The sequence below is a fragment of the Triticum aestivum genome, chromosome 1A (genome assembly GCF_018294505.1).
Source record: "Triticum aestivum cultivar Chinese Spring chromosome 1A, IWGSC CS RefSeq v2.1, whole genome shotgun sequence".
NCBI lineage: Eukaryota > Viridiplantae > Streptophyta > Magnoliopsida > Poales > Poaceae > Triticum > Triticum aestivum.
The window spans coordinates 38800406-38872494 of record NC_057794.1 but is presented as its reverse complement, the minus strand read 5'-3'; the positions used below and the strand labels follow the sequence as shown (position 1 = coordinate 38872494).

At 45.5% G+C, this 72089-nt stretch overlaps 2 protein-coding genes and 1 non-coding gene across 3 annotated transcripts; 1 reads left to right on the top strand and 2 right to left on the bottom strand.

Moving 5' to 3' along the window:
* Positions 1 to 22532: 22532 nt before the first annotated feature.
* LOC123188435 (ribonuclease II, chloroplastic/mitochondrial) lies at positions 22533 to 30473 on the bottom strand. The gene is made up of 14 exons (XM_044600557.1): positions 30163 to 30473; positions 28462 to 28621; positions 27845 to 27958; positions 27693 to 27770; positions 27486 to 27614; positions 26544 to 26762; positions 26214 to 26396; positions 26078 to 26140; positions 25866 to 25972; positions 25626 to 25775; positions 25347 to 25506; positions 24685 to 25080; positions 23958 to 24182; positions 22533 to 23147 (listed from the first exon to the last, which is right to left on the bottom strand). The coding sequence occupies exons 1-14, from the start codon at positions 30369 to 30371 to the stop codon at positions 23016 to 23018; spliced, it is 2325 nt and encodes a 774-aa protein (XP_044456492.1). The 5' UTR covers positions 30372 to 30473; the 3' UTR covers positions 22533 to 23015.
* A 232-nt stretch (positions 30474 to 30705) lies between these two features.
* TRNAE-CUC (transfer RNA glutamic acid (anticodon CUC)) lies at positions 30706 to 30778 on the top strand. The gene has a single exon. It is a non-coding gene; the product is annotated as a tRNA-Glu (tRNA).
* A 5073-nt stretch (positions 30779 to 35851) lies between these two features.
* LOC123085092 (epsin-1-like) lies at positions 35852 to 37128 on the bottom strand. Its single transcript, XM_044506712.1, has 2 exons — positions 36941 to 37128; positions 35852 to 36856 (listed from the first exon to the last, which is right to left on the bottom strand). The coding sequence occupies exons 1-2, from the start codon at positions 37045 to 37047 to the stop codon at positions 36043 to 36045; spliced, it is 921 nt and encodes a 306-aa protein (XP_044362647.1). The 5' UTR covers positions 37048 to 37128; the 3' UTR covers positions 35852 to 36042.
* Between the last annotated feature and the right edge of the window lie 34961 nt (positions 37129 to 72089).

Below are 72089 nucleotides of genomic sequence, written 5' to 3'. Positions count from 1 at the left end.
CTCTTTCTTTGACTGTTCCATTTTGAACTACTTCAAAATCTTGTCAAGGTATGTACTCATTGAAAAAACTTATCAAGCGTCTTGATCTATCTCTATAGATCTTGATGCTCAATATGTAAGCAGCTTCACCGAGGTCTTTCTTTGAAAAACTTCTTTCAAACACTCCTTTATGCTTTGCAGAATAATTCTACATTATTTCCGATCAACAATATGTCATTCACATATACTTATCAGAAATGCTGTAGTGCTCCCACTCACTTTCTTGTAAATACAGGCTTCACCACAAGTCTGTATAAAACTATATGCTTTGATCAACTCATCAAAGCGTATATTCCAACTCCGAGATGCTTGCACCAGTCCATAGATGGATCGCTGGAGCTTGCATATTTTGTTAACACTTTAGGATTGACAAAACCTTCTGGTTGCATCATATACAACTCTTCTTTAAGAAATCCATTAAGGAATGCAGTTTTGTTTATCCATTTGCCAGATTTCATAAAATGCGGCAATTGCTAACATGATTCGGACAGACTTAAGCATAGATACGAGTGAGAAACTCTCATCGTAGTCAACACCTTGAACTTGTCGAAAACCTTTTTGCGACAATTCTAGCTTTGTAGATAGTAACACTACTATCAGCGTCCGTCTTCCTCTTGAAGATCCATTTATTTTCTATGGCTTGCCGATCATCGGGCAAATCCATCAAAGTCCATACTTTGTTCTCATACATGGATCATATCTCAGATTTCATGGCCTCAAACCATTTCGCGGAATCTGGGCTCATCATCGCTTCCTCATAGTTCGCAAGTTCGTCATGGTCTAGTAACATGACTTCCAGAACAGGATTACCGTACCACTCTGGTGCGGATCTCACTCTGGTTTACCTACGAGATTCGGTAGTAACTTGATCTGAAGTTACATGATCATCATCATTAGCTTCCTCACTAATTGGTGTAGTAGTCACAGGAACAGATTTCTGTGATGAACTACTTTCCAATAAGGGAGAAGGTACAATTACCTTATCAAGTTCTACTTTCCTCCCACTCACTTCTTTCAAGAGAAACTCCTTCTCTAGAAAGGATCCATTCTTAGCAACGAATGTCTTGCCTTCGGATCTGTGATAGAAGGTGTACCCAACAGTCTCCTTTGGGTATCCTATGAAGACATATTTCTCCGATTTGGGTTTGAGCTTATCAGGATGAAACTTTTTCATATAAGCATCACAATCCAAACTTTAAGAAACGACAACTTTGGTTTCTTGCCAAACCACAGTTCAGATTGTGTCGTCTCAATGGACTTAGATGGTGCCCCTTTTTAACGCGGATGCAGCTGTCTCTAATGCATGATCCCAAAACGATATTGATAAATCGGTAAGAAACATCATAGATTGTACTATATCCAATAAAGTACGGTTATGACGTTCAGACACACCATTACACTGTGGTGTTCCAGGTGGCGTGAGTAGTGAAACTATTTCACATTGTTTTTAACTGAAGGTCAAACTCGTAACTCAAATATTTTACTTCTGCTATCATATCGTAGAAACTTTTATTTTTGTTACGATGATTCTCCACTTCACTCTGAAATTCTTTGAACTTTTCAAATGTTTCAGACTTGTGTTTCATCAAGTAGATATACTCATATCTGCTCAAATTATCTGTGAAGGTCAGAAAATAATGATACTTGTCGCGAGCTTTAATATTCATTGGACCACATACATCAGTATGTATGATTTCCAACAAATCTGTTGCTCGCTCCATTGTTCCGGAGAACGGAGTCTTTAGTCATCTTGCCCATGAGGCATGGTTCGCAAGCACCAAGTGATTCATAATCAAGTGATTCCAAAATCCCATCAGCATGGAGTTTCTTCATGCGCTTTACACCAATATGACCTAAACGGCAGTGCCACAAATAAGTTGCACTATCATTATTAACTTTGCATCTTTTGGTTTCAATATTATGAATATGTGTATCACTACGATCGAGATCCAATGAACCATTTTCATTGGGTGTGTAACCATATAAGGTTTTATTCATGTAAACAGAACAACAATTTATTCTCTTACTTAAATGAATAACCGTATTACAATAAACATGATCAAATCATATTCATGCTCAACGCAAACACCAAATAACACTTATTTAGGTTCAACACTAATCCCGAAAGTATAGGGAGTGTGCGATGATGATCATATCAATCTTGGAACCACTTCCAACACACATCGTCACTTCACCCTTAACTAGTCTCTGTTTATTCTGCAACTCCCGTTTCGAGTTACTAATCTTAGCAACTGAACTAGTATCAAATACCGAGGGGTTGCTATAAACACTAGTAAAGTACACATCAATAACATGTATATCAAATATACTTATGTTCACTTTGCCATCCTTCTTATCCGCCAATCACTTGGGGTAGTTCCGCTTCCAGTGACCAGTCCCTTTGCAGTAGAAGCACTTAGTCTCAGGCTTAGGACCAGACTTGGGCTTCTTCACTTGAGCAGCAACTTGCTTGCTGTTTTTCTTGAAGTTCCCCTTTTTTCCTTTGCCCTTTTCTTGAAACTAGTGATCTTGTCAACCATCAACACTTGATGCTCTTTCTTGATTTCTACCTTCATCGATTTCATCATCATGAAAAGCTCGGGAGTCGTTTTCGTTATCCCTTGCATACTATAGTTCATCACGAAGTTCTACTAACTTGGTGATGGTGACTAGAGAATTCTGTCAATCACTATCTTATCTGGAAGATTAACTCCCACTTGATTCAAGCGATTGTAGTACCCAGACAATCTGAGCACATGCTCACTAGTTGAGCGATTCTCCTCCATCTTTTAGCTATAGAACTTGTTGGAGACTTCATATCTCTCAACTCGGGTATTTGCTTGAAATATTAACTTCAACTCCTGGAACATCTCATATGGTCCATGACGTTCAAAACGTCTTTGAAGTCCCGATTCTAAGCCGTTAAGCATGGTGCACTAAACTATCAAGTAGTCATCATATTGAGCTAGCCAAACGTTCATAACGTCTGCATCTGCTCCTGCAATAGGTCTGTCACCTAGCGGTGCATCAAGGACATAATTCTTCTGTGCAGCAATGAGGATAAACCTCAGATCACGGATCCAATCCGCATCATTGCTACTAACATCTTTCAACACAATTTTCTCTAGGAACATATCAAAATAAACACAGGGAAGCAACAACGCGAGCTATTGATCTACAACATGATTTGCAAAATACTACCAGGACTAAGTTCATGATAAATTTAAGTTCAATTAATCATATTACTTAAGAACTCCCACTTAGATAGACATCCCTCTAATCCTCTAAGTGATCACGTGATCCAAATCAACTAAACCATGTCCGATCATCACGTGAGATGGAGTAGTTTCATTGGTGAACATCACTATGTTGATCATATCTACTATATGATTCACGCTTGACCTTTCGGTCTCCGTGTTCCGAGGCCATATCTGTATATGCTTGGCTCGTCAAGTATAACCTGAGTATTCCGCGTGTGCAACTGTTTTGCACCCGTTGTATTTGAACGTAGAGCCTATCACACCCGATCATCACGTGGTGTCTCAGCACGAAGAACTTTCGCAACGGTGCATACTCAGGGAGAACACTTCTTGATAATTAGTGAGAGATCATCTTAAAATGCTACCGTCAAATTAAGCAAAATAAGATGTATAAAAGATAAATATCATATGCAATCAAAATATGTGACATGATATGGCCATCATCATCTTGCGCCTTTGATCTCCATCTCCAAAGTACTGTCATGATCTCTATCGTCACCGGCATGACACCATGATCTCCATCATCTTGATCTATATCAATGTGTCATCACGTGGTCGTCTCGCCAACAATTGCTCTTGCAACTATTGCTATCGCATAGCGATAAAGTAAAGCAATTATTGGGCACTTGCATCTTATGAAATAAAGAGACAACCATAAAGATTTTGCCAGTTGCCGATAACTTCAACAAAACATGATCATCTCATACAACAACTTATATCTCATCACGTCTTGCCATATCACATCACAACATGCCCTGCAAAAACAAGTTAGACGTTCTCTACTTTGTTGTTGCAAGTTTTACGTGGCTGCTACGGGCTTAGCAAGAACCAATCTTACCTACGCATCAAAACCACAATGATAGTTTGTCAAGTTGGTGCTGTTTTAACCTTCGCAAGGATCGGGCGTAGCCACACTCGGTTCAACTAAAGTTGGAGAAACTGTCACCCGCTAGCCACCTATGTGCAAAGCACGTCGGGAGAACCGGTCTCGCGTAAGCGTACGCGTAATGTCGGTCCGGGCCGCTTCGTCCAACAATACCGCCGAACCAAAGTATGACATGCTGGTAAGCAGTATGACTTATATCGCCCACAACTCACTTGTGTTCTACTCGTGCATATAACATCAACACATAAAACCTAGGCTCGGATGCCACTGTTGGGGAACGTAGTAATTTCAAAAAAATTCCTACACACACGCAAGATCATGGTGATGCATAGCAACGAGAGGGGAGAGTGTGATCTACGTACCCTTGTAGACCGACAGCGGAAGCATTATCACAATGCGGTTGATGTAGTCGTACGTCTTCACAGCCCGACCGATCAAGCACCAAAACTACGGCACCTCTGAGTTTTAGCACACGTTCAGCTCGATGACGATCCCCGGACTCCGATCCAGCAAAGTGTCGGGGAAGAGTTTCCTCAGCACGACGGCATGGTGACGATCTTGATGTACTACCGTCGCAGGGCTTCGCCTAAGCACCGCTACAATATTATTGAGGATTATGGTGGAAGGGGGCACCGCACACGGCTAAGAATATGATCACGTGGATCAACTTGTGTGTCTAGGGGTGCCCCCTGCCCCCGTATATAAAGGATCAAGGGGAGGAGGCCGGCCGGCCCCTATGGCGCGCCAAGGAGGAGTCCTCCTCCTAGTAGGAGTAGGACTCCTACTAGGAGGGGGAAAGAAGTGGGGAGGGAGAAGGAAAGGGGGGCGCCGCCCCCCCTCTCCTAGTCCAATTCGGACCAGGGGGGAGGAGGCGCGCAGCCCACCTTTGGTTGCCCCTCTCTCTCTCCACTAAGGCCCATATGGCCCATTACTTCTCCCGGGGGGGGGGGTTCGGTAACCCTCCGGCTCTCTGGTTTTCTTCGAAATCACCCAGAACACTTCCGATGTCCGAATATAGCCGTCCAATATATCAATCTTTATGTCTCGACCATTTCGAGACTCCTCGTCATGTCCGTGATCACATCCGGGACTCCGAACTAACTTCAGTACATCAAAACTCATAAACTCATAATATAACTGTCATCGAAACCTTAAGCGTGCGGACCCTACGGGTTCGAGAACAATGTAGACATGACCGAGACAAGTCTCCGGTCAATAACCAATAGCGGAACCTGGATGCTCATATTGGTTCCTACATATTCTATGAAGATCTTTATCGGTCAGACCGCATAACAACATACGTTGTTCCCTTTGTCATCGGTATGTTACTTGCCCGAGATTCGATCGTCGGTATCTCAATACCTAGTTCAATCTCGTTACCGGCAAGTCTCTTTACTCGTTTCCGTAATACATCATCTCGCAACTAACTCATTAGTTGCAATGCTTGCAAGGCTTATGTGATGTGCATTACCGAGAGGGCCCAGAGATACCTCTCCGACAATCGGAGTGACAAATCCTAATCTCGAAATACGCCAACCCAACATTTACCTTTGGAGACACCTGTAGAGCTCCTTTATAATCACCCAGTTACGTTGTGACGTTTGGTAGCACACAAAGTGTTCCTCCGGCAAACGGGAGTTGCATAATCTCATAGTCATAGGAACATGTATAAGTCATGAAGAAAGCAATAGCAACATACTAAACGATCGGGTGCTAAGCTAATGGAATGGGTCATGTCAATCACATCATTCTCCTAATGATGTGATCCCGTTAATCAAATGACAACACATGTCTATGGTTAGGAAACATAACCATCTTTGATTAACGAGCTAGTCAAGTAGAGGCATACTAGTGACACTTTGTTTGTCTATGTATTCACACATGTATTATGTTTCCGGTTAATACAATTTTAGCATGAATAATAAACATTTATCATGAAATAAGGAAATAAATAATAACTTTATTATTGCCTCTAGGGCATATTTCCTTCACTTATAGGCTGCTAGCCAGCCAAGCATATGCTGAGATGCTACTAAGATGCCAGTCTAAGATGCTGGTCTAAGATGCTATCCTAACTGCCAGTCCTTGATGGTCAAGAACTCTATCCTAACTGCCACAAGGACCATGTGCTGCAACCCCACAAGGACCATGTGCTTCAGCCCCACAAAGACCCTAGTACACAGACTTATCCAACATTCTCCCCCTAAGTCTTGTACGTCGTCTTGTGGGAGTGTTGAATCATCCCGATCCTGGAGCAAAGCTCGAGGAACTTGACCCTCCCAAGAGGCTTGGTGAGCAGGTCTGCGAGCTGATCCTTGGTGTTGATGTAGCTCGCCTCGATGCTCCCTTCTTCCACACAGCTGCGGATGAAGTGATACCTCAGCCGGATGTTCTTGCTCCGTTCATGGAACACGGGGTTCTTTGCCAGGGCCAGGGCGGACTTGCTGTCCACCAGGAGCTGCACCGTTCTGGTGTCTTGAATGAGAAGATCACCAAGCAGTCGAGCGAGCCAAAGCGCCTGAGTGCAGGCGGTGGAGGCCGCTATGTACTCAGCCTCACAGCTGGACAGGGCCACCACCTACTGCTTGATTGACTGCCAGCTCACGAGACACTTGCCGAGGAAGAGGAGGATCCCACTCATGCTCTTACTGGTGTCGATGTCGCCGGCGTGGTCGCTGTCACTGTACCCGACGAAGTGTGCTGCCCCCGGACACCTAGGGTAGTGGAGGCCGTGGTCGAGGGTCCCTGCTATGTAGCGGATGATCCTCTTCACTGCCTGCTGGTGTTCCGACGTCGGTCGCTCCATGAACCGACTGACATAGCCGACGGAGAATGCTAGGTCCGGTCGTGTGTGGGTGAGGTAGCGAAGGCTCCCCACAAGGAGTCGGTACTGCGTAGCATCCACTTCCTCCGTCGTGCTGTCGCGGCTCAGTTTCAGCCTCTCCTCCATCGGAGTGAGATCTGGATGGCAGCCGGTGAGCCCAGCTAGCTCAACGATGCGCTTGGCGTAGGCGGACTGTCGAAGCGCGATCCCGGAGTGATCTTGGTGCACCTCAATCCCTAGATAGAAGGAGAGGAGCCCCAGATCACTCATCTGGAAGGTGGCCTTCATGTCTTCCTTGAATGTCGCTACCTCTGCATCTTTGGTGCCGGTGATCACCAAGTCGTCAACATAGACGCCCACCAGCAGGGCATTTCCTCCACTGCCCCGTCGGTAGACAGCGGCCTCATGCGGGCTTTGCTCGAAGCCCATCTTCTTTAGTGTGGAGTCCAGCTTGGCGTTCCGCGCCCTAGGTGCCTGTCGTTGGCCATAGAGGGCCTTGCGCAGGCGGAGTACCTTGCCCTCCTGGTCGGGAATCGCAAAACCCGGTGGCTGATGCACGTAGACTTCCTCCTTCAAGTCACCGTTGAGGAATGCCGACTTGACATCCATGTGATGGACACACCAACCCTCACTAGTAGAAAAAGGGTCAAACGTGAAGCACATTAGTGCCGGTTTGTATTTGAGCCGGCACTAATGTATACATTAGTGCCGGTTCCAACGGCTAGCCGGGCCGCTTTCATTAGTACTGGTTCGTGGCGAACCTTTAGCACCGGTTCGTGCCACGAACCTATACTAATGAGAGTAGTGGCAGGATGTTGTCAGACTGGGGCCCCTCCAGCCCCTTTAGTACCGGTTCTTGGCACGAACCGGTACTAAAGGTCGTCCTACATAAACCCTTTGTCCACCCGAGCTCGCTCTGTTCTTCCCCTTTCCCCTCTCCTCTCTTTGTTCTTCCCCTCTTCCTCTCGAGCTCATCACACATTTTGCCCAAAATTTGTCAAGATTTGAAGGCCCCCATCCATTCAAATGATCACAAAGGTTAGCAACTTTGTCCTTTCATCTCTCATTGCTAGATTAGCTCTTGCAATGCTTTATATAGTGATTAATTTGTGAGTTTAGTAATTTGGGAGGATATATATGTGCTAGTATTTGATTTATATGCAATTTGAGGTCAAAAATAACACTTAGTTTGCATATGTAGGTGTGGTTTAATTAGTGCCTTCTAAATCTCTGTCGTAACCACCGTCGATCGCCCGCACCGTCCCGTCGCCGGCACCACCTTGTGGTGAGCCTCTTGTTCATGAAATTTTATATAAAAATTGATGTTTGTGTGATTTGGATATATAGTTACTCGTATAATTATCTTACCCGTACGTTGTTTGTTATACATATAGTGCCATGGTTTTGATATCCATCCCCATCGGCCCTCGTCCTTGTTATGATTCGGATGTGGTATATATATTCTCTTTTAAAACTAGTTGCATTTCGTGTTTATGACAAATTATGCCCATCAAGTTGACATAGAAATTTTTTCTAGGAGGTATGTGAACCGGAAATTCCAACCGACCCTATTGTCGAGAGGTTAAATTTAGTTGAAAGAGAAAACGAGTACTTGAAAGAAAAATTGAAAAGAATTGAGGGGGAGAAGATGGAATTGGAGTTGCATGTTGCCGATGTCGTCGATGATCACAAGATCAAGATGGAGAAAATGCGCTTGAAGATTAGAAAGATTAGAAAATATGCCATCGATAGTGAGGCTTGGTATCATTATGCTGTTGGATCCATTACCTTAGTTGCGATCTTGATCGCATTTGTTGTTGCATTTAAATGCTTTAGCTAGAGAGTTATTTGTTTGTTGCATTTAAGTGTTGTATGAACTTTATGTATGAACTTGTATTAATTTGGTCTATTCGGTGTTGTGTAATGAAGATGAGCCGGCAATGGATGTACGATGACCGATGCTCTCCCCAGTTTGTTGAGGGCGTGCATACTTTTCTGCTTGCGGCTGAGGCAAACAAGCGGGCGAATGGTTTTATGCCTTGTCCATCTGCTGGCTGTAAGAATGGTCACAATTACTCTACGTCAAGAACCATTCACGTCCACCTGTTTAAGTCCGGTTTCATGCCCCACTATAATGTTTGGACCAAGCACGGAGAAAGAGGGGTTATGATGGAAGACAATGAAGAAGAAGAGGACGACGACAGCTATCCTGGCCATGGGTTCCCTGAATACGATGATACAACAATGGGGGAAGAAGCTGAGTCGGTAATGCGGGAAGAAGCTGAGCCGGCAATGCGGGAAGAAGCTGAAGAAGAGGCATCAGATGAGCCCGTTGATGATCTAGGTCGGGCCATTGCCGATGCAAAGAGAAACTGCACAAGTGATTTGGAGAAGAAGAAGTTGCAGCGCATGTTAGAGGATCACAAAAAATTGTTGTACCTGAATTGCATAGGTGACAAGAAAAAGCTGGGCACCACACTGGAATTGCTGCAATGGAAGGCAGAGAATGGTGTATCTGACAAGGGATTTGGAAAGTTGTTGGTAATGATAAATGATATGCTTCCAAAGGACAACGAATTGCCCGAGAGTACGTACGAAGCAAAGAAGGTTGTCTGCCCTCTAGGGTTAGAGGTGCAGAAGATACATGCATGCCCTAATGATGGCATCCTCTACCGCGGTGAGTATGAGGATTTGAACGCTTGCCCGGTATGTGGTGCATTGCGCTATAAGATCAGCCGCGATGACCCTGGTGATGTCGAGGGCGAGCGCCCCAGGAAGAAGATTCCTGCCAAGGTGATGTGGTATGCTCCTATAATACCACGGTTGAAACGTTTGTTCCAAAACAAAGAGCATGCCAAGGCGATGCGATGGCACAGAGAAGACCGTAAGAAAGACGGAAGTTGAGAGTACCCGCTGACGGGTCGCAGTGGAGAAAAATCGAAAGAAAGTACGGGAAGGAGTTTGCAGATGACGCAAGGAGCGTATGGTTTGGTCTAAGCGCAGATGGCATTAATCCTTTTGGGGAGCAGAGCAGCAACCATAGCACCTGGCCTATGACTCTATGTTTGTATAACCTTCCTCCTTGGTTGTGCATGAAGCGGAAGTTCATTATGATGCCAGTGCTCATCCAAGGCCCTAAGCAACCCGGCAACGACATTGATGTGTACCTAAGGCCATTAGTTGAAGAACTCTTACAACTATAGAATGGAACAGGTGTACGTGCGTGGGATGAGCACATGGGGGAAGAATTTGACCTAAAGGCGTTGCTGTTCATGACCATCAATGATTGGCCTGCTCTCAGTAATCTTTCAGGACAGACAAACAAGGGATACCGCGCATGCACGCACTGTTTGGACGATACCGACAGTATATATTTGGCTAATTGTAAGAAGAATGTGTACCTGGGACATCGTCGATTTCTTCCGAGCAGGCATCCCGTAAGAAATAAAGGCAAGCATTTCAAAGGTGAGGCGGATCACCGGACGAAGCCTCGCCACCGTACTGGTGCTAATGTACATGATATGGTCAAGGATTTGAAGGTGGTCTTTGGAAAGGGTCCTGGTGGACAACCAGTTCTGAATGACGCTGACGGACGTGCACCCATGTGGAAGAAGAAATCTATATTTTGGGACCTGCCCTATTGGAAAGACCTAGAGGTCCGCTCCGCAATCGACGTGATGCACGTGATGAAGAATCTTTGTGTGACCCTGCTTGGCTTCTTGGGTGTGTATGGGAAGACAAAAGATACACCTGAGGCACGAGAGGACCAGCAATGTATGCACGGAAAAGACGGCATACATCAGGGTCATGCAAGCTACGCTCTTACCAAAGAAGAGAAGGAAATCTTCTTTGAATGCCTGCTCAGTATTAAGGTATCGTCCGGCTTCTCGTCGAATATAAATGGAATAATAAACATGGCAGAGAAAAAGTTCCAGAACCTAAAGTCTCATGACTGCCACGTGATTATGATGCAACTGCTTCCGGTTGCATTGAGGGGGCTTCTACCGAAAAATGTTCGATTAGCCATTGTGAAGCTATGTGCATTTCTCAATGCAATCTCTCGGAAGGTAATCAATCCAGAAATCATACCAAGATTAGAGAATGATTTGGTGCAATGTCTTGTCAGTTTCGAGTTGGTGTTCCCACCATCCTTCTTCAACATCATGAAGCACGTCCTAGTTCACCTATGCGAAGAGATTAACATTTTGGGTCCTGTATTTCTACACAATATGTTCCCCTTTGAGAGGTTCATGGGAGTCTTAAAGAAATATGTTCATAACCGTGCTAGGCCAGAAGGAAGCATCTCCAAGGGCCGTCAAAATGAGGAGGTCATTGAGTTTTGTGTTGACTTTATTCCTGACCTTAAGCCAATTGGTGTTCCTGAATCGCGGCATAAGGGCAGACTGGATGGAAAAGGCACGCTAGGAGGGGAACAAATAATATGTATGGACGGACATTCTCTCACTGAAGCACACTACACAGTTCTACAGAATTCCGCCTTGGTGGCTCCATATATGGATGAACACAAGAATTTGCTACGCTCCAAACACCCGGAGCGGTCTGATGACTGGATTACACGTGAACAAACCAGGAGTTTCGCCAGCTGGTTGCAGACACGTACCATGCATGACACCTCTATTGAAGATGATCTGTACTTGCTGTCCCAGTTACCATCTTCGAATATAATGACTTTCAAAGGGTACGAGATAAATGGTAATACATTTTACACGATCGGCGAAGATAAGAAGAGCACCAACCAAAACAGTGGTGTCCGCTTTGATGCAGAAACCAAGACGGGAAAGGAAACATATTATGGTTATATACAGGACATATGGGAACTTGACTATCGACGTGTTTTGAAGGTCCCTTTGTTTCGGTGCAAATGGATCAATATGACACGAGGCGGGGTAACGGAAGACCCGCAGTACGGAATGACAACAGTGGATCTCAACAATCTTGCGTATGCAGACGAACCATTCGTCCTAGCCAATGATGTGGCACAGGTTTTCTATGTGAAGGACATGTCTACCAAGCCAAGAAAAAGAAAAGATAAGGAAGCGAATGCATCGTACGATGAGCCAAAGCGGCACATAGTTCTTTCTGGGAAGAGAAACATCGTGGGAGTGGATGACAAGACAGACAAGTCAGAAGATTATGAAAAGTTTGATGAAATTGCTCCATTCACAGTGAATATTGACCCGAGCATCCCGTTAAATGATGAAGATTTTCCATGGTTACGGCGCAAAGGGACACACGCGAAGAAAAAGTTTCACACCCAAAGATCTGGGATGTGATCGGCTTCACTATCATCACTTTTTTCTGTGTTTCACACCCAGAAGGGAATCTCTGTAATAGTTAGGGTAGTTAATTATGTGTTTTGGCATTTGAAACGCGAAGAAATTTTATGTGCAAACAAATTCTTTCATGCCTTTACTGATTTTTAAAGTTAAGTTATTCACAAACTAGTGATTCACACTAATTTCAAATAATTTAAAATTTAAACTATTCAAATTTGAAAACTACAGGCACTAACAGAAAGTTTGTAATTTTTTGTACCTAAAGCAAAAATATTCACAAAGAAACTCTAAATACACAAAAAAAAACAACTCAAAAATAAATAAATAAAGCCCGCCTACTAGGCCAGAGCGGCCTGCATACGACTAGAAACCCAACCTGTTGTTGGGCCAGGATGCAGGCCCGCAAAGGCCCAGTAGGCCAACAGGGCAGCACAGAACATGTAGGCCCAGTAGGCCTGCTTTGGAGAGGAGGTCGAGAGAGCTACCGCATGGGGGTTTATAAACCAGTGCGGTCGCCCCTCGGCTAGCGAGGTGGGACTAAACTTGTGCACCGCACCTGCGCCAGCAGACCCCCTTTAGTACCGGTTCGTGGCACCAACCGATACTAAAGGGGGATCTTTAGTACCGGTTGGAGCCACCAACCGGTAGTACCGGTTGGTGGCTCCAACCGGTACTAAAGGTGCCTTTTATATATACAACACTTACGAAAATTTCATTCTCCCTCTGTTTCTTCCTCTGTTTCCCCATTGAAGCACCGCCCGCGCACCCCGATTGATCGACGCCGTCACCGTCGCCGCCCCCGTCCCCGTCGCCGCCCTTGTCTTCGTCGCCGCCCCGGGCCCGTCCCCGTCGTGCCGTCCCCGCGTCGCCGCCCCCGCGTCACGCCCCGGCCCGTTGCCGCCCCCGGCCGTCGCCTCGCCGTCGCCGTCGCCCCGCTGTGAGCTCTCCCCCTCTAACCCCTCTCCCTCGCCCCCGGCGGCCACCATGGGCGCCGCCCCTCCCCGAGCCCATACACACACACACAAGCATGATGAACACACACACACATACATATGTATGAATTAATGCATGTATATATTAGTATATACGTATTTTGTATGTTTAATTAGTTTAGATTTTTTAGATTATTATTTTTTCACTAGTATATATGTATGAATGCATGTTAGATGGATATAATTAGTGTTTAATTAGTATGGAATTTTTTTATATAATGTTGTTTTTCAGTTTTTTAATGGATGTATAAAAGTTGTGTTTTCTGTTTTTAGTGTTAGATGCTTAATTAGTATGAAATAGCATATAGAATTTTGACATATGCAATGATAGCATAATTAGTGTTATATAGAAATGTTAGAAATTTTAGTTATCAAAATCCAATCATTAAAAAATGTTATTTTTTGCGGGCATATAGCTAGTATTTGTTCTCGACGATGCCCGGCCCGCATCCTCGCCGTCGACCCGTCCGTGACGACGTCCGACTGACCCATGTCCGGGACTGGGCTCCGCCGGGCTGGCACTAGGAGGTGCTGCCTGGAGGGGCGCGCCGCTTGATGAGGAACCCGACCCCGGGTCCCGTCGTCGACCCTGATCTCGTTTGGTGGCGTTCGTGTGGGCCAGTTTCGGTGCGGAGGGAGCCCGCCCCGCCGGAGGTGGTACGTCGCTGTGTCAGGGAGGAGGACGAGCACGTCCATCGCTACATGGTTGCGTTAGAGGGCGGCAGGTTCTCCAATACCTGGCAGTTTCTTCAGGGATCTCACTTCAGCTATGATCCTGTGAGGGTTCCTTCTCTTTGGGTGTCCACCGCCCGCGCCGCCTAGCCAGTGATGTAGTATTCAATATTATATATTATTCGAGACGATGTATTCGAGATTATATCTATTATTCGAGACGATGTATTCAAGATTATATCTATTATTCGAGATGATGTATTCGAGATTATATCTATTATTCGAGACGATGTAATTTGAGTACTAAATTGTTTTATATTTCTTTTGGCATAGTTAAATAAAAGCTATGGCGGACAATACCGACAGAGAGGGAGAACAGACCATGTTCGATATAATACGCGGGCCATATGATGATCAGAATGAAGAAGATTATGACGGCTCCGAATTTCTAAACAACACCGGAGAGGGTGATATGATATTCGATCGCGACGACCGAATTGATGAAGTGATCATGAACTACGATTATGATAATGACGAAGAACATGTTGATCCTGAAACAACAAAGACCGGCGAGGTATATATATTTATATAAGCAGGCATCTGGTGATCATCACATATTTTAAATGAGTTGAAGATATATTAACGAATCGATCTTTCTTCTTTCAGCCATCCGGATCGAGCAAATCTTCAGGCAACAGGACGAAACGAGGCCCGAACAAAAAGTTGAAGGAGGGCATAAAGTATAATATCGAGGCAATCAGACCTAATGGCGAACCATTAGCGCCTAAGAAGATTGCGGACAAGTTCGTTCATCAGTGCGGAGTTCTTGTGAAGGACCAACTCCCAATCTCCCTTCAAGAATGGAGAGAGCCAACAAAGCCACGTCCAGATCTTACTTTTGTCAACGACAGACAAAAAAATCTGCTTTGGGATACTCTCATGGAACATTTCACCCTACCAGATCATTTCACAGAAGCAGATGTGCAGAAAGTCAAGGACGCTGCTCTTAGGAAGATGGCGGTTGCATTCAAGAACCACAAGAATCGTGAATGGGACAAGTACGTCAAGGGAGGAAGGAAGACTCCAGTATTCGAGGGAACACTAGAGAATCAAAGTGCTCATTGGGACGATTTTATGAAATTCAAGGATTCAGAATTAGCTAAGGAACGGTCAAGAATAAACAAGAAGAATGCCGAAAAAATGGATAAGTTCCATAAGCTGGGGCCAGGTGGCTACGCGGTGGCAATGCCTAAGTGGGATAAGTCTGAGAAAGAGATGGAGGATGCAGGTGTCACTCCGGTTACTAAGAGCTGGCCCCCCAGGTGCAGGACTTGGTTCTATGCGCATGGGGGGGAGTTGGACCCGAAGATAAGCAAAGTTTCGACGAAGGCATGTCTGAACGGAGCCGACGATAATATACTTGTTGCAATAGAAGAGGCTCGAACGGGGGTGTTCCAGCCCAACAGAGAGAACGACGAGCTTACATGTGCCCTGGGAAATCCTGAACACCCGGGAAGAACATGAGGCAAGGGCGCTATTCCATGGTATGAGGGGTTTTCGGACTGGAACGCCGACTACAGAACCCGTGCGATAAGGAAGATTGCAGAGGAGAAGCAGAGGAAGATGGAGAAGGAGAAGAGGAAGCTGGACTATGAACGCCTTCAAGGCCTAGAATCAGCGCACGCGGATTTGGTAGTCAAATTCCAGCGGTAGCAGGAGCAGATCGACTCACTTAGCCAGCAAAGGGGGTCTCAGCAGCTGCAGCAGCTAGCGGATGATCCAGCATTGAATACCACCGCCCCATCCATGCCGAGAAGCAGCGTGGGTTCCGCCCCGTTTGATGCTGGATAGATACCCCGTGGATGACATCGCGGAGAACACTAACTGCGAGCTACACTTCAAAATTAAGAACATATCCTTGAAGGTGGCGGACGGCGTTGCTTATACAAATTCTCCCGATGCAACCTTCCATTGCAACCCGATTCCAGCAGGCTATGCTCGTGTCGTGGTTGATGAGGTGGTGGACCAATATTCGGGGCTAGAGCTTGACATTCCTGGAGGTGATAAGGAGCACACACTCGGAGATGCCAAACATCGTATCATCCTATGGAGAAAGGATTGCATCATCTTTCGAATGCCACCGACACCGCGTCACCCGACTCCTCATCGAAGTACGCCACCGGGTTAGAAGACTCCCGCTCCTCCAAGTCCACCAACGCGTGAGGCCACTCCTCCTCCTCCAAGTCCGGCAAAGTGTCAGGCCACTCCTCCTCCAAGTCCGACACAGCGTCAGACATCCACTCCTCCTCCAAGTCCGGCACAACCTCAGGCCACTCCTCCTCCAAGTCTGGCACAGCTTCAGGCCACTCCTCCTCATCCAACTCAGCCCCGCCAGCCGTCTCCGCCGCCTCAGCAATCATAGAAGAGACACCCCGCAGCTATGGTGCGTAGCGGTACGAGTCGAGGTCATAGTACAGGAAGTACAGGCGGAGGCAAGCGATATAAATATGGTCCAAACCTCACTACTCCTCTTCCTGAGAGGGCTTACGACAGGACCGAGGAGCAAACCAATGCCATAGTGCGGGCAGAAACTCTCAAAATCACTGTTGGACAACTCCTCGAGATCGAGGACATGCCTGTGCTTACAGAGGAGGAAATAAAACGGAAATATGCCCGGGGCCAACCTTTGGTCAAGCCAGAAGAGGTCAAGAAGCTCCCAACGAGAATGTCTGAATTGCACCAATGGTACATGGACACTACCAAGAGATCTGATCGAGAGTCCCTCATGGTGCAAGTCAAGAAGGATCATTACTACCATCAGAAACCTGTGACCGTTGAGTATTCTGAACTGTTTCAGTTATACAATCAAGACGCACTCGACAAATCTATCATCAGTTGCTATTGTCTGTAAGTGATTTCTTTCTGTAATTTAAGTCTCAAGCTAGCTGTAGTGATCCTTTTGATCAATCATTATCTGTAATTATCCTCACTATATTCTTTTCTGTGATATTATGCAGGATGAAGATGTATGAAATGAGAAAAGGTGGACGATATGGCATTGGGTTCATTGACCCAAACACCGTTAATGAATACACATGGAAAATAAACAAGCATCATGAAAAGCAGGTAGAGGACAGCATGCTAGAGTTCTTGAAGCGCCTCAAATACAATGAAGATATACTACTTCCTTACAACTTCCAGTGAGTCACACTTTCTTGTACTACAAATTCTCTGTTTTTGCCTACTAGCTAGCTACATGTTTTTGCTTACATATACCCGCTTAATTAAGACATGCAAACGTGTGTGCATGCAGATTTCACTGGATCTTGTGTATCATTAAAGTTGACGCTGGAACAGTTGAAATACTAGACTCACTACTCAAAGCAAATAGTGACTATAACATCTTCTTTGGGATAGTCAACAGGTAATTTCAATCATTATTAACTATATATCTCGGCCTATTTAGTTCGTCATTTCATGATATGAACTATTTAATAACCCTTTTATTCATTTTCTTTGTCGGCGGGCAGGGCTTGGGCAAGGTTCATCAGCGTCACGGAAGGCGAATGAAAACGACAGCTGAAATGGTTTCGACCCAAGGTAAGTAATTAAGTAGTACTAGCTAGCTAGCTAGCTGCCATCTCTTTAATTATCATGCTTGATTAATTATTATCTGATCAAATTAAATTCCATTCTCATAATAAAGACCCTGAAGCAGGCGCAAGGGACTAATCTGTGTGCATTCTGCGTTTGCGAGAACATTCACATGATGGTGTCCGAAAGGGGCAGATCTCAAAGACAGGAATGGGTACGCTTGTCAGAACACTATTCACAATTTTTACACCATTATCGATATCTAGTCACACAACTAATACACATGCGTATTGATCTCCTTCTTAACAGTTCAAAGAGGTGCGGGACAAGCTCCTAGAAACGGAGCGCGTAGAAGCACTTCAAGAGGAAATAGCGGGATTTTTGCTCGACCAGGTCATAAATCCGAAGGGAGAATACTATTACCCGCTACCACCCCCATCGACCAGGTCATGAACCACTTCCAATTGTCATCGTGCTCCGGAGGCACCAATTAGGCTAATGCCACTGGCTCCGAAGGCAACATGCATATGTAGGAGAAATTATATATAGCTATACATGTGTGTATGTGTGAATTAATATGGTGGTTTGTGAGACATTGATGATATATATATGATTGGTTCTACTAGAAATTCTATTTATTTATATATATATATATGCATAACGTGTACAATGTGTAGTATAGTAAAATACCAGCAAACGAAAAAGAATTAAAATGGAAAACACAAAATTAAATGAAAAAGAAATCATAAAACCAAAAAAACCCAAACATTTTAGTACCGGTTGGTGTTACCAACCGGTACTAAAGGGCTCCCGGCCCCCGGAGCTGGCTTGTGCCACGTGGTTGCCCTTTAGCACCGGTTCGTGCTGAACCGGTACTAAAGGGGGGGGGGCTTTAGTGCCCACACTTTAGTGCCGGTTATGGAACCGGCACTAAAGGGCCTTACGAACCGGTGCTATTGCCCGGTTCTGCACTAGTGCCTCCTGGGCAGCCAGCGCAAGGAGAAGTCGCACGGACGCCATCCATGCCACGGGAGCGAAGGCGTCGTCGAAGTCGACTCCTTCCTGCTGCAAGAAGCCTCGGGCCACTAGGCGAGCCTTGTGCTTGATGATGGCGCCGGCTCCATCCCTCTTCAGCTTGAACACCCACTTAAGGGTGATTGCGCGATGACCATGGGGGAGGTCAGCGAGCTCCCAGGTGCGGTTTTGCTCGACCGCGTCCATCTCCAACTGCATCACGGCGCGCCATGCCGCATCTCTCTCGGTCTCTGCAAAGGACCGTGGTTCGCCGTCCTCACACGCGAGTTGTAGCTGCGCCTCCAGGTCACGTGGCATCAGTCCCGGCACCGGCTGGTCGCCGAGTAGATCATCCATCGTGCGATACCGCAACTGTTCGCCTCCATACCACGCGTCGACCCGCTCCTCGTCGTGAGTGAGGGGGGAAGCGAACTTCATCGGGTTGTGCTCTGCGTGAGCTGGTGCTGATGAAGATGAACCCAGAGTGGTGACCGTCGGGGCTGGAGTATGCGGCGTCGCTAGTTGTGGTGTCGTCGCGTAGCGGGCACCGGAGTCGATGTAGTTTTGGGGGCGGGGGTAGACGTGCCCGGCGGGGAGGAGCTGCTTGCTCCCCCAGCTTCCTTGAAGTGAGCGTACTCGACAATGAAGTCGTCATAGATTGGCGTCGTGCCGTCGTCCACCGCCTTGTCCCATTGCCACCCTCGCCCTTCATTGAACACAACGTCTCACGCCGTGCGCACACGTTGTGTCTTTGGGTCGAGGATGCAGTAGGCCTTTGAGCCCTCCGCATAGCCGATGAAGACTCCCGGAGTGCTCCTGTCGTCGAGCTTGCCGATGTGGCCAAGCTCCTTAGCGAACGCAAGACAACCAAAGACCCGCAAATGGGAAACCGCCGGCTTCCGCCCATGTCAGACCTCATACGGTGTCCTGCCGTCGAGTGCCTTAGTAGGCGAGCGGTTGAGGATGTAGACGGCCGTCAGCACCGCCTCTCCCCAGAAAACAGCCGGCATCCCTCGCTGCTTGAGGAGAGCCCGAGCCATCCCCACAACCGTCTGGTTGCGCCGCTCGACGACTCCGTTTTGCTGCGGGCTGTACGGCGCGGAGTAGTGGCGCTGGATGCCCTCATCGGCGCAGTACGACGCAAATTCAGCCGTCGTGAATTCGCCGCCGTTGTCAGTGCGTAACACGTGCAATTTGCGGCCGCTCTCCGCCTCCACACCAGCCTGTGCGCGCCTGATGGCGTCCGGCGCTTCTCCCTTGCTGCCGAGAATCATCACCCACATGTAGCGAGAGAGATCGTCGACGAGCAGCAGGAAGTAGCGTCGACCTCCTGGTGTGGCTGGCGTCACCGGGCCGCACAAGTCTCCGTGCACGAGCTCCGGCTTCTCCTTGGCCCGAAAACTCGCTTGTTGGGGAAAGGGGAGTCGTCTCTGCTTCGTCAGTGCGCAGATGTCGCAGAACTGCTCCACATGGTTGAGGCATGGCAGGCCTCGTACCATCTCCTTGGCACTTATACGCTTCAGGGCCTCAAAGTGAAGATGCCCAAAGCGCTCATGCCATTGCCACGCCTCGTCGTCCCGACGGACAGCGAGACAGACCGGTTGTGCCACCTGCACATCAAGGACGTAGAGTCGATTTCCACCTCTTGGTACCTTGGCGAGAAGGCGACCCTGGCGATCCCAGATGCGTAGGACCCCATGCTCAATCAGCACACGTGAGCCGTTCTCATCCAGCTGTCCCAAGCTGATGATGGAGTTCCTTAGCGCGGGGATGTAGTAGACACCGGTGAGCAGCCGGTGCTCTCCCGTCTTGGTGGTGAAGATGACGGAGCCGACGCCCTTAATTTCCACAGCGGAGGCATCCCCAAACTCGACGGAGCCTCGTGCATCGGAATCGAGCTCGGCGAAGAATTCCCTTCGACCGGTCATGTGGTGGGTGGCGCCGGTGTCGAGGCACCACCCAGTAGTCTTGTCCTTCCCGGAGGCATCGCCGAGAAGAGCGTGTGCCTTTGGCTCGTCGAGGTGGATGAGAGCTTTTGCAATGGGTGTCGCTGAAGATAGCTCAATGCTTGCATGCGCCATGAACAGAGCCATCTCCTCCTCCTTCGCCTGTGCGACGTGAGTCTGGCCTTGTCGTGGTTGCCGACACTCATTGGCCCAATGGCCAAACCGGCCACAGTTGTGGCAGCTGATGTCTTGTGCCGGCTTGGGCTTGCCAGCGGCGCCGTCCTTGGCGCCTCCGCGGGCGTCCCCTTCGGCACGTCCTTGTGCCCTGCCCGGGGGGCCTCTTCGCGTCTTACGTTGCTTGCCATGCTTGCGGCCGCCCGTCGTGGAAGAAGGCTCCCCCTTCTTCCTGTCACCAAGGCTGGCATCCCACGGCTCCCGAGTTAGGAGCAGCTTCCCGCCGGTGGTGATGGGCCCCGAGGAAGGCCGTGGCTCGTCGGTGTCGACGACCTTGAGGCGACCTATCGCCTCCTCGATTGTCATCGTGGAGAGGTCCAGCAAGGACTCGATCGCCCGAGCCATCTGCTTGTACTTCTCGGGGATGCACCGAAAGAGCTTCTCGACAGCTCTCTCCTTGGTGTAGGTGGCATCACCAAACTTCACCAACTTCTGCAGCAGAGTGTTGAGACGGAGAGCAAAGTCATCAACGTCCTCACCTGGCTTGAAAGCCAGGCTCTCCCACTCCTTATGAAGTGCCTGTAGAGTGGACTTACGAGCACGGTCGCTGCCGATGTGTGCCGCGGCGATGGCGTCCCAAGCTTCCTTGGCAGTCCGCTTGCTGGAAAGCGAGAACTGCATCTCGGGCAGGACTGCGGCGATGAGGGCGTCCAGCGCCCATCGGTCCTCTTGGTGGTCGACATTGCTGTCCTGGACTGCCTCCCACATGCGCCGCACCTGGAGCCTGACCTTCATGATCCCGGCCCACTCGACCTAGTTGGTTTTAGTGAGGGTAGGCCACCCAGCACTGGGACCAACATCCCTGACCACAGTCCGGACCTCGTAGAGGCCGCGGTCCTGGTCGTTGCAGCCGCCGTCGCGGTGCGCACCTCCACCTGGAGCGCGGGCGTGCTCGGCTGCCCACTGCGCCGTCCGCTCTTGCGCCACTTTGGCGCGGTCTACGTCAGCGCCGTCGTCCACAGGTGCGGAGCTGTTGGAGCTGCCGGAGCCGCCGCGAAGTGCTTTGGCATCCGTCGTAGCCTCACGTGCTGCGTCCGCTGCTGCTGCTACTGCTTCTAACTCCGCCCTGGCTGCTTCTACCTCCGCTTTGGCTGCTGCCAGCTCCGCTACAGCCAGCCTCGACACCCTTGCTGCCGCAGCAGCTGCTGCTACAGCTGCTCGCTCACGCTCCTCTGCCACGGCACGCTCGGCCTCCTGCCGACGCCGCATGCTCGAGGTAGCCGTGTGCTGAGAGCGACCTGCAGACATGGCTCGCTGTAGGGGGGCTGTTGCGTGAAGAAGAGGCTGTTGAAGACGAACTGCTGCTCGATAGTCCGGAGGGAGGAAAGTAAGCAGAGGCAAACGGAGCAGCTGTTGCTACCGACTTGGGCTGCTCACAGGAAATGCTCAGGATACAAGATAACAAGGCTCTGATACCACTTGTTAAACCTTTGAATCTAAGCATTGATAGTTGTGGATAACACTAGAAGAGTTGGGACAATTTTCGTTGGTTTATTTCTCACACAATGCCATGCCAACCTGAGGGATTGGGGATACATACTTATAGGTTGCTAGCCAGCCAAGCATATGCTGAAATGCTACTAAGATGCCAGCCTAAGATGCTAGTCTAAGATGCTGGTCTAAGATGCTATCCTAACTGTCAGTCCTTGATGGTCAGGAACTCTATCCTAACTGCCACAAGGACCATGTGTTGCAGCCCCACAAAGACCCTAGTACACAAACTTATCCAACACTCAAGAGGGTCAGAGTGACTTCAAATGAAACACATATGGACTAAATCGAAAAAACACGTGCCCGAAGTAGCTCCGTTATATACATCTGGGATCGAATATACATCGCGATGGATTGAATGTATAAGATGGCGTGTCCGCAAATCGTCAAACCCCGGATCATATGAGTGTAGCTAGCTATACAAAAAAACTATGACTCCCAGAACACAGCACCCGAACTAAACGCCCAAGGACCCCAAGGAAATTCAACCAAACCAGACCTGTGCTTTCATCAGAACTGCCTCATCCTCAAAAATGGATTAGCGAGATGGTTAGACGATTGTACCCTGCTCGAACGTTCACAGGGCGACCATACGCGTGTTCTATTCCATAATCCAGGCATGATACCGAACTCGAGAGCCTGGTCCTGAAGGGGAGATCCTCGCCTAAGTGAGCATGGTAATGAATCACCTCCATCATGCACACCAAAAATGAATATCCATGTCCAGGCAGCGAGGCAATGAGCGTCCATTACCCATTGCGAGCATTTACTCCTCCATGTCTTGTGCAATCTCCATAACTGATAAGATGTCGTCGCGGGGACGAACCATTTCCACAACGACACTCGCTTCATCTCCCACTTTCCCGGCTGCAACCACGGTTGTGACCTGAATCCCGACCTGTCGGTGTCACCAGAAAAAAGGGATTAGAATAAGGAGCTCAAAATATCAAGACAGGGAGAGCGGTTATCTATATATCATAGAATCAGTAACTCAATATGCAATCTTGAAAAAAAAAATCCAAACTGGCAGGCCCCGGTTGACTATAGCAGGAGGTTGGCTTTCCCTTGTTTACATGATTTTGTCAGTTTGGAACTTTGGAGTCGTTTGGCTGCATACCAAGTGTTATTCTTTTTCTAAAGAATAGCAAGTTCAGTTGTGGTTTTAAATGAGCAGCTAAACAAACTGATTAGCATATACCATCCCATTTACGGGTCTACCCATTCCACAGCATGAAGGATTTGATTGACTGTAGTCAAAAGTTAGAACCAGAAAGAATAAAGGGAAGAAAGATGGAACCGGGCCAAAATTACTGATCTGCCTGAACTTAGCCAGGAACCTGGTGGTTCTCGGAATCTACAGTGAATCAATGAAGGAAAATTGGTTGATGCCCAGGGGAGCTAGTTCTGACCGGTGAACTTGCACACACGATCTTCAAACTTAACAAGACCAGACTGGTACCCATACCGGGTTTCCTCAGTCGAACTGGCAGATCAATCCAGTTTTTAAACAAGGGGCAGGACAACTAAAGTTCTCGCTCATGATCCCAGCAAAAGTAAAAAAAGTACTCCCTCCGATCCATATTACTTGTCGCAGCTTTAGTACAAAGATGTACTAAAGCTACGAAGTAATATGGATCGGAGGGAGTACTACAATGGAGATACTGCACCAATAAATAGATAAATTATTGGATGAAGCATGTTGACTTACATCCACCAAAAGCAATGTTGCCATGCGATCCTTGATGAACTTAAGTACGAGTGCTCTATACTTCCTCCCCTTTGGCTGCCTCCTTAAGTACTCCAGCAACCAGTAACGTAAGCTGTTGCTATGGAGCTTCCTAGCTACTTTAACATGCATGCTCGCAATAAATGTCATCCCTTCCAGATCACCAGCTGAATATGGTGGAGATTCGCCTCTAAGAAAAGCCTTTACCTGCAATTTTTCAATGTATAAAATTAAGTAGACCATATTTATATCATTCAGATAAAGCTATAAGAGCATGGTTAATAATATAGCCAGCTGATGGCTATAAGGAACTGCCAAGTCATTTATAGTCATCATCTACAGGCACTCGTACAATAATGTGGGCTATAAGGTTGGCTATTACATTAATACTTTTTTCTATCTTCTCTCTATCTCTGTCTTCACATTTATTGTATTTACCTACAAATGCGTATATAGCTAGGCTCTTGCATGAGAGCCCACTTCCCTTACTTTTTTTCACATCTCTCTCCTCCACATAGGCAAAAGTGGCATGTAAGCTGGCTATAAGCCCACTATTGTACTTGCTCTAATGGTGTGGATAAAACTACACTCCATTCATAACACAAGAAAAAAATTTGGCAATTCGAAAGGACAGTTATTTAACTACCAAAGTTCCTCCAAACTGTATCATGTCCCTGTTCATATATGATTAATAGGTGCATAAAAATACCTGATAATGAGCAAGCAGGTCGACATATCTTCGAATAGGGGAGGTGAACTGTACATAGCCAGGAATTCCGAGGACACCGTGTGCTACAGGTTTTCGAAAATCCATTTCTGCAGCACGAAGCACACTGATATTGGCAACGCTCCTGGCAGGCCCTTCAGGTAGATAGGCAAATGCTGACACAGCTGTATTAGACTGGGGATGCCCTCTGTATGGCAAAGGAATGTTGTTGTCAGAACCAAACGCAGCCACCGCCTCCCCACACAGTATCATCATCTCAGATACAAGCTGCATTGCTGGGTTGGTTTGATCTTCAACATATAAATTAATGTTTGGTTCAGGATCATCAGGATTTGCCACCTTGATACGAGGTTCTATCATAGCAGTGTCGATTGAACCCTGCAAACTTCAGAGTGTCAATGGTATCAAGTAAAAGTAACAAATGCATCTAAAATATTCAGTTGGTTAGGTACACGCTTAAATTTTCAGAAAATCTCCAGAGATACAGACTTGTTCTAAGTGGTATCAGGACTAATGCAAGATGTCCAGCCAACGGTTCAACATTAAATTTGTAGTCTATCTTATTATCTAAAAAATGTAATCTCGGTTACTAATGAAAGGATGATGTATAGACCAGCAACCGCAAAGGCCTGCATAGCTCTTACCTGACTACGACGCCATTGTGCACGAAGTGAAGCAGCTTCTTGAAGAATCCTCAGGTCTTCCTCTTCTTCCAGATTCATGTACAGCAATTCAGTTGCACCCTCATATGTTAACATGTAGGTAGGTTTGATTACTGAGTTCTCTATCGAATATTCTGCAATGCTATCACACACAAATGGATGCATTCATTACACTTATTATAAAAGAAACATACAGTATCTCCCAAAGAAAGAAAAAAGACAGCTTGCTAAGAGAATATTAAAGGAGTTGTAGAAAGATACCTTCCATCTGGATGCAAAATCACAGATACGCTTACAGATCTACAATCTGTACCCTGTTGCAAACTCATAGCATTCATGGCAAGCCTCTCTGGGAACATCGGAAAGGTGGCAGTTGGTAAAAATATGGAGGTTCCTCTGTGCATTGCTTCCCTGTAGGCAAAATGTCATTGTTTCAAATAATAATATAAGATGCTATTGACAGAAAAGCTAGACCCGCTGAGCAGGAGAAGCAAAAATAACCTGTCAAGGATGCTCCGGGGTTGAAGAAAGCATGTTGGGTCAGCTACATGTATCCAGACCTTTATCCTACCATCAGGTAGTCTAGTTGCACTTAATGCATCATCAAGCTGAGTTACCAAAAAATAGTGTTCAAAAGATTTGTCCCTGAGCAGCGAATTTATATAATTCAGTTTCTTACGAAAGATGTGTGGGCAGCAATAATAGAAACATACTTCATCAGCCTCATCCACATCAATGGCATACACTCTCAAATTTGAAAGATCCTTCCTGACATGCTGAAAGAGAACCCAAGGTATTTTAAATTATATAGATATTAGTCATTCGGAATTCGACAGTAACTACATATACCTTATCTGAATCAGGACAATCCACCAGAAGCTCCTCAGCAACAGACAAAACTTTCTCGGTATACGTGGTTTGAACATCATACCTGAAAAGATCAAGATTGACATGCACGGGGAAGTAACCCACATTTATAAGGAGCTTTAGGGCAGCTGATGACGTCCGTGCAAAACCCATAGCCTTCAGAATCTGTCATTACATTCAGTCATATAGGCAAGGATCAGCAAGATGGGGAAGTCAAACATTTTCCTCAATAAAGCATGATATAAGGCTAAAGAATATCTTTTAGCACAGAAATATTAAACAAAAGATTGGTAGTGGAATAGGATATGTTACATTTCCCGCCATTCTTCTTTGTTCATCATTACACGCATCAACTGCATATGCCTGAAGAGACTCGATTTTTTGTTTCACTTTCTCTTCCATCAACCATGAATTTTTTGGAGGCTTAGAGCCTAGAGGCAATGCTTTAGCAGACTTGAGTAGGTGGACAAATTCTTCCAGTTCCTTATCGGCGGCCTCTTTAGCAAGCTTCCGTCGTAAAAGTTCATCCACCTACTACCAGATGATAAACATAAGTCTACCAATGAACACCACAAAGCAGAAACAATTTTGCAGAAAATGAAGCAACTAGAGCAATTTAGGGAATCACACACTTGATAAATACACTCAAATCAAACATCTGGCTGACTAATCATGTCAGATTAGCAGTCAAATTTCTATAACATCCATTAAAACCCTATAGCAGTAGCAGTGGGGTTTTGCTTGCTCTCTTTCTGTTTTGTTTTGGCTTTCTTCCCTGTGTAGGATAGTTTATAGGTTTGGCTAGCCAAGGTTTCCTTTTTTTTTTCCTGCGCCTCCTCGGTGTTCTTCTAATACAAAATGACACAGTTTCATCGGTGTTAAAAAAAACACCCATTTGGAATATCAGAGGAAAAAGGTAAACATGATGATTTGTATGGCCTCCCGCCACGCAAAACTATGCTCTTAAATAGACTAAAACCATGGGCACACCGGCACAAAGACAACTGCTAGGCTTACAAGAGGCAAAATGGAACTGAATTGTGATTACAGTTGAAGGATTGGTCAGTTCAGGCTAGCATTCTAAAGGAAATATCACGACCTTACATTCTTCTCAAAAGGAATTGTTGCAACATTAATGAGGTTGCCAAACTAATTCAGGTGTGTAACACATGATAACACACGATATATATATATATATATATATATATATATATATATATATATATATATCACACATATATTTAGAAAATATACCTGAGAAGATGGGCGAGGCTGGTATATGGAAGAACCTCTGCTCTCCACCTTCACAAAATACACAATATCCCGTGACAACAAAAAGTGTGCACAGTAGCTTTCCAGAGACTCCTTGCTGCCATAAACTATCTGAGAAAATCACAAGTGTCACATTTGATGATTTGAACAAAGAAAGACACAGAATAACAAATCTAATGAACCTCTTACATCGGCAAACTCCTCAACAGTTACTGATTTGTCCTTCTCAGAAAGCTCCATCCAGGCACATTCCAAGATAGTAGGGTCCTGTAGCAAACCATATTATCAGTCACGATGCACATTATATGTAGTACACTTACAACTCGTGCAACGTTTCTCACCAAGAGATCCTGCGCTTTCTCGAGAAATTCAGCTATTCTTGAACAATCAAAATCCATGGTACCAGGTACAACATATGTCACCTGCTGGGGCTTTATAGAAGATAAGATACCATTCTGCACAAAAAATCAGCAGCTAAATCACAAGAGAATCATGAACAGTACCGTGATTTGAAACAGAAAAGTTCAAAAAATTCCAATTTTTTTGTGGTGCAAGATGCTCCTGTGCGTGAACTCTGCAAAGTTTGGACATTCAAGGAGCTCGTGGCAAAAAAGACAAATTTCGGATGTCTGAGAAACTTTTGAAAATCTCACTGTTCACACCTGATTTTTTTCTTTTTTGCCACGAGCTTCTCGAATGTCCAAACTTCACAAAATTTTGCACGAAGTTCACGCACAGAAGCATCTTGCACCACAACAAAAAATTGGAAATTTTTGAACTTTTTTCTATTTCAAATCGAGGTACTGTTCACCAGGCTCATCTGAGCCCGGGCTCTAGGTTGAATTATCGATCCGTAATGTCTTTTCATCTGTGAAAAGTGTACAAATATATCCTTGGAAATGAATTCACCAGGCACTGAGTATTCTATTGGACAGGCTAGTTATCCCTCTTTAAATACCTGGTCAGTGACTACCCAGTTTTTCTTCCCATCAGGCCTTTCGACAACAGCGAGCAAGGATCTCTCAGAATCTTTGTGAAATTCAAGCAGCAATCCTTTTTGTATTGTTCTCTTCTCTATCTTACTATCCGACAGTTCCTTTGTGCCCTGCAATCCTGTCCTGAAGAACAAGACAGAATCCCAACTGTAAGCTTCATTGCTGTCTTTTTTTAAACCAGCATATATTAATCATGGACGTAAGTAATCACAATCATGTTTGATCGACTCCAATACACAGGAGGGAGCCGACCCAATACAGTACACCCACAACCTCTGTCTCTCTTAAAGGACTGGGCAAGACTATCTGAAGCCCAGTAGTAAGCTTCATTGCATTGACCTACGCAATTATCATCACAACAACAAAGCCTTTTGTCCCAAGCAAGTTGGGGTAGGCTAGAGATGAAACCAACATAAACCTGTGAGAACCTAAAATTGAAAGGTGCGTGCAAATTCCTTGGCTTCATCAAGCCTACAGTGGTTTCCCGCTCGGTCGCTGCGGCGCGAGATGGGAACTGTTGGGTCAGAGACCTGTGTGGCCGCCTTGCTGTTCAGGCGGTGCTGCAGTTGACCTCTGGTAGGCGACGTGCCATGAGCTGTGGAAGATTATGTTTTTTGTGTGGCTTTCCTGATGAACCGCAGCTGGACGTCTGATCGTCCGTCTAGCTAGGAGGGGGCTCCGTCACCAGTGAGTGTGCCCATTGTGCTCTCAAGACTGGCCGTGCATCTATGCCAGAGAAATTTGGTTCCTGTCCCTGCAATGGCTCGGGTTCCAACACCTCGCCCTTGGCCCTAACGTGACGATTCTCGAGCAGTGGATTGGTGCCAAACAACACTGTCTCAACTACACTCAGGAAGGGCTGCATTTTGGTGAACCTGTGCACCCTCCATTCTGTCTGGTGCTAAAGGAACAGGTGTGTGGGTTCAAGAACAAGGCCCTTCCAGCTTAACCGTGGGCAAGATTAAGGATGGGTGCCGCTAGTGGAAGATTGTAGGTGGAGCCGTGGAGGTAATCTAGCAAGTGTGATCCTGTAGTGTGCATCCGGTGGGGGTGGGTTGACGCACAATCGTGGCTGTGTTGTCATGTAATGCTCTTGCCAATGGTGACGGTATACATTCTACAATTTTCTCATTCCACAATTCGATGAAAAAAGGGAACATCCATATTGCTGATGTGAATTTAGCTAAAGTCCTTGTACCATTTCCAACAGACAGCGTGGCAGTGCATTTCCCACAGGAAATGGTTTTGGAGACCACTACACTGTCCTAGTACAATTCCACGACTAAATCTCCTTATGTAATGTACTGCAGAGCAAATTGCATAAAGCAAATGTACCTAGAAGAATTGCTTCATCTTACTCACAAGCCAAGCCGTTGTTCGAACTATGATCATGAATTCATGAGAGCGAGGTTAAAGTTCGATACCCTGATTCCATGTTCGATTTGGTACAGGCAGCGAACCAGCAAAATCTGCCGTGGGCAGTGGCAGCATAGCACAGGCATCGGCACACGAGCGGCTCGCAGCGGCCGGGCGGGACGGCGCAGCGTGGAGGCTGCGCAAAGGTAGGCGTACGTGCGTCCGCGGAGGGATTGCTAGGAACGGGCGACGGCGGCGAGGCAGGAGGGCAGACAGCTGAGCTCTTACAATGCGAAAGGGGGCATTACCTTGCGGAGACCCGGACCCGCCTGCGGGACCGGAGCTCCTGGAGGACGGAGTCGACGAGGCGGCCCCGGCAGGCGGCAGTGGCGCCGAACGCGGAGCGGCCCGCGGGGGCCAGGCGGGCGGCGCGGGCGAGCGGGCGGAGGCGGAAGAAGGCCAGCGCCGCCGAGGAGCACCCGCTCGCCGCCCTCGCCGCCATGGGCGATGGCCGCATATGCGCGCGCGCCCGCGGTCGAGGGAGAGAGGGAGGGGGGCGCCGGTGAGCCTCGCTCGCCGCTGCCGCTGCTCCGGCCGGGGATTTTGGCGATAAGAGAGGAGAGAGCGGTTCCGCACGCGAGTGGAGGGAGGAAGGCGAGGGCGAGGCTGCTGCTGTGGCGGACTGGGCCTGGGCCTCTCGTGGCGGGGATGCATGGGCCGGCACTGGTTAGTGGGTGATGATTTCGAGCGCAGCGCAGCGTTTCGGCCCGATCCGTCAAGGCTGGTGACCAAGCGATTATTAAGGCCGAGAGTACTCACTTTGAAGTTTTGTTACTGGGAGAGAAAAAAAATCCGTCGTAGTCTAGGTGGTTAGGATACTCGGCTCTCACCCGAGAGACCCGGGTCCAAGTCCCGGCGACTGAATTTTTTGGCCTTTTTGTCACCCACCCTGTTTGCTTCCTGTCTCTGAAATTGCACGTCACTGCAAACTTTTTTTTTGAAGTTATGTCACTGCAAACTTAACGATCGATCAATGAATTAAGGGGGGAAGACACCACAGATTCAGTTCTCCTTTTCTATTACAACGGGGCCTCGAAGTGATTTATAATCTTGGGATGCTCTCCGGTGATTGTTGAGCCAAGACTCGTTTAAGCATGCGATGGTATAGTCGGGATCTAGAGTCGATTCGCGGTGATTCTAGCCGACTGTTTCACAAGACATTTAGAGTCGGTTTGGTTTCATTTTAAAATTGTAGCCGACTGCTTCCATAAGGCCTTCAGATCTGGTTGGTTTCATTCCAACACTGCCCACATGATGCTAATATAGTAGCGCACACTTTGCATCGACAAGCTTATGATTCGAATTCTTATTTGCGTTAGGAGGGCAGCCCTTCTCAAAAATGCCAACAAGCTTATGATTCGAATCTCCGAGCACGGATGGCATGGCACTCTCAGGCAAGAAGCATTCATCCAGGTGCATGTTACGCGTGCCGCGATCTGACCCACTCATCTCGCACATGCTCACGTCATCCATTCCTTTTCTCCTTACCCCAATAGACCAAAAGAAAGATGCAGAGCGAAGCGACAACTACACATATCCATTTCTACCCTTCTTCTATGCCGCTGAGCTCCTCCTTCTAAGACCTCCGGATCCGCCGTGATGTAGGGATCAAAGATGCCCGAGATGTTGACTAGAGGGTGAGTTCATTTATTTTTCTTAGTTGTTTTTAGAGACTACCGCAAATACGCAGCCGACGTTGCCCTTTTTTGGGATGCCCAAAAACGTTTTGCAAAATTTTGCAGCAAGGGCAGTTGTTGGAGCGGATCCAAAAGCCCAATAAATGGTTATGCCCTAAAATAGGGTTGATTTTGGAGATGCTCTTATCATCTACCAACTTATTTTCTACAACAATTGATCTCCCTTTTTTGTGCCTTCATGTTCAAATCATGTAAAATGGCGGAGGTTTTTAATTGGTTGTGCTCTTCTTTTTTGTGGGAGCAGTAGGTTGTTCCATTGTTGTCCACTGTTAGTTTTGTGCAGGTTTTGCCATACCTGAAATTTTATGAAATACTTCCTCCGTCCCATAATATAAGAACGACCGTTTTTTACACTACACTAGTGTAAAAAAAACACTTTTATCTACTACCCCTATAAAAGCACGAGAGGGCGGAGAACCAATACATCTCAACCGTCTAATGGAGAGATCTGACGATCAAAATCATCTCAATGTTTAATGTTTAGCATCAACCACGCGGTTAGTGTACGGTTAAACCACTAAACTTTCCTCCACGCAGCAACCCACGCCCTCCGCTTAATCCTCCTCTGCCCCGCTGCATCCGACGCGCCCAGCCGCCCCTCCGCCCCACTCCTGGCTCCGCGCTCGGTCGCCCCTGCTCCCCGTCCGCCCTTGCTCCTCTACCACAGCCAACACTCCTCCACCAGTGCCCGCCGCGCCCGGCCTCCCCCGGCGTCCGCGCCTGTCTGGCCGCCCCTACTCCCCCGCCAGTCCCCGTCCCAGATGCCGCCTTGTGCGCCCCCGCGCCCGGCCGCCCCCAGCGCGCATCCGCTCCATGCCTACCCGCGCACGTCGCCGACGGCCCTCCATGCCTCCCACGACATGCCCATGGAGCTCTTTCTGCAAAAAATCCCTCACCAATTGGAGCGCCAAGGAAACCCATATCCTTTCTCGTAAGTAATCATCATCAATAAGGAGGAGTATTTATGCTCAATTATGTGCATGTACTGATTTCTTCACTTCCCCATGGATTTACCTTCACACAGATGAATAATCATCATCCACCTGCATCTCCATTACGATCAGAAGAATGTTCTCCATTTAAGGACCTGACAATCACGCCTAATCATGGGAATGCAAATGCCCTATGTGAAAATCTTCGAGAATAACTGAATTGGGGTCAAAATTGGGACGCCCAAGTGTCTGATGAGAAGATAATGGAATACAACAGGAAGCGACCTACAACCCTCTCCATTGCCCAAAGTAATGTAAGCTAGAGGAATTCTTATTAATGCTTTAGTCCATTTTAGAATCTGGTAAGGGAAAGGATACAATGTGCATGCATGTGAGTTGTATACATTGCATTCCACATGACAATTTCATTTGGCCTACTTACATGCCGTCAGAAGCTGGACATGGACTCCATGCAAATATATAGGCCTGCAAATAATTAACAAAACGATATACTAAGACATATCCATATCACTAACAAAGAGTGTAACTGATTTTCCCTTGATCTATTCAACCCATGTCTTGTTAGCTCGGATCTTTATTTTGAGCATATGTTTCGTGTTCTACAGAGCATTCACCATTTTCTTTTTCTTTGTGGCCGTATATATTTTTGAAAAAAAATTATGATCTTGTTCTGGATTGATGGTACTACCAATAGCATACATGTATTTTTTACTTTCTCATGTTTTTAATTTTAGCTTGGCCATCGTTTGTAATGCGGCGATGCCGTATTTGTCAGAAGGTTGGTTTTAGTTTCTTGTTCATAGTTAATAATCATGACATATGGTAAGATGTCTTTATGGGCTCATATGTACTCTATGAAAATGTTACATGAAAAGCATTGCTAGGAATTTGAAATTGGGATGTGTACTGCTTATTATTTCCAATTTTGCACTATAGACTCACAATCCTATGATTAATCTTTTTGGTTGACTAGCACAACATTTTTTGATTGTGACCTCATTTTTAAATAGTTAAATTTGGCAGGGTGCAGAAATTCAAATTCACTATCTCTTCAGAATCAATGCAAATTCACTGAATGCTTCGTAGCTTCGTGGAATGTTGCCGCTTACATTGCAAATACTTGATCCTTGATAGCTATGCTATGTTGATCATGCCAATAAATGTTTGGAGATAGGAAACATCATGTACAAGTTATAATATATAGAAAATATTTTTTACGCACCACTAGCTCCAAGGAATTGTTTCCTCTACTTGAAACATAGAGGTGAGTGTTTGATACTCCTTTAATCATGTATCTCCTTACTGAAACTGAATGCAGTTTTTGTTGGCTTGGAGGAATGTCTGCACCAATCCACCACACTCGAATTAGGGGATCACATACAACGTGGTGGCAAAAATTGAGGTGATGATCCATCAGGTTCGCCTCATATTTGTTTTTGGGAATGACTTAATTGGTCCCAGACACTTTTTGTGGCCTAGAAAATATCATAAATGTTCACCGGTCAGCCGCCTCCTCCGCGATTGACTCCCTGCAGTTATTGACCCAACACGTTGATTGCTCTACCCCACATACCCACTTCATTCTTGCCCTAATATATTAACCTACTGTCACGTTGATCCATTTATCTATTTTGAGCATATGTGGCATGGTCTACAAGGTATTCAGTTTAGATTTTTCTTATCATGGATTCAGTTTTTTATTGTAGTTTGTGGGGTTATTTTAGTTACTAGCTTGCGACGATTCAGTTTATCCACTGCTGCTCCTAGAGGGTGCATTTGAATGATGAGAAGGTGGAAGTTAATAACTTCATATGGTTATCTGATTTCTCTACGAGTGATTTCCTTCTGTTTTGTTCGGGCAAGCTTGATTTATATGCGCTCACATGGTTAATGCTCTCTTGCAGTATATGCATGCAAGGCACTGTTTGGGTTGGCTTGCATTTATGGGTATGCGATAAATCTGAAAGAAACTTATGCCATGTATATCATGTACTACCTGAAGTTTTTGCAGCCGTTGAATGTAGAACCCTTGAAATTTTTTCTTATGTACTTCTAATTTTCTCCGAGCAAAGACGTTTAACCTACTTAAGGACAAACATACATATATTTCCACAAATTATTTTATGATCCATGTCGTAAGAGTCTTTCTATCTACCAAACTATATACTTGTCATGAACTGGAGTTTTTGGGTTTTCCTTTTGTGTACATATTGTGTATGAAATTGTTCTTTTAGAGAAAGGAAAATTTTAGTATGCTAAATACTTGTCATGAACTGGAGTTTTTTGGTTTTCCTTTTGTGTACATATTGTGTATGAAATTGTTCTTTTAGAGAAAGGAAAATTTAGTATGCTAAATAAGAGGACAGACTTAGAAAATGTTACATTAATTTGTTTACATTATAGCTTTTGTTCAATTGATCGAGTTTCACGGTGCATGTGGATAAACTGAATCGTTGGCAATAGTTGAAGGAAGATTCAGGGGTTGAGCATTAGGTACGCTGCAATCATGTTGATGCTCCTCAAGATCATGCCGCCATTATTGTTATCCTTCAGAGGGAACTTGACCTACTAATCAGCAATGAATTTTATTGGTAATAAACCAACATCCTATAGTTCTACAATCAAATTTTAGTTGACTGTTGTCTTACTATATATTGTAGGTGATTTTTGTTCTTATATTTTTATGGGCCTTAAGATTAACTTATCATTATTCCATTTCACAATCCCAAAGCATGTAAAAATATTACTTCCTCCATCTCATAATTCTTGTCGTGGATTTAGTTCAGTTGAAAGATTCATTGTGGATTCACTAGATTCATGGTATCATTTTAAGACAGATTTATGGCTATGTCATACAATACGTAGGTAGGCGTGTATGATTCTTTTTCAGTAAAAAGTATTGGTGCAGAGCTAGAAGAAAACCTTGAGATGGTCCAACTTTTTGTAAGTGTGCTATTGCTAGATAGTGATTTGCATGGTATCTCGTATTTTTCTATGATTATACGTGTGTTACACGTGCACGCTTACTAGTATTATGGGACGGAGGGAGTAGTTCTCTTGTGAATTAAATGACCGACACTACATTTCATCCCTACTAGTAGATTATGTTTTTTTCCATTAAAGATGTGTTTGTTGTTAGGAAAACCATGTTAGCAAATGCCATCCTTCAAATCTCAAAATAAGGTTTCCAACATCAAGACATCAAATACTCCAAAAAAAATCAAGATCGACATCAAACAAAAAGACATGGGAAAAGTTGTAGGCCTAGCTATTTCTTCAACAGAAACTCTTTCAACATAGAGACTAATGGCTAATGAAAACGATATTACAAATCTGCTAAATTTTGAGGTGATTGAGGTACTTGCACCAGCAGCTAGCGCAGCGGGTGGAATCTAGTAAGCAAAACAAAGAATCAATACACTTCTTTCAGCAACAAAATGATGGATGAACGATGAATGAATAAGGCAACTAAAATTAATTAATAGTGCAAGGAAAGCTGGCGCTGGAGCTTCTTGCTGCTGTTCCTTCTCTCAGGCTGAGACAAGCTATTGAAGCCGGACGCCCTCCTGCCACCGCCGGCGCTTCTGGCGCTGCCGCAGCTGACCGGGGAGCCGGACAAGGAGGCCGATTCCTCGAGCCAGCTTCCTTGGCTGTGCGGAGTAGGGTAGTCGTCGACCTCCTGGTCGTCGACGAGATCACGCTTGTCGTCGGCGGTGTAGGCGTCGAACTTCTTGTCATGGCGGTAGTCGACGTTGGGGCCGCAGAGGCAGACGAAGGTGGGGCTATCGGAGTAGTGCGGCGAGGAGGAGGCGAAGGACCAGGTGCCGCGGGAGGCCCGGGAGGAGCCCGAGGAGGCGACGGAGGAGGTGGGGCTGCCGGCGCGGCCGTCGTGGGAGAAGGACAGGGAGCGGACCCTCTGGCGCGCGTCCTTGAGGCGGTCGGCGTCGGTGAGGAGGCCGACGACGCTGTCGGCACGGCGCTGCATGGAGGCGCCCCAGTCGAAGCCCTTGTCGTCGGTGTAGGTGAAGCCGCGGAGGTCGCGCAGGGCCTGCATGTCCGGGAGGAAGTCCCCGGGGAGCTCCTCGGGGCCGTGGGTGAGGAGGAACTCGAGGACGACGAGCGCCTTGTAGACCGGCCGCCACTCCTTCCAGTCGTGGACGCAGCCGAGGCGGCGGTGGAGCACGTTGGCGATCCGCCAGTAGTCGTCGATGTCGAAGGCCGCCTCCGCGATGGACGCCAGCGTCTTGGCGTCCGGGACGCACGCGTCGTCGTTGGTCGCCTCCTGCACAGCCCTACGGCCGAATTCATGCATTCACCATGAGTTGAGTTATACATAGATGCAAATGCAATTATGCAATGCGAATGAATAAACTTACAGCTCTGCCGGAGTTACGTCGCCGAGGGCCAGCCTCGCCTTCTTGTACTTGTCCTGCAGGTACCCGGACGCCTGACGCCCTAGCTTCGCCGTGAACAACGCGGCCATCGCCTTCGCCGGACTGCTGCCTAGCTCGGTCACCTAGCAGACCACTCCTTGATTGATTATACAAGAGAGAGAGGGAAATGGCGGAAGAATGAGAGGTGGAGAGGATTGTACTGGTGAATGGTTGGCGGAGAGGAACAAGCGGAGAGAGGAGGCGTGGCTCGTCGTTCTCGCGGCCGGGGTTTTTGCACAGCCCTCCATCTCCACCTCAATCCTACCGTCTGCATGCATGCTTACCAAACTGCAGAATGTACTGGATCGATTACCCAAGGGAAAAGCTGTGGTCAAATTCTGCGTGCTTGCCAACAATAGCCATATTTAGTACTGTACCTCACTTTAATCGGTTCAGCCGGCATATTTTTGTTTCTTCAGTGCACTGTGCCTGAGAAAAACATTTGTTCCGTTTCCTACAGTTTAGGCGAATTCATGACTCAGATAGCGAATTCAAGTAAGCGTCGCTTTTTTTTCAAAAAAGAATTGAATACCACCTCATATATTAATTAACCAATTGAGTTATCACAATCGTTCATTACCAAATTCACCAAGCCGGGCGGAACATGGTTAGCTTTTTTTTTTTTTGAGATTTGGCAACCTTTATTAAACAATAATCATATCAGTTACAAGGAAGGGGAGCAAGAAATCAGAAGGTTTATCTCGCCACTCTTCAGAAAAATTTCCTCTGTAACTAGCCCGAGCAAGCCCATGTGCTGCCGCATTACCTTCCCGAGCACAATGAACAACAGTCGCCCTGCCGAACGCAGTCAATAACTTTTGACAGTCATCAGTAACAACCGCCGCTGAAGCACGGTAATCTGATGGGTCAAGGATAGCTTGGACAATCTCTAGTGAGTCAGACTCTACTACCAGAGTTGAAATGCCGAGATTGTCAGCTAGGCGTAAGCCATCAAGTAGAGCAAGAGCCTCCATGGATGGTGCATCCATAGCATGCTGTTTATAATAACAACATCCTGCAATAAAAGCGCCCATACAATCCCGAATTACGGCTCCCGTTGCTCCTGATCCTTCATCAGCATGGTAACTTGCATCCACATTAAGCTTTAAGGCCCCCATAGTAGGCCTCTCCCACCTCACTTTTCTGTCCTTTACCCCTGGTTTCATAGCGAGAGCATTAGCAACGATGCCCCGTATACTCATTGATGTACGGACCGGGGTGCCACACTTCTCGTCGTGGCTAATTTTTCGACGATCCCACCAAAGATACCAAGCTGCTACCATAATCATCTCAACTCCATTTGCAATCGGGATCCTTGCTTCTCCCTCGAGGTCCGAACAGAGAAGCTTTTCTAAAATAACTGAACCTGACCTCTCTTGTGCTACAACATTTTCAATGGTAGGTTTCAAACCGAGTTCCTCCCACACCTTCTTGGATCTGTCGCATGTAAACAACATATGGCGGAGATCCTCAGGGGTAGTTCGACAAACTGGGCATATTACAGGGGACTTCATATGACGATCTGTTAATGTGCAGTAGCACGGAACGATCCCATGTAACACCCGCCAGTTGAACACATGTACTTTAGGAGGGACAGTTCTTCCCCAAAGAGACTTCCACACAGGATGTGGATCAATTCTGCCTCCTCCCGAGTCCAACCGAGCTCGTGTCCTATATTCATTTTTCCATGTAATATGATACGCTGAGCGGATAGTAAAGCAACCTGACTTCGAAAAATGCCATGAGATGAAGTCTGATTGTCCATGAGATGACAACGGAATTTGCAATATCCTCTCTGCATCAACCGGCCAGAAGTTTTCACGCACGAGCTGCTCATCCCAATTTCCAGAAATTGGATCAATCAAGTCCTGGACTTTCTGTAACAAACATAGCCCCCTAGGGGTCATTACCTTGCGGTCATGGCTTGTGGTATCCACTGGTCAGACCAAATATCAATTGAAGCACCATTCCCTGGTCGCCAAATCGCCCCTAGCTTGAAGGTTTTCATACCCGCCATGATACTCTGCCAAGTATACGATGAACCTTTTTTTCAAAGATGCATTCATCAAGTCCCCATCCGGATAATATTTCGTCCGTAGTACTTGGGCACATAGAGAGTCTGGATCGGATAGTAGCCTCCAACACTGCTTCGCTAGCATAGCTTTGTTAAAACAATGTAAATCACGAAAGCCCATACCTCCCTCTTTCTTAGGAATGCACATCTTCCACCACGCCTTCCAGTGAATCTTCTTTTTTTCTTGCGTGTTACCCCACCAATATCTAGCAATAGCATCACAGATAGCCTTACAAAAATTCTTCAGGATGTTAAAAACCGACATGGCATAAACCGGGGTAGCCTATGCCACCGCCTTCAAAAGAGTTTCTTTCCCGCTGATTGATAATATTTTTGAGATCCACCCATTAATAAGTGCACAAACTCTATCAACTAGATGTTGAAAATTGTCACTTCGGTCAATTCCAACTTTTGACGGTAACCCCAAGTACTTATCCGAAATCACCTCTGAGACAATATTAAGTTGTGAACAGATATCCGCTCGCACTTCCACTGAAGTATTGGGACTGAAGAACACACTGGATTTTGCATCGCTAACCAGTTGTCCTGAGCTAGCACAGTACATGTTTAGAGCATTTCTGAGTGACGTGGCATTCAACGTATCCGCCCTCATCAGAATAAGGGAATCATCAACAAATAACAAGGGTGAAACTGATGGTGCACTACGGCACACCTTAATCCCTTGGATACCACCGATCAACTCTCCGTGCGCTAATAGACTGGATAACCCTTCAGCACAGATTAAGAATAAATAAGGAGACAAGGGGTCTCCCTGCCTGAGCCCCCTTGTAGGAGTGAATGCCTCTGTTTCATCTCCATTGAACCACATTATGTAATTAACAGAAGTAACACAAGCCATAATCATCTCCACCCATGAACTATGGAAGCCCAATCTGGTCATCATATCTCGGAGAAAATTCCATTCGACGCGATCATAGGCCATATGCATATCGAGCTTCACCGCACACAAGCCACTCTTTCCTTGTCTCTTTTTCTTAATCGCGTGGAAACACTCATAAGCCACTAGTACATTATCTGTAATCAATCTCCCCGGCACAAAGGCACTTTGGGTCGGAGAGATAATATCTGGTAATAATACTTTCAATCTATTAGATAGCACATTAGAGATTACCTTATAGACGACGTTACAAAGACTTATTGGCCTAAACTGGGAAATAAGCTCAGGGCAATCAACTTTTGGTATCAACACCACTCCTGTATCATTCCACCCCTCCGGTATAACACGGCTATTGAGGGCGTTCAGAACCTCTTCTGTCACCTTATCACCCACGACAGACCAAAACTTTTTATAAAAAACTGCATGCAGCCCGTCAGTACCTGGGGCCTTGAAATCGCCAATACTAAACATAGCCTTTCGAACTTCCTCTGCCGTATATGGTTTGAGCAAAGTATCATTCATCACCTGAGTGACCCGTGGTGTAACTCTTTCTAGCAAGGTTTCATCAGTCCCCAAGACCTCTGATGTGAAGAGTTCATTAAAATAAGATTGTATCAGAGGCTTGATCTCCTCATTTCCTTCTCTAAGAACGTCAGTTGCATCTTTTAGCTTCACAATTATATTTTTCTTGCGCCTAGTTGATGCACTGTGCTGGAAATACGCTGTATTGCGGTCCCCATACTTAAGGAAATCACTCCTACTCCGCTGCATATAGTACACTTCTTCCTGTTCCAACGCAAGTTCCAACTGCGTTGTTATTTCATGTTGGCGCTGAGTAGTATGCTCATCCATTGGTCTAGCTAATATACGGTCAACCTATTTCGTCAGGTCCCTGATTCTCTTACGAGGAGCCTTGAGTACATTTTTGTCCCACTCATGCAGCTCATCATGTACTGCTGCAAGTCTTGCCAAGATCGGTGTATTTGGGGGTGAGTGTTCCCATGCCGTTGCCACCAAATCACCCACTGTTTCCTCCCTTAGCCATTTGCCTTCAAAGCGTTTTCGCCGTCTGCTAGTGCCGCTAGTAGGCAAAGTATACGTAGATGTGTCGATCATAATCGGCCTGTGATCCGAACCACCCATAGTAAGGTGGTGCACAACTGCATCAGGAAACATACCAGCCCATGCCATGTTCCCCACAGCTCTATCCAGTCTCTCTCTGATTCTCCCCCTCTTCCAAGTGAATTTGTTGCCAATATAACCAAGGTCTTCTAGCGAACAATCAGCCAAACAATCCCTAAACGCGGACATATATGATAAGGATCTCGCATTACCTCCCTCTTTCTCTGATGAATACAAAATCTCATTTAGATCCCCTATCACAACCCAAGGCAGATTACCCTTGGCATGTAGATCACGGAAACGTTTCCATGTACGATGCTTATGTCTCCAAACCGGCTCACCATACATACCCGTTAACCTCCAGTCTGTACTAGGATCCGCTCCTTTGACCACAACATCAATAAAGTTGTCGTGATAATAATTCAGCTGCATATTAACATTGTTCTTGCACATCATGATCAAACCTCCACCCCTTCCATCGCTCGGTGAAACAAACTTACTATCAAAGCCAAGCTTCACACGCAATATTTCCCCGCTCGAATCATTCAAGTGAGTCTCCGAGAGGAAAAGAACATCAAGACTATGCTGCCGTAGTAATTCCGACAGCGACCGAATTGCCGAGGGCGTCCCCAAACCTCGGCAATTCCTGCTTAAGATTTTCATTGGTCCTGGCGGTCGCCCTCTCGGGCCGCCGCCGATCCAGACAGATCATCTTCCATCTCAACTGTACCATCATCTCTTCTGTGACGTTTTTTCTCTTGGATCTTCAGAGGTGAGCTAGCATCAGTACTAGTAGTAGCCCTGGACTCAAAAGAACCCACTATATCTGAAACCTTCTCTCCTCCCATAAGGAGCAACTGCCCACCAGGGGCCTTCTCATTTGAAACTGCCAATCTCTTCCTAGCCATTCTCTCCGATGTTTCTCCTAAATTCTCACTGTTTTTTCCTTTGGCACATATACAACGCCATTCCCCACTTGAGTATTGGGGACTTTTCTATCAGCATCCCCAGCTTGATGTTCTCCTCTGTTACCTTGGCCCACTCCAGTACCATTACGTGCGCCCCTTCCACGCATAGAACTTGCACCAGGGGTGGCCACAAATTCACGGCGTGGTTGGAACCAGAACTCCTCTTGTGGCACCATCATAAAATCCCCATACTGGAACTTCAAGGGATCATGCAGCCCATCTCCACACTGCTCTGCGATATGTCCAATTGTCCCGCATTGAGCACAGAAACAGGGCATTTTTTCATACAACACTCGAAATTTCTGGGCAGGTTTCCTTGCCTCCACATTCCCTGAGACAAACCGCAGCAAAGGCTTCTCAATCTTGATTTTTATTCTCACTCTGACGAATTTCCCATACTCAACACCATTAAATCCTAGTTCAACCTCTAAGACCTCTCCCATCTTTGATGCTAGCATCTTCGCTACAAGCTCATTCCGAAGTAAATCTGGGAGACCCATAATTCTGATCCAAACACGAAGAGAGTCCAGATGGAGACTCTCAGTATTCGTTAGGCCATCATATTCCTCTATTATCACTGCTTGGTTTCGAAATAGCCAAGGACCTCCATGCATCGCCGTATTCCAATCTCCAAAGCACTGAAACTCAGTCGTGAACGTGTAATCATCAAGCGGCTTGAACTTCACTTCCTTTGCACACACCCAGGCCACCTGCATAGCTGTGTAGAAAGCAGTATGGCTAAACGGGGTCTTGACGCAAACCCTAAGAATCAGCGCCCATCTCGTCTCCCGAGCTGGGGCACCGATCAAACCCGACAAATCCACAGCGTCGTCTTCCTCCTCCGTAATCTCCAGTCTGTTCAAGAGATCATCCAAATTCCCCACAGGATCAGGTGCCCTTGCTTCCCCTGACGCCTCTGTTGCTGTTGATCCATTGATATTCGTTGCCCCTGCCGCCTGTGAGGTCATGCTTACCCCAAGCTCCGGTGGCCAGATGCCACCCGCTAGGAAACCTTGCCGACGAAGGAGATGGCTAGAGGCCCTCTTCCTAGGTCGGCCACGGTGATTCCTGAGGAGTCGCTGCCGGACGAGAAAACCCTAGAGGTCTAGGGAAAAAAAACTTGCGATGCTTTGTAATCATATGGGCCACCACATTGGCTGAATACCATCCAATCTATTATCAAAACTAAACTTAGTGATCATATGGGCCACCACATTGGCTGAACCCTTGATCCGGAAATCTTAAGATTAGATATAAGCTTGGAGATACTCATCCCTTCCTTCTTCAAATCCATCAGTGGTGACCTGTCAAATTTTTCATTTGCAAGGGTCGCAACCACAAATGCGCAGTTAGTCTTTAAAATTATATGATTTTGAAGAGTGATACCTATATAAAGACCGGCAAGACAAGCCCGAAGCTCCACCCCCTCCACGCTTTTACAAAGCCCAAGAAATCCCAAGAGGAGATGATGGCCCTCCTAGATGAGTCCCTGGCCACCACCCCCACACTCGCCGCACTAATGCTTCCCACAGAACTTGCATCGACATTGATCTTTATGTAGTTCGAAGGAGAGGGGGGTTGCCATATCGCCTGATCTTCCAAAGGCTTAGGAGTAGTACTTAAACCAGACATCAAACTTTTACCTTTATTTTTCGAGTCCATCTCTGGATAAGAATGATAGGCGACGAAGGATGACCAATAATTTTGTACAAAGCTTGTCGAGGCTGACACGGATTCTTTCCCCTTACCAAAAATCAGGTCATTTCTCAAATGTCAGGCTCCCAGAATATGAATATAATTTGTTCACGCATAGTATAGGTCTTAATTGATCCAAAAGAATAAGAAACCAATCAGCTCGGGTGTACTTAAAAAGCATCCTCCGCAGGCAAACCCAAATATCTCTCATGGCCATGCACAGCGCAAGCCTATAGGGCACATGACTAGCGCATGAAAAGCGCTTTCATCTTTCACTCCACAAATAGAACATGTACAAAGAGTGGTTTCGTGGTGTAACTCTGTTTACCTGGACAACCAAGCTATTTGTAGCAACACGCCACACAAAAATACGGATTCTCTGAGGAACATTAGCCTTCCAAATAATATTCCAAATTTTCCTTTCCCCAACATTGCACCACTATATTGCCCCTCGTCTTCTTTATGATCCTTTAGATTAAGTGCAAACTTGTGTGTGCTTTTAACCGAGAACAAGCCATTGTTCTCAAAGTGCCAGGCAACAAAATCATCATCCCCTAGCGACTGAAATCGCAAACTTAGGATCTCCTCCGCATCATGTGGATAAAATAGGTGCCTAATCAAATTCCCAATCCATCTCCTCGGTCCACTCAAAATCAGGTTAGATACCCATTTGATCCTGGTCCTATTCTTTGTTGCAATAACTTTAAGGCCTAAGGCTCTCGGGAGCCAATTATCTCTCCAAATATTAATATTAGCTCCATCACACACTCTCCAAATGACTCCAGCTTTAAGCAGAACCAATCCATGTAAGATACCCTGCCAAGTGAGCGACGCCGATTGAGGAAAAGCAATACCAAGAATATGTCCCTGGGGGTAATATTTTGCCTTCATCACCTTGGCGCATAAGGAATCTAGGTTAACCACCAATCTCCATGCCTGCTTAGCGTCGATTCAGCATCCCTACTAGGTAAAATGTATGGCATGCTTGATGAACATGCATATCTATATGCCCTTTTGGACACCGATTTAGTCTTCATAAGGGTCGTTGTTGTGTAAATAGGAGGTTAAACCCTTCGTCGGGTGTTGCTTTTCTCATACACAATTTAAACTCTTTATAAACCCATTACTAACCTGAAGTATGCCAAGTGCAGTTTTTATTCCTTGTCTACTAAAATCTCCAAGAGTGCAACACTTGAATAAGCAGACTCGTGTGGTACTCTACTTGAATAAAGGATTATCATGGATTCTCTATTTTTTGTTGATTAGTATCTTAATTAGATATGTTTACTACACTCATGGGTGGCATTATACAAATGTAATGTGCATATTTACCACCAAAGTAAAAAATGCTTCTTACTCATCCCATTTTGGTTATGTTTGTTATGTTCCGCTATCATTCTGAACATGCCTTGAGTAATAATGGTTGATGATGCATTGGTTTTGCTAAAAAGTCATATGTGATAATAAGTGTTGAACCGGCTCTGCTTGTATGTTTATTTCCAGCATTTGGTCTACTTTTTATAAAGATTTATACCCCAACGCATGCAGTTGTTGGGAACGTGGAAAGTGATGGCGACAACATATGATTGACTTCATGTTGGTGGTGCTTTAATTTTTTTCCATTATTTGCATCTACAATGTTTTTGTCCCCTAAACAATTGCCTATACTATGTAATGGCAATTTCATCTTCGTCATCTATTGTCCCCGGTTTCCTCAAAGAAAGGGCCATTCATGATTTTCTTGGGTGGGCTTTTGAGTACCTTCATCAATGTAAAACCTCAAGGGAGGAAGTGGTGGTTCTTAAGTCCGATTTTGAGAAGGCCTTTGACACGATTGAGCACAAGACCATTTTAGAAATCCTAAGGGCAAAAGGTTTTGGCAAGAAATGGATTGGCTGGATACATGCATAGCTAAGTTATGTTCTTCCTTTGTGATGCTTAATGGGGTGCCTGGGAAAAGGTTTAACTGCAGAAGTAGTGTGAGACAGGGAGATCCTCTTTCTCCTCTGTTGTTTGTGTTAGCTGCTGACATGCTTTAGTCCTTCCTTAATAAGGCCATGACCCAAGCTCTCATTGCTCCAGCTCTTCTTGTACAGTCATGTCCTAATTTGCCTATCACGCAATATGCTGATAACACCTTGGTTCTGATGAAGGCTGATGCTAGCCAACTTTTTTTTTGCCTTAAAGCTCTTTTGAATACTTTTGCTTCTGCAACTGGGCTCAAAGTTAACTACAATAAGTCAAATCGCGTTCCTATTAATATTGTTGAAGAAAGAGTGGAATTGTTCATCAATATCCTAAACTACAAACAAGGGCACTTTCCTCTTACTTACCTGGGGATGTCCCTTGGACTGACCAAACCTACTGTTGAGCAGTGCCTCCCTCTGGTGAATAGAGTGGCCAAGAAACTAGTGGGCACTGCTTCTTTCATGGCTATGGCTGGAAGATTGCTCCTGGTAAAATCAGTTCTTGCTTCATTCACAATATTTTTCATGGGTTGCATTCATGTTCATGTGACAATTAAACATCAAGTTATCAAATATCTGAGGCATTGTCTTTGGAGAGGCCCTGACCTAGAAGACCATAAACCTGTCCTGGTGGCTTGGAAAACGGTTTGTGGACAAAAGGATCAGGGGGCTTAGGTGTGTTGGACATGTTTGTACGGAATAAAGCTTTGCTCATGAAGAATCTGCATAAATTCTATAACAGAGCTAATATCCCCTGGGTCTACTTAATTTGGGAATCCTATACAGTAATGGAAGGCTCCCTGGAACTCATGTGGAAGGATCTTTTTGGTGGAAGGCAAATTTGGGCTTGGTTGATAACTTTAAATCCCTTGCCAGGTGTCATGTGGGGAATGGAAGGAGTGTGTTCTTTTGGTCTGACCCTTGGCATACTGGGTGTCTTCAAGTTATTTTCCCTCATTTATTTTCTTTTGCCAATGATCGATGGCTCACAGACCATAAGGTGCTTCAACATGAGTATCTGGAAGATCTTTTTCATTTACCACTTTCTACTCAAGTTTTTGGTGAATTTACTCAAATGGAAGACTTGTGTGACTCCCTCTAAAATTCAGAGCTTAGGGAGAACACATATATGTGGAGCTATATCTGGGGCAGTGGGGTGTTTTATGTTGCCCAAGCATATAGAGTGATGTTGCTTTGCAAGTAGTACCTCCTCAATTTAAATGGATTTGGAAGTGCTCCAAACAGTCCAAACATAAGGTTTTCTTTTGGATGCTCCTGGATGATAGATTAAATACCAGGAATTTGCTTTGAAGGAAAACTTTTCACCTAGATTCATATAATTGTGCCACACTTTCTTGTATGCAAGAGGAGACACTACAACATCTGTTTTGGACCTGCCCCTTTCTTGACCAGTGTTTGGATTATGCTTGCCGTACTAGATCTCATAACATGTTTGTCCTTGAAGAAATTGCAGATGTGAAGCAAAAAATTCAGGTGACATTTTTCATGGAAGTCGTCATCCCGACTTCTTGGTCTTTATGGATCACCAGGAGATACTTATCTCTATGAGCTCAATCTCTTAAAACATAGGATTAAGAGGAAATTTGATGTGTTGTTCAATGCTTGGTTTGCACAATTGATGTATTTTTGTTTTCTTTTCTTTTTCTTTTAGGTGTATCCTTTCTTTTTTGTTTTTTCTTTCTTTCTCTGGCCCAGCTCAACATTTTAGACTTTTTGTGCTGCTTTATTTAATTAATTAATAAAAATTGCTATGGGGGTTTACCCTATTGTGCATAGTCAAAAAATGGCAAATGTGTACCTTCTTGATAAACATTGATGTCAAGTTTTTATTTTCTTGTATTTTATAAAGAGGAGCATGACAAGTTATTTTTTCCCCTGAAATTGCCATGTGGTTTCCCCCTCATTGGAAGTCTTGTTTCGTTATGTTCATGTCAAATGTGCCTTGTTGGGGAACGTAGCATGTAATTAGTTTCAAAAATTTCCTACACTCACGCAATATATATCTAGGAGATGCATAGCAACGAGAGGGGGAGAGTGTGTCCACATACCCTCGTAGACCGAAAGAGGAAGCGCTAGCTTAATGCGATTGATGTAGTCGAACGTCTTTTCGATTCAGCCGATCAAGCATCGAACGTACGACACCTCCGAGTTCGGCACACGTTCAGCTCGATGGCGTCCCTTGAACTCTTGATCCAGCAAAGTGTTGAGGGAGAGTTTCATCAGCACGACGGCATGGTGACGGTGATGGTGAAGTGATCCGCGCAGGGCTTTGCCTAAGCACTACAACGATATGACCGAAGGAGTAAACAGTGGAGGGGGCGACGCACACGGCTAAGAACAATTGGTGTGTCCTAGAGGCGCCCCCTTCCCCCGTATATAAAGGAGGGAGAGGGGAGGAGGCCGGCCTAGGGGCGCCCTGATACGTCTCCAACGTATCTATAATTTTTGATTGTTCCATGCTATTATATTATACATCTAGGATGTTTTATATGCATTTATATGCCATTTTATATAATTTTGGGACTAACCTATTAACCTAGAACCCAGTGCCAGTTTCTGTTTTTTCCTTGTTTTTGAGTTTTACAGAAAAGGAATACCAAACGGAGTCCAATTGACGTGCCAATTTTTGATGATTTTTATGGACCAAAAGAAGCACCTAGAGTAAAAGAGTTGGGCCAGAAGAGTCCTGAGCCATCCACAAGGGTGGGGGGTGCACCCTACCCCCCTGGGCGTGTTTCCCTATCTCGTGGATGACTCGGAGACCCCCCTGACATGAGACCTACGCCAAAAAATCCTATAAATACAGAAACCTCCAGAAAATAACCTAGATAAGGAGTTCCACCGCAAGCCTCTGTAGCCACCAAAAACCAATCGGGGCCCTGTTGCGGCACCCTGCTGGAGGGGGATCCATCACCGGTGGCCATCTTCATCATCTCGGCACTCTTCATGACGAGGAGGGAGTAGTTCACCCTCGGGGCTGAGGGTATGTACCAGTAGCTATGTGTTTGATCTCTCTCTCTCTATCTCTCTCTCTGTCTCTCTCTCTCTCTCTCTCTCTCTCTCTCTCTCTCTCTTTATCGTGTTCTTGTTATGGCACGATCTTGATGTACCGTGAGCTTTACTATTATAGTTGGATCTTATGATGTTTCTCCCCCTCTATCTCCTTGTGATGAATTGAGTTTTTCCCTTTGAAGTTATCTTATCAGATTGAGTCTTTAAGGATTTGAGAACACTTGATGTATGTCTTGCATGTGCTTATCTGTGGTGACAATGGGATATTCACGTGATCCACTTGATGTACGTTTTGGTGATCAACTTGCAAGTTCTGTGACCTTGTGAACTTATGCATAGGGGTTGGCACATGTTTTTCGTCTTGACTCTCCGGTAGAAACTTTGGGGCACTCTTTGAAGTTCTTTGTGTTGGTTGAATAGATGAATCTGAGATTGTGTGATGCATATCGTATAATCATACCCGCGGATACTTGAGGTGACATTGGAGTATCTAGATGACATTAGGGTTTTGGTTGATTTGTGTCTTAAGGTGTTATTTTACTATGAATTCTAGGGTTGTTTGTGACACTTACAGGAATAGCCCAATAGATTGATCGAAAAGAATAACTTTGAGGTGGTTTCGTACCCTATAATAATCTCTTCGTTTGTTCTCCGCTATTAGTGACTTTGGAGTGACTCTTTGTTGCATGTTGAGGGATTTTTATATGATCCAATTATGTTATTATTGCTGAGAGAACTTGCACTAGTGAAAGTATGAACCCTAGGCCTTGTTTTGAAGCATTGCAATACCGTTTGTGCTCACTTTTATCATTAGTTACCTTGCTGTTTTTATATTTTTCAGATTACAAAAACCTATATCTACCATCCATATTGCACTTGTATCACCATCTCTTCGCCGAACTAGTGCACCTATACAATTTACCATTGTATTGGGTGCGTTGGGGACACAAGAGACTCTTTGCTATTTGGTTGCAGGGTTGTTTGAGAGAGACCATCTTCATCCTACGCCTCCCACGGATTGGTAAACATGAGGTCATCCACTTGAGGAAAATTTGCTACTGTCCTACAAACCTCTCCACTTGGAGGCCCAACAACGTCTACAAGAAGAAGGTTGTGTAGTAGACATCAAGCTCATTTCTAGCGCCATTGCCAGGGAGGTTAGCGCTTGAAGGTATATCTTTAGATCTTGCAATCGAATCTTTTTGTTTCTTGTTTTATCACTAGTTTAGTCTATAAAAGAAAACTACAAAAAATGGAATTGAGGTTGCCTCATATGCTTCATCTTTTTAATATCTTTCATGAAAATAAGGATTCCGATAATTGTGCCAAAGTGCTAGAAGAAGAATGCATTAAAATGCTTGGCACTAAATCTTTGGATGATGAGCATGATTGCAATGTTGCTAGTATGAATTCTTTGAATATCCATGATGCTAATGATATGCAAAGCCACAAGATTGGGGATGCTATGTTTGATGAAGATGATATTTTTTTGTCCCCCAAATTTTGATGAGCAAATTTATTATGATGAAAGCATCCCTCCTATCTATGATGATTATTGTGATGACACATATGCTATAAAGGACAATGATATCCATGAAACTTATCATCATGATTTTAAATTTCAATTGGATTATGCCTCACATGATAGTTATTTTGTTGAGTTTGCTCCCACTACTAGAGAAATTTTTTGCTTATGTGGAGAGTAATAAAAATTCTATGCTTGTAGATCATGAAAAGAATGCTTTATGTGATGTTTATATTGTTGAATTCATTCATGATGCTACTGAAAATTATTATGAGAGAGGAACATATGCTTTTACATATTGCAATAATATCAAGTTTCCTCTCTATGTGTTGAAAATCTTGAAGTTATGCTTGCTTTACCTTCCTATGCAAGTTGATTCTTGTTCCCATAAGTTGTTTGCTCACAAAATCCCTATGCATAGGAAGTGTGTTAGACTTAAATGTGCTTGTCATACGCTCATGATGCTCCCATTATGTTTCAATTCTTATCTTTTATGTGAGCATCATTGAAATCATCATGCCTAGCTAAAAAGGAAATAAAGAAAAGCGCTTGTTGGGAGACAACCCAACATTTATACCTACTATTTTTGTGTGTGTCACATGATTATGCTACTATAGTAATCATGTTTTATAGCTTTTGTTTCAATAAAGTGCCAAGTAAGACCTTTGGGATGGCTTACGGTTATAGTTGATTTGATCCTGCTGAAAAACAGAAACTTTTGCACCCAGAAGATTAGTTTTCATTTTTAACACAAGCGCGATAGATTATTTTTGCACAGGATTAATAAACAAATATCTTAGGATTTCCTAATTTATCAGGATTTTTGGAGTTACATAAGTATTCGGGAGTTACATATTACTACAGACTCTTCTGTTTTTGACAGATTCTGTTTTCGTGTGTTGTTTGCTTATTTTGATGAATCTATGAGTAGTATCGGGGGGTATGAACCATAGAGAAGTTGGAATACAGTAGGTTTTACACCAATATGAATTTAGAATGATTTCACAACAGTACCAAAGGTGGTGATTTATTTTCTTATACTAACGGAGCTTACGGATTTTCTGTTGAGTTTTGTGTTGTGAAGTTTTCAAGTTTTGGGTAAAGATTCGATGGACTATGGAATAAGGAGTGGCAAGAGCCTAAGCTTGGGGATGCCCAAGGCACCCCAAGGTAATATTCAAGGACAACCAAGAGCCTAAGATTGGGGATGCCTCGGAAGGCGAGGCATCCCCTCTTTCGTCTTCGTCTATCAGTAACTTCACTTGAGGCTATATTTTTATTCACCACATGTATGTGTTTTGCTTGGAGCGTCATTTTATTTTATTTTGTTTTCCTTGCTGTTTGAATAATATCCCAAGATCTGAAATTCTTAAATGTTAGAGAGTCTTCACATAGTTACATAATTATTCAACTACTCATTGATCTTCACTTATATCTTTCGGAGTAGTTTATCGTTTGCTCTAGTGCTTCACTTATATCTTTTTAGAGCACGGCAATGGTTTTATTTTGAAGAAATAGATGAACTCTCATGATTCACTTATATTATTTTGAGAGTATTTTAGAACAACATGGTAATTTTCTTTGGTTATAAAATTAGTCCTAATATGATGGGCATCCAAGATGGATATAATAAAAACTTTCATATAAAGTGCGTTGAATAGTAGGAGAAGTTTGATACTTGATGATTGTTTTTGAGACATGAGGATGGTGATATTAGAGTCATGCTAGTTGAGTAATTGTGAATTTGAGAAATACTTGTGTTGAGGTTTGCAAGTCTCGTAGCATGCACGTATGGTAACCGTTGTGTAACAAACTTGAAGCATGAGGTATTTCTTTGATTTGTCTTCCTTATGAGTGGCGGTCGGGGACGAGCGATGGTCTTTTCCTACCAATCTATCCCCCTAGGAGCATGCACGTAGTGCTTGGTTTTTGATGACTTGTAGATTTTTGCAATAAGTATGTGAGTTCTTTATGACTAATGTTGGGTCCAGGGATTATACGCACTCTCACCCTTCCACCGTTGCTAGCCTCTCTAGTACCTTGCAACTTTCGCCGGTACCATAAACCCACCATTTACCTTCCTCAAAACAGCCACCATACCTACCTATTATGGCATTTCCATATCCATTCGGAGATATATTGCCATGCAACTTTCCACCGTTCCGTCTATTATGATACGCTCCATCATTGTCATATTGCCTTGCATGATCATGTAGTTGACATCGTATTTGTGGCAAAGCCACCACTCATAATTTTTTCATACATGTCACTCTTGATTCATTGCACATCCCGGTACACCGCCGGAGGCACACATATAGAGTCATATTTTGTTCTAAGTATCGAGTTGTAATCCTTGAGTTGTAAATAAATAGAAGTGTGATGATCATCATTATTAGAGCATTGTCCCGTGTGAGGAAAAAAAGAAAGGCCAAAGAAGCCAATGAAAAAAGAGGCCAAAGAAGCCAAACAATAAAAAGAGAAAAAGAGAGAAGGGACAATGCTACTATCCTTTTTCCACACTTGTGCTTCAAAGTAGCACCATGATTTTCATGGTAGAGAGTCTCTTATTTTGTCACTTTCATATACTAGTGGGAAATTTTTATTATAGAACTTGGCTTGTATATTCAAACGATGGGCTTCCTCAAATGCCCTAGGTCTTCGTGAGCAAGCAAGTTTGGTGCACACCCACTTAGTTTCTTTTGCTGAGTTTTTATACATTTATAGCTCTAGTGCATCCGTTGCATGGCAATCCCTACTCACTCACATTGATATCTATTGATGGGCATCTTGATAGGTGGGAACCCGATGAACGAGTTCACGCCTGAGGGTGGCCCGATATTCACGTCGTAGGATCGAATCGGGAGGGATAACTAGCTGCAAGTAGCCGGGATAACTAGCTTTATACCTGCCAAGGTTGGATGCAACCCGTACGTTGGGGATGGCTGACCGAAGCTACAAGAACTCCAACCCGCTGTCTGAACAATCGCAGAACCATAAACCGGGACTAATCCACATAAAACGGCCGGAACCGTAGAACACGAACTAGGGGGAACCAGAGGCTCCTTCTCGCGAATCCGAATAAACTCACACAAGAGCAAAGGTAGCAAGATCTCTCGGATCTCTCTAGCAGTCTTGCTGCATAAGCTTGTAGCTGAATGGTTTCACCAAAAGCTCGTCTAGAGGATGGGGGAGATGGGGTTTTATAGCAGGGACAACCCCCCTTAGCTAGGTGTGAAAATGGTTTCAAAAGTAAGCAGGTTTGCATGGCTTTCTTGGGTGAATAAGCATTCAACTTTGGGATTTGTTGCAGAGCTCCTCGGAAATTCGTGAAGTCTTGACAGCCTGGACACCTTCCACGATAATGACTAGAACTTTTGACTCACAACTCCAAATGATGTGAGGTTTTTTGCATTGGAAAGATAATTTGATGTAGCTTCTGTTGATGTACCCATATGGCCCCTTCTCTCCATAACATGGGTGTGCCACACCAAAACATCAGAGGTAAAAACTTGACAGCATCAGCTTCACTTGCAACTTGTTTTCTCCAAACTTGTTCCTCCAAAGCGGGTGCTTCAAGATCTCATAGGTTGTTGGATTGCTTCCATGTTATACCTAAGTTCAACCAACAACAATGGAGATGAAAGCATAGTTGTGTCATCAAGGTTACAAGGTAAACTTAAGCTAGCGTTCACTTGGTCACTTATTTGTTTGGCGCGACTTCTTGTGATTGGACCTATAATTGTTGGAGACTTGTCGATGGTTGTGGTGTCCTCATCATCCTGTCCCTCTTGAGGAGGAGTCGTCCTCGACTCTGATGGTCCAAAGTATGAAGAGAGGTCGGACACATTGAAAGTTGGACTAACACCATAATCCATCAGAAGGTCAATCTTGTAGGCATTGTCATTGATCTTCGCAAGAACTTTGAATGGACCATCTCCACGTGGCTGCAACTTGCATTTGCGTTGATCTGGGAAACGATCCTTCCACAGGTGTACCCACACAAGATCACCTTCTTCAAAAAAACACCTTCTTTCTTCCCTTGTTTGCTCGTTTTGCATATTGTTCAGTCATCTTCTCAATATTTTCCTTGGTCTTCTCATAAATTTTCTTCACGAAGTCAGCACACTTACTTGCATCAAGATTGGTTCGCTCCTGCAATGGTAAAGGCAAAAGATCTATGGGAGCAGCAGGTTTGAAACCATAACCAATTTCAAAAGGACAAAATTTAGTGGTCGAATGTACTGCCCTGTTGTATGCAAACTCCACGTGGGGGAGACATTCTTCCCACATCTTCAAAATTTTCTTTAAAACTGCTCTCAGCATCATGGATAGCGTGCGGTTGACAACTTCAGTTTGTCCGTCCGTTTGTGGGTGGCATGTAGTGGAAAAGAGAAGCTTTGTCCCTAGCTTTGCCCACAATGTTTTCCAAAAATAGCTCAAAAACTTGGTGTCACGATCTGAAACAACAGTGCGTGGTACTCCATGTAGCCGCACGATTTCCCTGAAAAACAAATCAGCAATGTGTGAAGCATCATTGCTCTTATGACACGGGATAAAATGAGCCATCTTGCTAAACCTATCAACCACCACAAAAACTGAATCACTCCCCCTCTTAGTGCGTGGTAATCCAAGAACAAAATCCATATAAGTATCTTCCCAAGGTGTACTAGGAATGGATAAGGGAGTATAAAGTCCATGAGGGTTTAAACGTGACTTAGCTTTGCGGCAAATCTCACAACGTAGTATGTAGTGCTCAACATCACGCCTCATCCTTGGCCAAAAGAAATGGTCAATCAGCACACTCTCAGTTTTCTTTGCTCCAAAATGTCCCATGAGACCACCAGCATGAGCCTCCTGCAAAAGCAACAAACGAACAGAGCAATTTGGGATGCACAATTTGTTAGCTCGAAACAAGAATCCATCATGCAAGTGAAACTTTTCCCAACCTTTCCCCTCACTACACTTCGAGTGTGGTTCAGCAAAATATGGGTCATTGGCATACAATTCTTTGATGCTTTGCAGCCCAAGAATTTTAGTATCAAGTTGTGAGAGTAAAATATGGCGTCTAGACAAAGCATCAGCAACAACATTATCTTTTCCTTTCTTGTACTTGACAATATAGGGAAAAGATTCTACGAATTCACTCCATTTTGCACGTCTACGGTTCAGTTTTTGTTGACCCCTAAGGTGCTTTAAAGATTCATGGTCGGAATGTATCACAAATTCTTTAGGCCACAAATAATGTTGCCATGTTTCCAAAGATCTCACAAGTGCATATAATTCTTTGTCATAAACTGAATAATTTAGAGTTGGACCACTTAGCTTCTCACTAAAATATGCAATAGGCCTGCCTTCTTGCATTAGTACGCCTCCAATACCAACACCACTTGCATCACATTCAATTTCAAAAGTCTTACCAAAGCTGGGTAGTGCAAGCAATGGTGCAGATGTCAATTTTTCTTTCAGCTCTTGGAAGGCCTTCTCTTGTGCATTTGCCCACTTGAAGGGAACATCTTTCTTGGTTAGCTCATTCATTGGGGCAGCAATGGTGCTGAAGTCCTTCACAAACCGACGGTAGAAACCAGCAAGGCCAAGAAAGCTTCGTACTTGGCTTACATTTTGTGGAGGCATCCACTCACGGATGGCCTTGACCTTCTCCTCATCTACCTCCACACCTTGACCTGAAACAACAAAGCCAAGAAACACAACTTTTTCTACGCAAAATGTGCACTTTTCCTTGTTAGCATATAATTTCTCCTCTCTTAGGACAGCAAGCACACACCGAATGTGTTCAACATGTTCGTCCAAAGTTTTGCTATAAATCAGGATGTCATCAAAGTAAACAACCACAAACTTGCCAATGAACATTCTAAGCACATGATTCATTAATCTCATGAAAGTACTAGGTGCATTTGTCAATCCAAATGGCATGACTAACCACTCATACAAACCAGATTTTGTTTTGAAAGCAGTTTTCCATTCATCACCCTCTCTCATTCTAATTTGATGGTAGCCACTTCGCAAGTCAATTTTAGAAAAGATGGTGGCGCCACTAAGTTTATCAAGCATATCATCAAGCCTAGGTATGGGGTGCCTATACCTCACGGTGATGTTGTTAATAGGCCTACAATCACAACACATTCAGGAAGATCCATCTTTTTTTGGCACTAAAAGAACGGGTACAGCACAAGGAGAGAGACTTTCCCTTACATAACCTTTGTTTAGTAGGCCTTCAACTTGTCGCTGAATCTCCTTGGTTTCCTCCGGATTTGTGCGGTATGGTGGTCGGTTCGGCAATGGGGCTCCTGGAACCAAATCAATTTGGTGTTCAATGACTCTTTGTGGTGGCAGCCCTGGTGGTATCTCCTCGGGGAACACATCTTCATACCCCTGCAAAATTTCAACAACAACACTAGGAGTGGTGGAGGTTAATTCATTAGTAGAAAGAAAATTTTCCTTGTACAAAAGTACAAAGAACACGGAATTGGGTTCTCTCAACTTTCTCATGTCCCTTTTCCTAGCCATCATAACTAATCCCTATTTTTCCCATGTCTTGGTCAATTTAAGCTGTGGGGTTTTATTTGGCTTTGGATTCTCTCGCTGACTATGTTGGTGGATGTCACTCAAGTGTTTCTCGCTCACTCTCTCTTTTTTAGATCATCCATCAATATTTCTTCGAGTGTCAAAGGGAGCAAAGATATGTGCTCTCCCTCGTATTGGAATGAGAGACGATTAGTACGGCCGCTGATTTGCACATCATGATCATACAACCAAGGTCTTCCCAACAGCAATTGGCATACTTGCATTGGCACCATGTCACATTCCACTTGATCCCGGTACTTCCCAATGGAAAACTGAACGGTGGCAATGTTGCTTACTCGAAGTGTACCACAATCATTGAGCCATTGCATCTTATATGGACTTGGGTGCCTTCTTTGTTTCAGTCCCAACTTCTCTATCAAATCTGAACTTGCAATGTTGTTGCAACTGCCATTGTCAACATTAATTCTGCAAACCCTGTCCTTGATGGTGCCACGGGTGTGAAAAATATTATGTCGCTGCCCTTTATCTTCTCTAGCTGCATTAACACTAAGCACACGACGAGAAACAAAGTAATCTCCCATGTCGGCCTGAATATCACAACCACTCTTCTCGCCCTCTTCATCCTCATGATCACCCGATGCTCCATTATCTTCATGCTCACTCTCAGATTCCCATTCACCTTGTTCATTCACAAAGAGAACTCTCTTGTTTCGACATTCAGAAGAAATGTGACCATGCCCTTTGCACTTCCAACACTCAATATCTCGGCTTTGAGATGATGGTACAGCCGTGGGGTTAGAGGTACTTCCAGCAGCAGAAGGAGCACGCTTGTCCACATTCCTAGGGGATGGTGATGATGCCGATGAAGCCGCTGTTCGTAGGGTGGCAGTAGGGTGTGAAGTATGCTAAAACTGAGAACCACCATGAGAGGCACTTGGCTGCAACCTTTGCCATGGTGTGGTGGTGCGGTTATGAGATATCCGTCCATTACCACTCCGCTGCGCCTTCCTCTCCGTGCGCTTTGCTTACTCCAAAATATCTTATAGAGTGTTATAGGGAAACATCTCCACAAAATCAGAAATTTCATTGTCGAGACCATGCAAAAATCTTGCCATCTTTGACTCCTCATCTTCATGAATACGAGCACGAACCAACAACAATTCCATCTCTTTATAGTACTCATCCACCATGCGCGTACCTTGGCTGAGACGCTGCAATCTGTTTCGGAGATCTCTTTGATATTGTGAAGGAACAAACCTTCACCTCATGGCTTGTTTCATCTCTTCCCAAGTGTCAATGTGATCATGGCCTAGCAACAGTTGATTTTCTTGTAGTTGATTCCACCAAGTGAGTGCATAACCAGAAAACTCAACACAAGCAAGGTTTACTCTCTTCGGATCTGCAAGGTTATGGATACGAAAAATCTGATCACACTGCTCTTCCCAATCAAAATATGCATCGGGGTCTTCCTTTCCTGTGAACTTGGGGATATGCAACTTGATTCTTGCTATGTCATCTCGACCATCTCGATCACGACGTTCTGCACGACGCCCATCTTCAGCAGCACGACGGTATGGGACACCATCATAATCATCAAAATCATCTCCATGACCACGAGCAACACGCTCATGAGGGTCATAGTAGTGCCCACGAGGACCATGCCTCGCCCTCGAAGTTGTCCTCCTCGCTGCCCTCCATGAGCAGCAACACCACGCCCACGAGCAGCAGCCACATGTCCACCATGGTTGTTGTTATCATCCTCCAAGTCACCATCCACAGCAGCATGCACGGAATTTTCATCCCCGACTTCCTCAAGTGGGTCAATAGGGTGTTGTCGGTGTCGAACCCTATCGCCACCTGCTGGAGGTCGCTCGTGAAACATCCTTCCAAGGTCTCGAACCATGTTCTGTAATTCCTGAAAATCAGCATGTGTGACCGAGGCATCTTCTTCCCCATGGTTTTCTCCATGAACACTCGATCTAGATCCTGCCATGTTAGTAAGGCCAAAAGTGGAATATGATAATTTTGTGGAATCACACAACCTCACCTCTTACTCACCAAAGTTCTTAGGAGTTCACATCAGATTGTGCTTCTCCCGGATGTGTTAAAGTGATTGAAAGACAGGGATCAAAGAACTAGCTTCGGTTTTTGGTGGAGCTCGGTGGGGTAAACAAAAAGGGGCTTGTGCTGAAATCAAGTTGATGCAAACCAAGAAAAATATGTGTTTGGATCTGCTGCACCTTTGCACCAAGATTGAAAAACACAACACACAAGCTTCTAAATTTTTTTCTATCAAGCTGAAACTTTTGGATCTTACACAAGACTTTCTTTTTCTCTCTTGACTTTTGTTCCACTCTTTTTTTTCTCTCTTTGATTTTTTTGCCACTCTTTTTTTCTCTCTTTTTCCAAAGCACAACAACCAAATCTAAAAGCAATTATGAAGATGAACTTGATGCAGATCTAAAAGCTGAAGAACATGCAAGGTATGCAACAACAAGATCTCAGCACTATCAAGGCTTGGATTTATTTTTGGTGGGGCTTTGGACTTCTAGGACAGAAAATATAGCATGAAAAACACTCGATCTAAACGGATGATAGCAAGATAAAGTTGGATAACATATCCTACCGTGTCAACGAAAGCTTTGATACCAGATGATAGGTGGGAACCCGATGAACGAGTTCACGCCCGAGGGTGGCCCGATCTTCATGTCGTAGGATCGAATCGGGAGGGATAACTAGCTGCAAGCAGCCGGGATAACTAGCTTTATACCTGCCAAGGTTGGATGCAACCCGTACATTGGGGATGGCTGACCGAAGCTACAAGAACTCCAACCCGCTGTCCGAACAATCGCAGAACCACAAACCGGGACTAATCCACACAAAACGGCCGGAACCGTAGAGCACGAACTAGGGGGAACCAGAGGCTCCTTCTCGCGAATCAGAATGAACTCACAAGAGCAAAGGTAGCAAGATCTCTCGGATCTCTCTAGCAGTCTTGCTGCATAAGCTTATAGCTGAATGGTTTTACCAAAAGGTCCTCTAGAGGATGGGGGAGATGGGGTTTTATAGCAGGGACAACCCCCTTATCTAGGTGTGAAAATGGTTTTAAAAGTAAGCAGGTTTGCATGGCTTTCTTGGGTGAATAAGCATTCAACTTTGGGAGTTGTTGCAGAGCTCCTCGGAAATTCGCGAAGTCTTGACAGCCTGGACACCTTCCACGAGAATGACTAGAACTTTTGACTCACAACTCCAAATGATGTGAGGTTTTTTGCATTGGAAATATAATTTGATGTAGCTGATGTTGATGTACCCCTATGGCCCCGTCTCTCCATCACATGGGTGTGCCACACCAAAACATCAGAGGTAAAAACTTGACAGCATCAACTTCACTTACAACTTTTTTTCTCCAAACTTGTTCCTCCAAAGCGGTTGCTTCAAGAGCTCATAGGTTGTTGGATTGCTTCCATGTTATACCTAAGTTCAACCAACAACAATGAAGATGAAATCATAGTTGTGTCATCAAGGTTACAAGGTAAACTTAAGTTAGCGTCACCTGGTCACTTATTTGTTTGGCGCGACTTCTTGTGATTGGACCTATAATTGTTGGAGACTTGTCAATGGTTGTGGTGTCCTCATCACATCTCCATAGCCCTTCGATACACCTAGTTGATGTGATACCATCTTCCTCCTTTTCGTCTTCTCCACAACCACCACTCTATTCCACCTATAGTGCTATGTCCATGGCTCACGCTCATGTATTGCGTGAAAGTTGAAAAAGTTTGAGAATACTAAAGTATGAAACAATTGCTTGGCTTGTCATCGGGGTTGTGCATGATTTGAATATTTTGTGTGACGAAGATGGAGCATAACCAAACTATATGATTTTGTAGGGATGAACTTTCTTTAGCCATGTTATTTTGAGAAGACATAATTACTTTGTTATTATGCTTGAAGTATTATTATTTTTATGTCAATATTAAACTTTTGTCTTGAATCATTCGGATCTGAACATTCATGCCACAATAAAGAAAATTATATTGATAATTATGTTAGGTAGCATCCCACTGTTTTTATCATTTACCTACTCGAGGATGAGCAGGAATTAAACTTGGGGATGCTTGATACGTCTCTAGCGTATCTATAATTTTTGATTGTTCCATGCTATTATATTATCCATCTAGGATGTTTTATATGCATTTATATGCCATTTTATATGATTTTTGGGACTAACCTATTAACCTAGAGTCCAGTGCCAGTTTCTGTTTTTTCCTTGTTTTTGAGTTTTACAGAAAAGGAAGACCAAACGGAGTCCAATTGACGTGCCAAGTTTTGATGATTTTTTATGGACCAAAATAAGCCCCCGGAGTAAAAGAGTTGGGCCAGAAGAGTCTTGAGACATCCACGAGGGTGGGGCGCGTGCCCTACCCCCTAGGCGCGTCCCCCTATCTCGTGGAATACTCAGAGACCCCCCTAACGTGAGGCCTACGCCAAAAATTCCTATAAATACAGAAACCTCCAGAGAATAACCTAGATCGGAAGTTCCGCCGCCGCAAGCCTCTGTAGCCACCAAAAACCAATCGGGACCCTATTCCGGCACTGTGCCGGAGGGGGGATCCATCACCGGTGGCCATCTTCATCATCCCAGCGCTCTCCATGATGAGGAGGGAGTGGTTCACCCTCGGGGCTGAGGGTATGTACCAGTAGCTATGTGTTTGATATCTCTCTCTCTCTCTCTCTCGTGTTCTTGATATGGCACGATCTTGATGTACCATGAGCTTTGCTATTATAGTTGGATCTTATGATGTTTCTCCCCCTCTATATCCTTGTGATGAATTGAGTTTTCCCTTTGAAGTTATCTTATCAGATTGAGTCTTTAAGGATTTGAGAACACTTGATGTATGTCTTGCATGTGCTTATCTGTGGTGACAATGGGATATTCACGTGATCCACTTGATGTATGTTTTGGTGATTGATACGTCCATTTTGCATCATGCTTTTATATCGATATTTATTGCATTATGGGCTGTTATTACACATTATGTCACAATACTTATGCCTATTCTCTCTTATTTTACAAGGTTTACATGAAGAGGGGGAATGCCGGCAACTGGAATTCTGGGCTAGAAAAGGAGAAAATATTAGAGGCCTATTTTGCACAACTCCAAAAGTCCCAAAACTCCACGAAAGCCAGTTTTGGAATATATAAAAAATATTGGGCGAAGTAAGCACCGGAGGGGGGCCGGCCACCATCCACGAGGGCGGGGGGCGTGCCCTACCCCCGTGGGCGTGCCCCCTGCCTCGTGGCCCCCCTGGCAGGCCTCCGGTGCCCATCTTTGGCTATATGAAGTCTTTTGCCCTGGAAAAAATCATAAGCAAGCTCTCGGGACGAAACTCCGCCACCACGAGGCTGAACCAATCTAGGGCTCCGACGGAGCTGTTCTACCGGGGAAACATCACACCGGGAGGGGGAAATCATCACCATCGTCATCACCATCGATCCTCTCGTCGGGAGGGGGTCAATCTCCATCAACATCTTCACCAGCACCATCTCATCTCAAACCCTAGTTCCTCTCTTGTATCCAATCTTTGTCCCAAAACCTTAGATTGGTACCTGTGGGCTGCTAGTAGTGTTGATTACTCCTTGTAGTTGATGCTAGTTGGTTTACTTGGTGGAAGATCATATGTTCAGATCCTTTATGCATATTAATACCCCTCTTATTATGAACATGAATATGACTTGTGAGTAGTTACATTTGTTCCTGAGGACATGGGAGAAGTCTTGCTATAAGTAGTCATGTGAATTTGGTATTCGTTCGATATTTTGATGAGATGTATGTTGTCTTTCCTCTAGTGGTGTCATGTGAACGACGACTACATGACACTTCACCATTGTTTGGGCCTAGGGGAAGACATTGGGAAGTAATTAGTAGATGATGGGTTGCTAGAGTGACAGAAGCTTAAACCCTAGTTTATGCGTTGCTTCGTAAGGGGCTGATTTGGATCCATATGTTTCATGCTATGATTAGGTTTACCTTAATACTTGTTTTGTAGTTGTGGATGCTTGCAATAGGGATTAATCATAAGTGGGATTCTTGTCCAAGGAAGGGCAGTACCCAAACACCGGTCCACCCACATATCAAATTATCAAAGTAACGAACGCGAATCATATGAGCGTGATGAAAACTAGCTTGACGATAATTCCCATGTGTCATCGGGAGCGCTTTCCTTTATATAAGAGTTTGTCCGGGCTTGACCTTTGCTACAAAAGGGATTGGGCCATCTTGCTGCACCTCATTTACTTTTATTACTTGTTACCCGTTGTCGGTGTCAAAACCGGCGGATCTCTGGTAGGGGGTCCCGAACTGTGCGTCTAAGGTCGATGGTAACAGGAGACAGGGGACACAATGTTTACCCAGGTTCGGGCCCTCTCGATGGAGGTAATACCTACTTCCTGCTTGATTGATCTTGATGATATGAGTATTACAAGAGTTGATCTACCACGAGATCGTAGAGGCTAAACCCTAGAAGCTAGCTTATGATTATGATTGTTGTCTCTGTATCGACTAGCCTGGCCCTGGTTTATATAATGCACCCGAGGACTAGGATAACAAGAGTCCTAGCCGAATACGCCGGTGGGGGAGGAGTCCTTGTCTTGACCACCAAGTCTTGTGGAATCTTCCTTGTATGCGGCAACTGTCCGAACTGGCCCATGAGTATACGGCCATGGGGGTCCTCGGCCCAATCTAACTGACCGGGAGACGACGTGGTGAGTACCTCCTAGTCCAGGACACCGTCAGTAGCCCCCTGAACCGGTCTTCAAGTTGGGGACACTCCTCGATTCTTCCAAACTGTTCTTTGTCTTTGATCGCCGGTCTTGAAAACTGGTTCAACAAATCTTCTCATCTTCGATCTTGAGGATCGCCGAAGTGCATCCGAGGAGTTTACACTGCGGGTATCCGAGGAGCCCCTTTAAGTTTCCGGCCTTTATCAATGCCTTGTTATTTTTATGCCACACCTCGGGTATTTAAGTTGTTCCCGGGAGGCAGTGTCCTCTTGCGTCTGAGCTCCAACGCCGGACTGCATTCGAGGTATCTTTTGCAGCTGAGCACTAATGCCGGACTGCTTCCGAGCTCCAACGCCGAAATGTATCCGAGCTCCAACGCCGGACTGTGTCCAAGCTCCAATGCCGGACTATATCCAAGATGTCATAGATCATCTTGGTCCAAAAAAGTTGAAGGAGTTTAGCCGAGCTTAATGCCGGAAATGCCCTCTATGGAGCTAGCCGCTAGCGCCCGAGCTTTATGCCGGACTACTTCCAAGGTGGCGCTCCACCCCGACCGCGGGCTGATTTTTTGTCAATATTTTTGATTGGTGCAATTTATTCTCTGCCGAGATATATAGCCAGTAGCCCTAAAGGTGTGTATCGGTCTAAAACCCGAGATGCACCTGAAGGATGACATAAGACCACTGATCCCAGTAGCCACTGAACTTAGGTTGATTTGCAAAATTGGCCTGAGGACCAAGTCCTAGCTTGACAGAATACTTCGGGACACAAAAAGCGGCATGCTCAGTCCTCGAGACTCAGGTTGGGTGCGGCCGACCAACCTGAGGATCATAATCTCCTTGAAAACTATATTGCACATAAATTTTCTGCACTGGATTGCCAATGTAGTAGCCCTCGAGACACTGGTCGGGTGGCAACACCAGATTAGGGGATCGATATGCCCCTTTAATATTAGTAAATGATAAGCCCGAAGCCCAATAGCCCCCGAGCCTTAATGCAGGCACGGGTGGCCGAATTAAGGATCGATATCCAGAGTAAAATCACAAATTATGTGTAATGATTCTATGTATCCAAGTACTTTACATCATTAATGCTTGGATCCGCATTGTACAAAACTTTGGTGACCGACCATCGGCTTCCACTTCCTCGGCCAGTAGCCGAGGAGTGTTTGTCCTACTTTATAAAGCCTTTATGAGGGCAAAGATTTACGACAAACAAGGCAATCTAGCCATACGGTTTTATAAACAAAGGTACGCAGAGAGATATGTTATATTACTGTTTAACATAAGAAATGTCTTTCAAAGAAAATAGTCCCGCTATCGGTTCCTTTCTTTGGGTTGTCATGCTAAGCATGATCATGAAACCTCAGCCCTAATGTAAGAGCAAAATATTGAGGATTTAGTTTGGGAAGCCAGTTACTAGCCCCCGGTAGTGTTCGGCGACAGTCGAGGTTAAGCCGTAAACACTTCGGCCAATGTTATGAATGGCCCGTCATTTAACATAGTCATCGGATCGCTGACCAGTTTACGCTTATTGTGACAGTCAGTTTTCAGCTTTCTCCACTGAGGTGCTTAACCATGTGAGCTGGAAGCACAATCGCAGTGGTTCTCCCTTTGCACACCTAGCCGAACAAAGCGGAACGTAGGAGGCAAGCGCAGGATCTGGGCAACCCAACTATTGACCGAAGACACAATTCAAAACCGATGCATATATAGCAATATCTGAGAATGTTTTTGCCGAATCTCTAAAGGTGTTAGGCGTTGCACTGCGAGACTTGTGCTGAAAACACACAAATAGTTTAAAAGTGCCATAAGCTTGGAAAACCAAAAAAACGTCAGTAAAAACTTGACGTCCGAACAAGATCGAGTGCTTGGTGCCAATCCGAAAATTGGAAAAAAAATCGTGCTTCTGTCATGCTTTAACATGACACATCTGATCTCAAGACTTCACGCGGGTCAGCCTACGGCTTCTATCCGGCTATTGACCATAAACTCGAGTCGAAAAAGGAGCGGTAGAAGAAGACTTTGCAACGACCAAGAAGAAAACACATTTACTATAAAATATCTCATATAAATTTTAAGAGCCCCCAAGTGACTCGGGTAAAAGAATTTTATGCATAATGATTGTATATACCGAAGTACTTATATCATATCTGTGTTCACCTGAACTTTAAACGCGTCTTAACTGACCGTCGACTTCTCCCTCTTCGGCCAAGGGCCGAAAAGTGTCATGTACTCCACCTGTGGAGAGTATCGACGGTGTTTCCGATGACCAGGCAATCAGACCATAAGGCTGTAACAGACAAAGCATGCTTAGGGAACGTATGCTATATTAATGACGAAGTGTAAGAAGCATCTTCGAAGAAAATAGTACCCCCACCAATACCTTTCTTAGGTGCTCATTATTATTATGAGACTTGTGAAATAGATTTTTTGTACTCATGAGTTCCGTTGTGTGCCGACCATTATTGAAAACAATAAGAGCGCTAGCTTTCGGCTTCACCCAGTCTGAGGTCAGAGCTCGGATGACCCGGTCGTGACAATCACAGAGGTGCTCCCTTTACTCCCTAGGCGAACAATCGGGAACGTAGGGGTAAGCACAGGAGCCAGGCAACCCAGCTTGCAAATCGCTTAAGTCGATATGGCGCATATTGTGGCGTAATACACGAACAAGGAACGAAGCCGTACAAATATAATCATATGCAAGAGGAAAAGCTCCATGAAGGAAGCCCCCAAGTAAATGAGGTATTTGAATTTGCTTGCAACAGACAAGGCTTTGACAAAGAATTTTGTCACAAACAACTTTTTGCCAAAAAGTATAATGCTTGGTTGAACCGAACAAAATTTAAAACTGAAAGTTTTTGAGCATGAAAGTGACTTAGCTGGTTAATGTGCTCGATGTTGATGACGCATGCTGAGATTGTGGCGGGACGAGATCCCAGCCCCCAAGCTAGTCCCGAGATGTCCGAGTAAAGAGCTCGACTTGATTAAGTGGTGACGCAGCATAGTCCATGGGCGAGGTGAAAACCTTAGTCCTACCGCGGCGACGGAGCAGGCCAGCAGTGTGACGCCGAAGCCCCCAGCATGTGTTAATGAAGTGATGACGAAGCCCCCGGCCAGCCGAGGTGATAGTGCTGCCCGGCCCGGATTATCTACCTATGCACAGAAAATAGTGCAAGCCAGAGATAATAGGAATAAAAAAACTTCTTGCATAATTAGTAATTTACGCAAAGTGAGTAATAAAAAATATATAGCATGTGCACCGAACACTCGATGAGGTAGAGATCTATCGGCGATGCTGAAGTCCCTGAGGCAACCGGACATGTCGGTATGGCAACACGACGAACAAGGTGATCACGCGAGCCGATTTACGCCGATTGGGACGGCGGCGTCAGCTTGCCGAAGAGACCACGTGACGCAGTCGAAGTCGATCACCTACACACATAAAATAGTGCAGTCCAAAAAAGGATAATTGCTTTTCACAAAAAATAATTTATTGAAAGACATGTGGCCTGGCGTCGAAGTCATGTCGATGCAGGGCGTCGGCGTGACGCGGTGAAGGCGTGGCCAAGCCCGAATTCGCAGGCCGATGTGAGTTCCGGATGCGGCATTCGCCGAACTGTATACGGAAACTGACCAAACCGCTATGCCACCGTTGTTAATGCGGCCACCATTTGATAGACCTGTGTATAGATGATGAAACAAACCGGAGTAATAATTCCTTGGGAAAAATAAACCCAGGCAAGAAAAAAAACTAGGATTAATAGCACCTGATTTGTCTGTTGTAGCAATCTGAAGAAAAGTTACTCCCACACATGGGACTCGATCTGCACACCCATTGCCTGATGGGTGATGAAGCGGTGGCATGGCGATGCTGGCAAAGGTTGGCTCGCCGAGAAAAAGCCCGTGGTCCAGCTAATGTGATGAAGCTGGTCGGCTGATGATGCCGAAGTCTCCGAAGTAAGTTGATGAAGAGATGGTGAAGCCCTCGGTCTAGCCGAGAAGACAGAGCAGGTCGGTAAGGAGACGTTGTAGCTGCCGTGTAAGCCGAGGTGTTGAAGCAGTTCGGCGTGATGGACATCGGCTTGAAGAAGCAACAGTGCGGCCATGCCGACGCAGGTCGTAACTTGTGACGCGGTCAATGCCGGTTTGATGAAGTGACCATGCGGCGATGCATGTGTTCCTGCTCCGTGTAATCCATGGGGCGGCGATGTTGGTGATGATTTATCCTTGGTGATTCTGAACTCTTGTTCGCTCGCCGAGATGATGATTCGAAGAAGTTGAGCTCGGCTCAACAAAGTGACAACGTGTCTAGCGCAGGTCGGCAGCCTTGGAGCAATATTGCCGGACTGGTTTGACACCAGCATGATGATGAAGATGACCTCAGGGGAGGCTTAAAATTTTACGGGCATGTGTTTAAAAACGACGTACAATACCCTAGGAGAAAATTCCTTCAAGAAGGTTGTCCTATATCACGTTCATAAAGAAACATGAATTCGGGTCGGATCCGTATTCGTGCAGAAAATAGACCCGAAAAGTGATGCACTAATCGAAAGGTTACCGGAGTTTGGACGGTCGGATCGAGCTGAAATTTTGAGGGGTGTTAGATATAGGAATTTCGTAGCCGATCAACGGTTGGATCTTCCAAAGGATGTCCAAGATAGGTGCTGGAGACCATGCCCTAAACTCGACTAGATTCCCGTCTTGATTTGACAGGGCTCCGGTATATCATAGATTGCCAGAGATTCCTCCATCGGAACTCGATGAAATTTTGCATGGTTGTTGTATACTTAATTCCACACAATTCCACCAAAGGGATCGTCAATGTCAGGACCCCAATTCCAAGTCACATCGATCTAGCCGGTAACAGCTCATATCACTTTGCGGCTTCACGCACGGTATTCTCACGGGTGTCGCCTTACCATGGCCCGGGACCGTTTGTGCCTTTTGGCTCATGTATATGATAGTATAGCGAGTATCCATATGACAGAGAACCCGGGCTGACATGGCTAGTCATGAACCCAAAGTGGTACTAACCTATGGGGACAGGCATACATGAATCACATCGAGCATGTCGGTCAGCAGCGTGTGAATCCGGGCTGTAGCACTGGGCTAATAGGACTCCGGGAACCAGGGCTATAACAGTCTAGGCAGGACTCCGGATGTCACCGCGTGACATTTCCCCGAAGGGACAGACACAGGAACGAAGTGAAACACATGCCGGTCAGTCAAGTGTCCTGAATAGTAGTGCTGGGCTAGCAGGACTCCGGTGAACCGGGCTGTAGCAGACTACTATGGCTCATGGAAGCACTAGACTACATTTCCCCATACAAGAGGCTGCCAAGAATAAACAACTAGATTGTCGGATCCCACATATACCAAGCATTTCAATCATACACACAATATGCTCGATATGTGTAAATACAACATGGCATCACAACATAACTCTACGACTCAAATATTTATTCATTAGGCTCCGAGGAGCGAGATATTACAAACATGGGTCTCATGACCCAACAATCATAGCATACAAATCAAAGCACATGCGGAAGCTTAACATGTCTGAGTACAAACATCTACAAATGAAAAAGGCTAAGAAGCCTGACTATCTACTAGATCCTGCCGAGGGCATAAGATCGTAGCTGAGGTATCAAGCTAAATGTCGAAGTACACGTTGGAACTACTAGCGATACTAAAGTCTCTCTGCAAAACATAAATTAAGCAAACGTGAGTACAAATGTACCCAGCAAGACTTACATCAGAACTAACTACATATGCATCGGTATCAACAAAGGGGTAGTGGAGTTTAACTGCAGCAAGCCAGCTTTGACTCAGTGGTAACCTGAACTATGACTGCAAGCAACTCTTTTGAGGTGGCGCACACGAGTCCACATATTCACCAATCAATACACCACTATGGATCCGCTCCCGTCTCCCTATGAGAACGCCATCCGTAGCACTCATGCTTATCTTGCGCATTTTAGAGTATCCACTTTCACTTGTCTATGAACTGTACAGGCAACCCAGAAGTCCTTTACCGCGGACACGGCTATTCGAATAGATCATTTATAACCCTGCAGGGGTGTACTTCTTCACACACGCTCTCGCCACTTACCACCATGTACACGTCGTGTATCTCGGCAACCTTCAAGCGGAAGCCTGGCGAGGGAGTCGACCATGACCTGACTAACCACACAAGTCTCTAGTCCAGGTTTATCGCCTATTCGGGTTCCATCCGCGAGGAGATCTGGCCGGGGTTTCGCTCACAGCCCCAAACGATGTGTGCAGGGTTCCTGAGACACCAATCGGGCGCTCGGTACACCGGGCCACGGTGTATCTACCGCATCATAGACCACCCCTAGGGTCAGCGCTACGCACGGCCACCAACACATATCCTACAAACACCAGAAACTAGTTGCAACTCCTGGACAGAGGACAAGGGCGGTTAATAAGTCGAGAGGGTCAATTAAGGATCCCAATGAGTGGTATTAGTTGTTCATGGATCACAAACACAGAACTCAGTTCCTGAGGACGGCTTCAATGAGACAACCCACCATGTACTCCTACATGGCCTCTCACCGCTACCTTTACCAAGTCATGTTCACACACTTAGCTCACACACAGTAGGACATGTTCATCACCATTCCAATTCATTCTCGATGAATCAGACCCGACTCAACTCTAAGCAGTAGCAGGCACGACAAACAAGCATGAATGAGTAGGCACATCAGGGCTCAAACAACTCCTACTCATGCTAGTGGGTTTCATCTATTTACTGTGGCAATGACAGGTCATGCAGAGGATAAGGGGTTCAACTACCGCATCAAGTAACAAATGAATCGTTGTTGTCCTAATGCAGTAAAAGAGAGCAGGAGCGAGAGAGTGGGATTGTATCGGAATGAACAAGGGGGTTATGCTTGCCTGGCACTTCTGAAGATAGTATAACTATTCATCGGTGTCATCAAACTCGTCGTCGAAATCACGTCTATCGAGAGGGGACAAATACCGACAACAGAGAAGGGAAAACACAATCAATGCAATGCACAATATGATGCATGATCATGACATGTCAATATGTTGTGTTTTGAGATAATGCCATTTAATTGAATTGTCCTTAACAGCAACTTTAAGTTGTTCCAACATGCATGAAAATGGTACAGATGGATAGATTGGATTTCTCTGACCATTTTTCATATATAACTTGTTTCATTTGGAGCTATAGATTAGTTTCTATGAGTTTTCAAAGTTTTGGAAATTTTCTGAAATAAATAAATCATTTAAGATTTATTTAAATTCCAGAAAAGGATTACTGCGTTAGCCTGACATCATCATGACGTCAGCAGGTCAACGGTGCACGGTCCGGGTCAAACCTGACCAGTGTGTCTCGCGTGTCAGTGTCATTAGTCTAACTAATTTTTAGTTAGTCCTAATCCTAACTTAATTAGCAGGCGGGTCCCATTTGTCATAGACCCAGAGGGGTCAAACTGGGCCCACCTGGGGTCAACTTGGTCAGCGGGGTCAAACCCGCCGCCGACTCGACGCCGGCGAGGCCTGAGACGGCGGCGCGGCTCAGAAAACGCCCACAGGGCACGGACGAGGCTGTTCTTGGGCTCGTTGGAGAGCTCTTGCAGGCGCGCATCGGGTGATGGTGGAGGCCGGGCCTATGGTGGCCGGAGCCGACGACGGCGAGCTCGGTTGCGGCTGCCGGAGTTCGGGCGTGGGTGCGGGCAGCATTGCGGTGTGCGAGCAAGCGAGCTGAGGCGCTAGCGGTGGCCTATGTGATGCGGTGAGTACGTTGGTCGCATGCCCGAGACCAAATGGTCACCAGAGCATCACCGGTGACGAGCGCGGGCGGTGGCGCGTTCGGTTGCAGGCGAGGCGATGGCTACGGCACACGAGGGGAAAAATGGATAGGGGGAGCAGGAGCAGGGGCTCACGGCGGTGCGACAAGCTGCTCAGCGGGCTTGGGGAAGACCTGACGGTGACAAATCGATGGCGGCGGTCCTCGGTGGCCGAGGAGGGGAACGATGGAGCTGGCAACGTCCAGGGGCTTCCGACGCCTTACATCTTGGTGAGGAGGAAGAGGGGGACGAGGCGGAGCTTCTTGGCGCGTCGGCGAGGTGTGGGGTGGCCGGTGGCCGCGGTGGTGGCCGTCGGCGCGCTGCGAGGCGCTCGGCAGCAGCGGGAGAAGGAGAGCAGAGGTGAAAGGAGGCACGAGAGAGGACGAGGCGGTCCAGGGGAAAGCATGGCGTTGTCGAGGGCGTCGAGGCAGCGGCGGAAGCAGGAGGTGGCTCGGGCGCGTGCCGGCACGCGGCGTCCGACTGGCGGGAGCTAGACGACGACTGGCAGCGCCAGGTGGTGGCTGGGCCGCTTCTGCGAGGTAAGGCCCAGGTGAGGTGCACAGGTAACCTCTCTCTCTCCTTTTATTTCTGTTTTCTATTTTCTGTCTGTTTGTTGTGATTTAGTAGGGGGTACTAAACAAAT

Excerpts from the sequence above, each read along its gene's own strand:
- LOC123188435 (XM_044600557.1), bottom strand. The coding sequence starts at position 30,371 with ATGCGGCCATCGCCCATGGCGGCGAGGGCGGCGAGCGGGTGCTCCTCG. Across the intron at positions 25,973-26,077 it reads ATGTGGATGAGGCTGATGAA|CTTGATGATGCATTAAGTGC; the intron begins GTATGTTTCTAT and ends TTGGTAACTCAG. Across the intron at positions 23,148-23,957 it reads CAACATTGCTTTTGGTGGAT|GTCGGGATTCAGGTCACAAC; the intron begins GTAAGTCAACAT and ends TGACACCGACAG.
- LOC123085092 (XM_044506712.1), bottom strand. The coding sequence starts at position 37,047 with ATGGCCGCGTTGTTCACGGCGAAGCTAGGGCGTCAGGCGTCCGGGTAC. Across the intron at positions 36,857-36,940 it reads GACGTAACTCCGGCAGAGCT|GGCTGTGCAGGAGGCGACCA; the intron begins GTAAGTTTATTC and ends ATTCGGCCGTAG.